At 36.5% G+C, this 72,089-nt stretch overlaps 2 protein-coding genes and 2 long non-coding RNA genes across 10 annotated transcripts; 3 read left to right on the forward strand and 1 right to left on the reverse strand.

The window, feature by feature from the left end:
• Positions 1-15,302: 15,302 nt before the first annotated feature.
• On the forward strand, positions 15,303-20,215 carry LOC114307552 (uncharacterized). Its single transcript, XR_003645154.2, has 3 exons — positions 15,303-15,617; positions 16,297-16,657; positions 19,763-20,215. It is a non-coding gene; the product is annotated as an uncharacterized LOC114307552 (long non-coding RNA).
• Positions 20,216-28,581: 8,366 nt separating this feature from the next.
• On the forward strand, positions 28,582-33,579 carry LOC145795412 (uncharacterized). The gene is made up of 4 exons (XR_014336341.1): positions 28,582-28,869; positions 29,023-29,115; positions 31,340-31,417; positions 32,998-33,579. It is a non-coding gene; the product is annotated as an uncharacterized LOC145795412 (long non-coding RNA).
• On the reverse strand, positions 29,993-30,730 carry LOC114276729 (thioredoxin H2). The gene is made up of 3 exons (XM_082879678.1): positions 30,617-30,730; positions 30,374-30,496; positions 29,993-30,288 (listed from the first exon to the last, which is right to left on the reverse strand). Exons 1-3 carry the CDS (start codon positions 30,713-30,715, stop codon positions 30,142-30,144), a joined length of 369 nt encoding a protein of 122 aa, XP_082735804.1. The 5' UTR covers positions 30,716-30,730; the 3' UTR covers positions 29,993-30,141.
• Positions 33,580-42,786: 9,207 nt separating the features above from the next.
• Positions 42,787-50,584, forward strand: LOC114307553 (ribosome biogenesis protein BRX1 homolog 1). 7 transcript variants are annotated; one of them, XM_082879682.1, is made up of 10 exons: positions 42,787-43,132; positions 43,671-43,800; positions 43,966-44,095; positions 44,552-44,868; positions 45,203-45,281; positions 45,469-45,593; positions 47,680-47,884; positions 48,364-48,417; positions 49,931-50,128; positions 50,206-50,584. In XM_082879682.1, exons 4-7 carry the CDS (start codon positions 44,692-44,694, stop codon positions 47,683-47,685), a joined length of 387 nt encoding a protein of 128 aa, XP_082735808.1. In that variant the 5' UTR covers positions 42,787-43,132; positions 43,671-43,800; positions 43,966-44,095; positions 44,552-44,691; the 3' UTR covers positions 47,686-47,884; positions 48,364-48,417; positions 49,931-50,128; positions 50,206-50,584. The 7 variants fall into 7 exon arrangements, with proteins under 7 accessions (XP_082735808.1, XP_082735805.1, XP_082735806.1 ...); XM_082879679.1 differs by having other exon boundaries at positions 43,966-44,091; positions 44,727-44,868; XM_082879680.1 differs by having other exon boundaries at positions 43,966-44,091; positions 44,727-44,868; positions 47,837-47,884.
• Positions 50,585-72,089: the final 21,505 nt, after the last annotated feature.

Consider the following 72,089-nt stretch of genomic DNA (forward strand, 5'->3'; position numbering starts at 1 on the left):
AAATAAAACTTGTGAATAGATCAATAATTTTAATAAGTCTTGTAGACACCCCATTTTTGACCGTCCTCAAGACTTGGACGTCACCGTTGGAACACTCGGTGATTATCCATGTTCGTGTTCGTCTTGAGTTCCCGGAGGTCTCGGCTTGCGCGTCTTGCCTCAAGATCTCTCGACTCGACTGTTTAGTGTCTGGTTTCGCACCAAACACTTGTGTTTTGCCTTGGAGGGGCAGGGAATGCCTTGTGAGACATCCCACACACCACCGGCCATAGCCAGAGGCCACCGGTTGGTATTTTGTTGCCATCAGCAATGTGTACTGCCGGTTGGCACTGTTTGTTGCCGGTCGGCACTGTTTGTTGCCGGTTGGCACCAATTTTGTCAAAATGGCATTTTTGAGCAGCCGACTATTGTTTATCTACTTTATGTAGATATTTTGTGCCAGCTGTGATAGCTGGCACCGACTCTGCTTCCCTCCATACACGTGTATGGAGGGATTTCCCTCTAAGAAGCTTGTTTGGAAAGCTTTGCAAAGGGGGACTTCTATAAGAGGAGAGCTCTTCTCCTTGGCTTAGGGTTAGACATTTTAGACACAAAAGAGACAGAGGAGAGCTCTGGTTCTAGGGTTAGGGATAGATACACATTCTCTCTCCCTTTTTCCCTCTTGTGTGTGTCTAGGTGCATTTGTGTCTTACTATTGCACACAAACACATAGTGGTTCACCTTCCCTTAGCTACTGAGGTTCTAAGAGGTTGTTCTTGAGATTCTTGGGTGGTTTTAAGCTTGGAGGAGCAGCTGGTCCACCATTGTTGAAGAGGGTCTTCAAGGGTAAGAAACTTACCTTTATTTTCCCCATTTTTGCATTGTATTTTTACCTGTCTTAAAATCGTTTTTGAACTTGGTGTATAATACAAAAAAGTTCTGTTTTTTAGCTCTCTTGATTGTTTATTAAGAGTGTTTTGTGGTTTGGAGGTGTTTGACCCCTCTTAGACCTTGAAAGGCCCCATTTTGAGCCATTTTGAGTGAGTTTCGAGACTTTGGTGCTTGGGCCTCTTCAGTGGTGGGGATGGTGCCTTAAAGTCTCCAAAAGGAGAGGGCCACCCCCTCTCCTTGTTGTCCTTGAAAGGGACCCTTTTTGGCCTCTTGAGGGAGCATCATGTTAAAGTGTGTGTTGATCATGTCTTGGCTGTTTTCCATGCTTATTATGCCATGATATAACCTTGTTGTGTGTTGGTATTGGTACACCATGTATGCTTAGCATACCTACCATGTAATGCCATGTTATTGCCCTAATATGTCTTAGGTGGTTAGCCTTTGTTCTAGCATGTTTTAGGCTTAGCCTTGTGAAGGCTTTGTGCTCATTTTGCCATGTTTAAGGTCTGTCCTAGGTTGTTTGGGTCGGATTTGGCATGCTTAGTATAACTCCTTTGCATTTTGGCTTGTTGGCCTCAAGTATGTGAGTTTGTAGCATGCACTACTTGCTTTATTCTAATGATTTGGCATCATTTATAGCATAATTTCAGACCTTATAACATGCTTGTATGCTTGCTTTGGACACCCCTTTGAAGATTCGGAAGTTTGGCTTGCATGCTCCATGTTTTGGTCATTGTGCACGCTTTTGATTTTGAGCCATTTAGCTGCCATCTAGGTACCCCTTGGGTGTCGTTTAGGTCTGCACTAAACCTATTTTAAGTCCTCTTAGCCTTGTAAGGTTTGGTTGATTTAGTCTTGGTTTAAGCCTCTTGACTTGCCTTGGGTTTTTGGTTTCGTTTGCATGCCTTATTTGTCTTGTTTAATTGGCTTAGCACCTTTTGTAACATGATTTTCAATGCTTACCTTGCATGCCGTTGGTCCATGTTATGCCTCTTGACTTGCCTTGGGTTTTTGGTTTCGTTTGCATGCCTTATTTGTCTTGTTTAATTGGCTTAGCACCTTTTGTAACATGATTTTCAATGCTTACCTTGCATGCCGTTGGTCCATGTTATGCCTCTTTCAAGTGAGCCTTAGAGTTGCTTATTCGATGCCTAAGTGTTGGTCCAACTTACTTGCATGTGTGTATGTATGCTTGATCCCAATTCCTTGGTTTTTGGCCGCTGTTTTAGGCCTATTTAGAGTTGCCTAAATCATGTCTAAGGCCACCCTTTCATTAATTTGCATTGCCTCATGTTTGCTTGTATGCTTGCATAAGCGTCTTGCCATGCCATGTTGCATCCTCAGCTTGCATGCCTAGGTTGCATTGCATCTTGCATGCATGCCTTATTCCTTGACTTGGTGATAGGAATTGGGCCTTGGTTTGTTTATTTGGTTTGCATTTCATTTGACATGAAAGTTGCACACTTGATTCTTTGGGCCATCATGCATGGAAATGCGTGATTGGTGGTCCGAGGATCGAGACACATGTCCCTTTGAGTCACAAACATGATAGGGGACATGATTGGTGCATACATTGCTTGAATTGTATTGCCATGCAAGTTCTATCCTCTGCTGCTGTGAGTTGCAGGTTCTGCAGGCATTCTTTGCCGACCGGCAGTGCTAAGTGCCGACCGGCAATCCTCCCTCTGCCGATAGCTTCATAAATGGCCGGTGGCCACATACCACTGCCGATGGCAATCCTACTCAGCCGGTGATGTCCCCCATTGTCCAGAGAAGCATCCTTGAGACTTTGGCAGTCTTCAGAGGATCAGAGCAGGGAAAACAGAGGCAGACTATGCATGGTCGTGCACTTCCGAGCGGGACCCGAGCATGCGCTGCATCTGGCTCTCCTCCCGTGGCGGTTTATTGCTTTTCCTAGTTTAAATTAGTTTGTTAACTGATTAGGAAATTTGTAATAATTAATTAGCTAGGGTAGTTAATTCATTATTCAATTTGTAATATTTATTCGGACCCTCCGAGCGAGGGCGAATCTGTAATAAGTGTGCGTGAGTGTGTGTATGTCTTCCAACCTCACGTCTTTCTTCCCTTTTATTTACCTGCTTACGATGGTAGATTAGGGCATATTTAAAATTAGCATACCTTATGCTATGCATGCGTGCATTCATGCATTTGTATTGCATGCAACGGGCTCGGCGCATCATACTAACTGCATAAGTATTTCAAAATCCTACTTGAATACATGTTACTTGTGCATTTTTCACATGCCACTTCTAGATTAGCCGAGCCTATTCTAGTGACATTTTGTATGCGTTGCATTAGGCACTCAACATGGACTTGGATCACACATTGATTTGCTAACGAGTTCTTTGTTTTGGCACGAAGTACGATGTAAGTTTTTCATGCTTTAGCATACCACATGCGTGTGAATGCTACCATGACAGCATGCTTACCATGTGGCTAGATGCTTATGTGATAAACTGTTTGAATGCCTGTGGATGAAGGTTGGATTGTCTGAGTTGGAAAAACTCGTTGAAATCCTTATTTTAGCCTACTTGCGAGTAGCGAATTCCAAAATGTTTTCCAAGACAAACGGATATGCAATGCTTATTTCCAAATTAGGCGATCTAGTCTATACTTGTTTGCTGTGCGCATAACATAGTAATTCTAGGCTAATAATTGGAATAAGAACACACAACATTTTCAAAATCGGATATCATGGTTAGTAGAGGCTGATCTTCGGATCGGGCGAGAGGGGGTGCTCATAGCTAACCTTCCCCGATCGTACCCAAGTTCCCGAGCCAAGGCAACTTTGGTGATGACGGACACGTGGCCTTTGGCACCGAGTCAGGGTTTCCTAAATTCCCCATAAATAAAATATTTAGGTGGCGACTCTGTATCTGGCAAAGCAGTCCATGTTTGGCACTTCTTTCCTAAAATCTGTTTTCTCAAAACGATTTGCCAGATTTGGACTCTTTGGTTCAGATTAAGAACCGTGACAATGAGAGTCCGAGCTGTAGTGACCCCCAGATGAACAGAACGGGACTCACCCTCCCAGGGCGTTCGGGGGACGTCTACAAGTCTCCATCTTCTGATTGACTTTAGTCGAGATAAAATGCACCAAACTAAGTCTTGAAATTAGTATATAGCAAACCTTAGCCTTCAACCGAGCTGAGTCTTCAGGGCTAAGCCAGCTTTCTTAGTTTCTAAACCAAACTCAGAAAGCTATCCCTAGAAGCTCAACCGAAGTAACAAAATCCATAGTTTAAACCGAGATAACCAACCTCACAAAAAAACCGATCTCGCGGGCCCTATGCTCAATCCGAGCTACCAAGCATTTTGTTGAACCGAGATATAGCATCCCCCATAGGCCGAAGTAGGACTTTTTATCTTTGCTTTGATTTTTTAGCACGGTCTGCGATCTGTGTTTAACACCTTTGTTCTCCACTTTGCAGACTTAGGTTGCCCAGGCACTCTTCTGCGCGCTCAACCGAGCTACTGAGCACATTCTTCTGACCGAATTAACTTATTATTAACTTATAAAATAGATGGGGAAGTATAGGTATTTGGTAGAAACCCCTGGAGGCCTAGCCGAATTTCGTAAGGACTACAACATTCCTGACGATGTCCACCTCACTTTAGCCAAACAAAATACCCTACCCTGGGGCAAAGCAGGCTTTGTACCCTTCACCCTTTTGTCCATAATAGAAACCGGACTGCGATTTCCAGTCCAACCCTTAATTTGTGAATTTCTTAGGCAAACCAGACTATGCCCAACCCAACTATCGACGAACTCATACCGTATAATAATGGGGATAGCCGAACTAAACCGCCAAGCCGGTCTGAACCTCGGTCTAGCCGAAATCTTCCATCAATATTCCTTACGATCAAAAGAAGACGGATGGGTCTACTATTTAAGAATTCGCCGTCGCCGAGAAAATATAATAAAAGATACACCGGATAAAGGCCTAAATGATGATGATTTCCTCTGGGTGTCTGGGAACTTTGAAGATCAGTAAGCCCAGATCCCAGGCCGAAGTATAAATTGGAACAAAGGGGAACCCGGTATAGTTACTTCGGTTTTAAGCATGCTTTGATTTTACTTCGGTTTCTGGTTTCACAACCGATCTAACAGTTGTATTCTTTTTGCAGACTCAGCTCACCTTGCATCTTTGTATAGTTACCCCAACTTGGACACACTTCGTGCCGCACTGCGGTGTCGAGAACGGAGTTGGGCTAAGCTTCTAAACTTCGAGCCGACCTACAGATATAGCGGTCGCCGAAAAGCCAGAGTGACCGATTTTCTGTTGGAGGAGGCTCCAGAACCGGATCCAACCTTGCCAGAGATCCGACTAATCCCATTAACCGAAGAAGAAGAGATGGCAAAGAGAAGCAAACTTCGGGCCCTTCTGACCGCAACCAACAGGACCGAAGCACCACCATCAGGTCAAACCCAAGAAACGGTGGTGGCCCTTCCCACTCAACAGCCGTCCTCATCCCGACGAACCAAGCGCGCCTGGACTACTGAAACCGAACAATGCTTGGTTGATGAAGACGAGGCTGCTCTTCCACCGAGCCCACCACCGAGCCCCCAACCGGAGCCTAGTCACCGAACTAACACTTGGGCACCAAAACTTATCTTCAACGACCGAGATATCCACGACTCTGACTCGGTTGTTGCTGATAAGGACCACCAATTGGCCTTCAACCTGGCCAAGAGTGTGTGCCTCCCCAAAGACATGGAGCACCACCAAAAGCAACTCAACACCGAACTGAAGGCCATCCGGTCTTCAACTAAATCCATGATTCTGGTAAGTAGCTCGGTCCGTTTTTCTGTGTAATTTTTCCAACTTTCACTTCGGCTCAAGGAAAGTCTTTGTTTTGTCAGGCCATTCAGAAAAACAACATCACTCACAGGAAGGTGTTGGAGCTGAGGAAAACAACAAGGCAGGCTGTGGCCAAGGCCGAAGCGAAGATGGCCGAGCTAGAGGAGGCCAGAAAACAAATGGCCGAGCTACGAGCTGAGAACGGCCGACTGACCGGACTGGTTAGTTCGGCCGAAGCAGAAAAGCAGAAGGCTGCCATTCAGCTAAAGGATAAGTATCTGCGCGAGCTAGCGAAGCTCGAAAAGAAGAAAGACACCGAGATAACAAAGCTGAAGGAGAGCGCAAAAGAAGCCGAAAAGCAGGGCTACAAGAAGGCAGAAGATGCTTATACCCAGCAATGCAAAGCCGCCAAGGAGCTCTTCTGTAAGTGCGGCTGGAGGGCGGCTGTTGAGAAGCTCGGTCACGATCCACAGATCGAGGTCTTCAACCCTCCAGCCTACTTCATACCGAACTCCCTGGTGGAGTATGCTGATGCCATTCAGCAGCAATTTCTTGAAGGCTCAGACTCTGATGAAGACTCTGCCACTGAGGACACTCCGGTTGTCGATGTGGACCAGGTAGTTCGGCTGGAGCCCCCGGTGGAAGACCTGACTATTGAACAACCAGGTGAAACCATGGTTCCGACCGAAACCCCCCTCGCGACCGAGAGCGTGCTTCCACCTGAAACCGATCTTCATGTTGATGCCGATGCTGCATTTGACGCCGAAATTGATGAACTTTTCAACTGATTGTATTTTTGCTTTTCTTTTTTGTTACTTTTTTGCTTTTGTAACCGGGCTACGCCCCTCCTTTGTAATTGCCTTTTGATGAAATGAAAATTTGCCTGAACTCTTACTTCGGTTGATCTGAACGTTTGTACTTATGATTTTTCCATGAACTTTCTTAGTTTCAACTGTTACCTCGGCTTTAGCTGGTTAAACTATGCTTACCAGCCAACCACTCCTTAGCCGACATAATTACTTCGGCTGAGAAGTACTAAGAGTTGGTTTAATCTAGCCAACCTTTCTTCAGCCATACCCTTACTTCGGCTGAAGAGTACAAAGGATTGGTTTAATCCAGCCAACCACTCTTCAGCCACACACTTACTTCGGCTGAAGAGTAACAACAGTTGGTTTAATCCAGCCAACCACTCTTCAGCCACACACTTACTTCGGCTGAAGAGTAACAACAGTTGGTTTAATCCAGCCAACCACTCTTCAGCCACACACTTACTTCGGCTGAAGAGTAACAATAGTTGATTTAATCCAGCCAACCACTTTTCAGCCACACTTACTTCGGCTGAAGAGTAACATCAGTTGGTTTAATCCTGCCAACCTACTCTTCAGCAATACACTTACTTCGGCTGAAGAGTATAAAGAGTTGGTTTAATCCAGCCAACCATCCTGCAGCCTGGATCCTTATCCTGGGCTTAGGAGGGGTGTTGGTTTATTCCAGCCAACCTCTAAGTTAGTTTTTCCAGCCAACTTAGAATAAAAGTTTGGTTATTCCGACCAAACATCCTGCAGCCTAGATCCTTATCCTGGGCTTAGGAGGGGTGTTGGTTTATTCCAGCCAACCTCTAAGTTAGTTTTTCCAGCCAACTTAGAATGAAACGTTTACAAGGCTCCTGACTTACTAAGACTATAGTCTATTGAAAACAACCATACTGAAAAAGAATCGGCTTGTTTTATTAAATAATGGAAAATTACATATATATAAAAAAGAGGAACTAAAAATAAAAGAACTTGAGATTGGCCGTGTTCCATGGCCAGGGGATTGCTTTGCCGTCCTTATCTTCTAAATGGTATGCCCCTTTGCCTGCTAATCCAACCACTTTGTAAGGTCCTTCCCAATTAGGCCCCAGCTTGCCATCTCCAGGTATTAATGTATTTCCCATCACTTTGCGCAGTACCCAATCTCCAACCTTGAATTGTCTTGGATGAACTGTTTTATTGTATTTCCTGGATAACTCTTGTTGGTATGAGGCAATGTGAACCAGTGCTCTTTCTCTTCTTTCTTCCGCAAGGTCAAGCTCCAAAGTTATGGCTTCACCATTTAAGTCTGGATCAAAATTTTCGCTTCGAATTGTGGAGAGGCCAACTTCTAGTGGGATTACTGCTTCCATTCCATAGGCTAAGGAGAATGGTGTCTCTCCTGTTGATCGCCGAGGTGTGGTGCAGTAAGCCCATAAAACATGAGGAAGTTCGTCCGCCCACTTGCCTTTTGCCTTCTCTAACCTTTTCTTTAGTCCATCCAAGACGACTTTATTTGATGCTTCTGCTTGGCCATTTGCTTGAGGATATGCCGGTGTAGAATTATAGAACTCTATCTTGTATTCTTCACAAAAGCCTCTGAAGATTCTTCTGTCGAACTGAGTGCCGTTGTCTGAGATCAGGGCTCTTGGTATGCCAAATCGAGTGATGATATTCTGCCAGACAAATTTCTTTACGTCTTTTTCCTTGATTGAGGCCAATGCTTCTGCTTCCACCCACTTTGTGAAGTAGTCAGTTGCTGCAAGAAAGAATTTCCTGTTGCCTGGTGCTGTTGGAAGTGGCCCTATTATATCTAAGCCCCACATTGCGAAAAGCCAATGGCTAGTGAGGGGTAGAAGCTCTCTGGCAGGTTAGTGTATTTGGTGCGCAAATTTTTGACACTTTTCGCATTTTTTGACGTACTTCTCTGAATTCGCCTGCATGTAAGGCCACCAATATCCTTGCGAGATTGCCCTGTATGCCAGTGATCTTCCTCCTTGATGGCTGCCGCATACACCCTCATGTATTTCGAACAGGAATGCCTCCACTTTGCTAGGGTGTACACATTTTAGGTAAGGTCCTGAGAATGACTTTTTGTATAATGCCAAGGATGGAGAGAGCCAAAATCGCTGCGACTTTGCTCTTATTCTGTTGGCTTCTTTCTTCTCTTCCGGTAGGGTGCCGTCTTTTAGGAACAATATGATGGGATCCATCCAAAAAGGTCCTAACTCTGCACAACATACCTCTTCTGCTTCGGGATCTTCAATGCTTGGTCTAGGTAGGTAGTCGATCAGTAGTGGATGAGGCATGGAGGTATCTGCCATTGAGGCGAAGCCTGCTAGTTCGTCTGCTCTGCTGTTTTCCTCCCTGCCGATTTGTTCTATCCTAACAACTTCAAATTTCTTGATCTCCGTTCTGACCAACTCTTGGTACTTGGCCATCCTGTCATCTTTTGCTTCGTAGTCGCCAAAAATTTGGTTTACCACCAGCTGTGAATCGCTGTAGACCATTAGTTCGGTGGCCTTCATGTAAAATGCTGATTTGAGGCCAGCAAGAAGCGCCTCATACTCTGCTTCATTGTTTGATGCTGGGAAGCCAAGGTTGATTGCCTGCTCCACTACTAGGCCATCTGCAGAGATGAGGACTATGCCAAGCCCTGCTCCATGCCGGTTGGATGCTCCATCCACGAAGAGCTTCCACATTTCCCCAACGAACAACTTCCAGCAAGTGGAGGGATCAGCAGATGCCTTAGGATCTTCCATGTTGCTGGCGTTTTCATCAAGGTTCATGCTTGCTAGCGGTTCCTTGCTATCTGATTGTTCCAAGTCTTTATTCGTCGGTGAGTCTTGACTTGGTGTAGCATGGTTGGCCTCTTCTTTCCTTTCTTTGCTTTGATCTGCCTTGGTGTTTGGCTGAGTATTTTGCACTAGGGGTTACGCTATTCCGGCGTCAACTTCTATCCCTAGTTCGGCTGTTTCAGTCAGGTCGACTGGGCAGATGTGATGACTTCCTGGTGTGAATTCTGCGACAAAATCTGCCAGTGCTTGGGCTTTTATTGCGGTCCTTGGTTGGAATTTGATGTCGTATTGTCCTAACTCAACCGCCCACTTCAAGATGCGCCCAGAAAAGTTCGCCCTTTCAAATAAAGCTTTTAATGGAAAGGCTGTGAGGACAACTATAGTATGGGCGTGAAAGTAGTGAGACAACTTCCTTGAGGCCATCATCAAGGCCAGAGCCAGTTTTTCCAGTGGCAGGTACCTTGTTTCGGCTCCCAGCAATGTCTTGCTGACATAATAGATGGGCAAGTGTTGGATTCCTTCTACGCGGACCAACACTGCGCTAATTGCGTGTTGGGAGACTGCCAGATACAGGAAGAGTTCTTCTCCAGGTGCTGGGGTGACAAGTAGTGGTGGGGAAGACATGTATTCCTTCAGGCTTTCCAGAGCACGGTCGCATTCTTCGTCCCACTCAAACTTGGCTTTTAGTGCATGGAAGAATGGTCGTAGTCTGTCTGACGACCGGCTTATGAACCAATTGAGCGCAGCTGCCATGCCAGTGAGATGTTGCACTTCTTTTACTGAGTTTGGTCTCTCCAAATCCTGGATTGCCTTGATCTGAGAGGGGTCTGTTTCTATACCTCGGTTGGTCACTAGGAAGCCCAAGAATTTGCCAGATCCCACTCCGAAGGCACACTTGGACGCATTGAGGTGCAACTTGTGCTTCTTCAGGATCTCAAACATCTCGCCCAGGTCTTTGAGATGGTCATTCTCATCTTTGCTTTTGACCACCATATCGTCGATGTAAGCTTCCATTGTTCTGCTTAACAATGGTTCAAACATCTTGGTGACCATCCGTTGGAATGTCGCCCCTGCGTTCTTTACGCCAAAGGGCATGACCTTGTAACAGTATAGTCCTCTTGGAGTTGTAAAGGATGTGACCTCCTGGTCTGGTTCATGCATGGCGATTTGGTGGTAGCCTCTGTGTGCATCCAGAAAGCTAAGTCGATTGTGCCCCGCCGTTAGGTCGACCAGCTAATCTATCCGTGGTAGAGGAAAGCTGTCTTTTGGGCACGCCTTGTTGACTGTTTTGTAGTCGACGCAGACACGCCATTTGCCATTCTTCTTTGGCACTACAACTGTGTTGGAGATCCATCTTGGGTAGTACACTTCTCTGATTGCTCCTGCCTCCAGCAGATTTCCCACTTCCTCCGCCACTATTTTTGCGTGATGGAGTGCCGATCTGCGTGTGCGTTGAATGACTAGTCTGGCTGATGGGTGAACATTGAGTTGGTGACAGATGAAATTGGGATCAATGCCTGGCATGTCGTATGGCGTCCAGGCAAACACTTCGATGTTAGAGGTCAAAAATTTCAAGACCTCTAATCTCTCAGTGCTGGATAACAACGAACCGAGCAAAAAGAACTTATCCGGGTTCTTTTCATCTATATGAACCTTTACCAAGTCTTTCACCGCTTTTTGATCAGCTTCTTTTCCGACATCTGCAAATAGCTCATTACTCTCTGGTTCTTCCACTGAATGAACATATCCTTTGGCAGCGCGGCTGCCGTTTGCTGTAACGAAGCACTGTTTCGACATGATCTGATCTCCATAGACTTCTTCAATTACGCCGGTGTCGTTGGGGAACCTCATTACCTGGTGGTAAGATGATGCCACCGATCGTATGGCATGCAGCCATGTTCTGCCCAAGATGATGTTATAAGTGGAGGGAACCTTTAATACCCAGAACTCCACTTGTTTCGTTACGCTTCCTGCTCTGACTGGAAGAATTATTTTGTCGACGGGCCATTCTGGCATGGAGTTGAAGCCAATTAGGGGAGATACGGCAGGCACCAAGTCTTTGTCTTGTAGCTTCAACTGTTTAAATGTTTCGTAGTACATGATTTCACATGAACTACCCTGGTCAATCAGAATCCGCTTGACGTCAAAATCCTTGACTCAAAGAGTGACGACCAGGGCATCATTGTGAGGGCAATATATCCGTTCCAAGTCTTTATCTGAAAAGGACATGACGTTTGCGGCTTCTGTCTTCCCCTTCTTGATGGCAGGTTGGGCACTTAGGACCTCTCTAAAGTGCTCAGCCTTTTTGATTGATCCCCTGAGTTCGCATACACGCTCTGGTTCAAAGATTCCATGTATCACATTGATGATGCCTTGAGGTGGGGCGTCGATTGGCATCCCGTTGGGGTTATCATGGTCCTGGGGGGCTGGTTGCTTCCTCCTTCAATGTATTTATCCAAGTGTCCTGCTGCTACCAACTCCTCCAGGTGCTGTCTCAATGGTGTGCAATTCTCAGTGCGGTGCCCCTTTTTTTTGTGGAAGGTGCACCATGATCTTTCGTCGTAGTCTTTCTGTGCTTCTCCCAGCTTAGCTGGCCATTTAACGAAAGGGTCATCTCTTATTTCGCTTAGAATCCGGTATATCAGTTTCTTAAAGACTATGGTTATGGCAGTGCGGATTCTCAACCATCTTTTGTCCGGGTCTTCTCCGTTATCTCGTCTGCCACGTCCGTTTCTGTTCGACCGATCTACTGCGTTGACCTTCGCTGAGGCCTTCTTTTCTGGCACTGTAGTTGCACCAAATTTTGCTTTGGCACATGCACCATCCTCTTCTACCCTGATGTGCTGGTGTACTCTTTCCATCAAGGCTTCCATGGTGAGGGGTGGTGTCATGGTGATTGAGTCCCTTAGTCTGTTTCCTACTAGAAGGCCTCTCTTGTATTGTGCAATGGCGAGATTGGTGGGACAGTCCCCAATCTAGTTGAAGGTCTCCCAATAGCGGCTGTTGTAGGATCTTAGGGTCTTTTTTTCACCCATGTCGATGGAGAGTAGCTGGTCGATCTCCATCGGGGTTTTAGTGTTTGTTCGGAACCTTGTTACGAATGCCTCTGCCAACTGCGCCCAGGAGGCTATGCTGCCTTCTGGAAGTTTTTCGAACCAAGTCAGGCCTAGGTTGCCCAGCCTAGATGGGAAGAGGATACACATTAAGGCCTCGTTCCGTCGGTATATCGCCATGACCTAGCGAAAGTGGCTCAAGTGCGAGTAAGGGTCCGTCTTTCCTTCATACGTAGTAAATTTGGGCTGAACGAAGCCTGATGGTAGCGGCGCGTTTTCAATTGCCAGAACAAAAGGCGAGGTCTGCAGCCTCGCTAGTGCCTTGTCCGTTGGTTCGTAGGCAATGCGCGGTATTGGCATTCCAACCTCGATGCTCCCATGCGTCCGAGGAGCCAACCGTTGTAAGGCAGAAACTCTGTGTGGATCACGTGCCCTGGTATCCTCCTTGCATCGTGCTTTTTCCTCGAGCACGGTTCGTAAGTCGGATGATCTGGGCAACTCCATCTATCTGGATCTAGTTTGGTGCGTATGTGAGGGCCAATACGTGCTTCCCTCCGTGTACGATCTCTCAGATCTCGTCCTCTCAGACCTGGAGTGACGAGTTCTGGAAGACCTAGATTGAGTGTCGCCTGTCCTGAGGCTTCTGCTTTCTCCTTGTGAGGGTGTGGTATTCCTACTACGATTTTCCGAGCGGCGAGGGGGCGTCTTGCCTTTGTGCCCCTCTCCTGTCGCCACTTCTTGTCCTTTCATCTGGCGTTTCAAGGCTTCCATGTCCGCCGCCATCTTCCTTATCAACTCATCTTGTTCTTTGACGCGATCCTCCAAAGTCTGGGGATCAACCCTTCACCTCTATCTTTCTGGGCTTTGTGAATGAGAGTGGTGGGGGCTGTTAGTCCGCCTTCTTCCCCTTGTATCCCTCCTGGGATTCTGTCTGTGTGGCTCCAAGTCTGCCATGGGAGGGATAGAGGGTAGTCCTTCACACCTTGCACCTCCATCTGGAGTTTGTCCGTTAATGGCGGACTGTGGCAAATCTTCATTATGCGCCATTGATGTCGAAGAGGAAAAGCTTGATCAAGAGGTTTTGTTCTCGTTTGAACTTCCCACAGACGGCGCCAATTGTACGAGAAAGAAATTTACCTTCTCGTATAATCCTGTTGACCAAGTCTGCGCTCCTCTATACGATGTCGTTCTACCACCTGAAAATACACACGTGAGCTAACCGGCGGGTGTGTGCCGGAAACCTCTCCGATGCCTAAGTCAGCACAACAGACAAGTAGACAAAAGCTCTGTGTATTCAGGAAGCAAAATTGTGTTACCTCTCCATAGGTGATGTTTGTGAGCTTTATAGGTTTCATGTGGCATAATCCTAATAGGATTCTTACTCCTTCATGCAGAGTCCTTCTAGGATTCATACTCCTGAAAGATAATGCTTATCCTTCAACACCTCCCTCACTGCTTAAACCAAGTGAGATGGTTTTACCATGGCCGAACTCCCACACGACCGAAGTAAACACGACTTTGCTTAGCCACAGAATGGGCCGAACTACCTTCAATTCGGCTCTTCCATATACTATTTTCTTACTTCGGCTCCTCGTGCACTACTCATGGTATAGTTAGACCGAACTAACATGCAAAAACCGGTGTAACTCTGGGACCGATCTAACTCCGTAGTACCGTTAGACCGATCTTAGTTCGGTCTTCTGTCGGACCGGGCTATCTTTACGGCCTTAGGACCGGACTATCTTGAAAATATCCATATGACCGGAGTAACTTACATGGCCATTTTAGTTGGCCCTTTTGCACTGCGGCCCATAACGGCCCATTATCCAGCTCGGCCCAATTTTCACATAAATTACCCTCTCAATTGCCCCTTAATTCCATCTGCGCAGCATGATAGGGATTACCATCTTCAACACTATCATCAAAAAGTTAAGAGTTTTGAATTTTGAGTTATCTGTTGTGTGTTTGGGTATGAGTTTTGAAATTAATTTTTGAATTCAGTTTTGAGTAATTTTAAATTATGTATTTGGTTAAGAATTTTGAAAAACGATTTGAAAAATTTTGTCTTTGGAATCATGATTCCAAAGGCAAACCAAACAGAACGTTGATATTTTAACAAATTTTTTTTTTTTAAATGTACTTAACCTAAATATGCTTATAAAGTATGATATTTATAGAAAAATCTCTATAAAGTTCATCAAAAACAAAAAAATACAAAGAATCATTATATTTTCATATTTTGTGTATTTATTAAATTTTTAAAATATTTTTTTACCAATATTTTTACTTTTTAAATGTATTTAAATTTTGTACATCTAAAAAATAAAAAAATTACTTAAAATATTAAAAACATTATTAAAAATAAAAAATATAAAAAATAAAAAATTTAATTTTAAAAAAATTAATCAAAACAAAATAAAGTGAATTTGGGTTGAATACTAGTTTTACCTTGTCATTTTTCATTATGAGTCGTTTGGGAAGAACTTTTTTAACTTGACTTTTTGATGTTTTAGTTAATTTAATTTGGCTAAATTAGTTTTATTTGGAAAGAATTTTTTTATTATTATTTTTTTTATTTTTTTAATTTTTTTGTAAAAGAAAAAGTGAAATGATTATAGTTTGAATGTGATATTTTATCTTATTGACTTATTTAGCCAATTTTTTCTTTTTGTGCTTTTTTAGTCAAAAACTAAATCCAACTCGCTTGCCAAATGAGGACTTCATAGGGATAACAATTTGAACCTAACCCGACGGGGATCTGATCCCTGACCCTGAATTGAGCAGTTATTCTTCGAAAAATATTCCTGACGGGCCGATGATGGTATTCAAAATTTAATCCTTGATGATATTCGGACCGGAGACAAGAATAAATGTCCAAGCAACAGGCCCCGGCCTCGCACCATTTAGCCCCGAGGTGAAATTACCATTATGTCCCTGGGTATATATATGCGTGTGTTTGTTAGGGTTTGACACACTCGACTGTCTCTCACACTCACCCACGCACACGGCGCTACTCCTCTCCCTCTCTCATATCCGTCACCGCTGTGTTGTTTAGGGTTTGGTCTCCCCCTCTCTCTTCCTCTCACCGCCGCTCCTCCCTCACCGGCGATCCTCCCTCACCACCGATCCTCTCTCACCGCCGCTGCTGTTTAGGGTTTCACCTCCCTCTCTCTCACTCACACACGACGGGGCTGCTGCTCTCTCTGCTCCCTCAACGCCGCTCCTCCCTCACCCCCGATCCTCCCTCACCGCCGCTCCTCCCTCGCTGCTCTCTCTGTTTCGGTATCTCTCTCTCTCTCGGGATTTCGATCTAGGGTTTACATATATATATATATATATATATATCTGAGTGTATACATTTGCGATCTAGGGATTTCATTACTGTTTCTTCAACCTCTTTTTTTTTTTTTTTTTTTCTAAATTTATTTATTGTATATATATATATATGTGTGTGTGTGTGTCAAAAAGTGCGAATTTTATTATGAATTTGAAAACAGAAGAAGAAATGAAGCATATCTGTTTACATTCTCAAATCTGTTTATTATTCAAACTGTGTTTATTTTTTGATCTGCATGTCTGTTTATTATTATTGATCTGCATATCTGTTTATAAAAATAATCTTTCATTTTATATGAACTGTGTTTATTTTTTATTAATTATTGATCTGTTTATTTTAAAGAATGTCACTCTGATTGTTGTATTATATGATGGTCTGATTGTTGTTCTGATTGGGAATTGGTGTTCTGATTGTTGTTTTAAAAATAATCTGATATGTGTTTGGGTATTGGTGTTCTAATTGTTGTTTTAAAAATAATCTGATCTGTTTTTAAAAATAATCTGATTTATTTAAAGAATGTCACTCTGATTGTTGTATTATATGGTCTGATTGTTGATTTGATTGGGAATTGGTGTTCTGATTGTGTGCTGATTGTTGTTCTGATTTGGATTGTTGTTTTAACAGATTGTTGTTTTTTTTCACAAGGGCACACCGCATGTTACCCTAGATCCCTCCGGTTCACATCTCATCTCCATTACTGAAAGCTCTTGACGCTTTGTCTAACGCCACAATTCACTAACATGAGGAACAAAGAAAGTCATGAGGTTGCCATGGAGGCGATTGGTTTGATCGTGCTCTTTACAGCGATCTTGCGCCTTGTCGCCCCACGTTTCGCGCCCTATATTGATTATGCTGGTTCACTATTAATAGCAATTTGGTTCTTGGAGATCACAACTATGTTTCTCCCTGTCTCCTGGATAATCTTTCCGGCTGCTGCTGCTGTTCTCCTTGTGTACGCTTTTGTTCTGGCGTTCCTCAAACTATGGTAATCAATGATTTGCAACAGTCCATCAAGTCTGAATTTTTTTTTTTTTTAATTTTAATTTTTAATTTATTAATACTTCCCAGCTTCTTCAACTATATTGGTAAAGTAGAATGATCGCGTAGAATGATTCACAAGGGTTTTTTTTTAATTTTAATTTTTAATTTTTTATTATTATCCCCAATACTGTTGCTCAAAACCCTAATTGGTTTGCCTGCCGTTTTTATGAAAAGTGCTTGGAATATAGTAAATGAATATTTGCTAAGTTCATCGCTGAATTTTACTCCAATAGGCTTCAATTCTGCCTTCATTGCTGCATTATTAAATTCCAAAAGTAGAAGCCCTTTCATTGCATCATATTTTGTTTATTATATAATTTGTCGTAACTGCATTGCTTTAATTATTCCATTATGAATTTTGTTTTTTTATTGTAGTGTCAATAAATATTGTAAAAGAAAATAGGATGATTATAATATTATTGTTCAAAGTTTAAGGAATTGCCTATAAGAATGGTAGATTGTGTTTACAAGATTTTGTTGGTGAAAGACAAATATTTGAGAGAATTCTTACAACTAATGAGGTAGTAGATCAAACAAATGGATGATTTTAAAAGTTGAATTTGAAAAAGTTTATGGCTGTGTTAATTGGGATTTCTTGTTAATCAGATTTGGTATAAGATGTAATTTTGATAGTAAATGGTATGGCTTAAAGAGATTTTGTATTATTGAATTCATTGACTTGATACAGTAGAGTTCCTAATATATATATACAACAGAGTCTTTTATCCTAACCATGGTTGATACAAACTCAACAACTAACAGCTTTTTAACTGGCGTTTCGGGGGCGAAAATTCAAAACAGTCCCCGAACCTCCGTGTGGCTGAAACGAACAGTTTCTTCATACCAAATATGACTTGTGACAACTGACGGAATGTTATTCAAACCTGTAGGTTGGGATTTAGAGATGAATACGTCCAAAACTTAGTCGAAAAAGGGCGTTTCGGGAGCAAAAATTCAAAACAGGCCCCGAACCTCCGTGTGGCCAACATGGGCAGCTTCCCCATGCCAAATAGGACGTGTGACAACTGACGGAATATTATTCGGACCTATAGGTTGGGATTTAGAGTCGAATACGCCCAAAAGTTAGTCGGAAAACGGCGTTTCAGGGGCGAAACTTCAAAACAGCCCCCGAACCTCCGTCTTACTCTCACGGGCTGCTTTCCCATGCCAAATATGACTTGTGACAACTGACGGAATGTAATTCGAACCCGTAGGTTGGGATGTAGAGACAAATACGCCAAAATTTAGTCAAAAAAGGGCGTTTCGGGGGTGAAAATTCAAAACAGCCCCCGAACCTCTGTGTGGCCAAAACGAATAGTTTCCCCCTGCCAAATATGACTTGTGGCAACTGACGGAATGTTATTCGGACACGTAGGTTGGAATTTAGAGACAAATACGCCAAAAATTTAGTTGAAAAAGGGCGTTTCGGGGGCAAAAATTCAAAACAACCCCCGAACCTCCGTGTGGCCTACACGAACAGCTTCCCCATGCCAAATATGACTTGTGACAACTGATGGAATGTTATTCGGACCCGTAGGTTTGGATTTAGAGACGAATGCGCCAAAACTAAATGTCGAGAAAGGGCATTTTGGGGGCGAAAATTCAAAACAGCCCCCGAACCTCCGTGTGGCCAAAACGTACAGTTTCCCCAAGCCAAATATGACTTGTGACAACTAACAGAATGATATTCGGACCCGTAGGTTGGGATTTAGAGATGAATACGCCCAAAATTTAGTCGAAAAAGGTCATTTCGGGGGCAAAAATTCAAAACCGCCCCCGAACCTCTGTGTGGCCGACACGAGCAGCTTCCCCATGCCAAATAGGACTTGTGACAACTGACGGAATGTTATTCGGACCTATAGGTTGGGATTTAGAGCTGAATACGCCCAAAACTTAATCGAAAAAAGGCGTTTCGTTGGCAAAAATTCAAAACAGCTCCGGAACCGCTGTGTGGCCGACACGAACAACTTCCCCACGCCAAATATTATTTGTGACAACTGACGGAATGTTATTCAGACCCGTAGGTTGGAATTTAGAGACGAATATGCCAAAATTTAGTCAAAAAAGGGCGTTTCGGGGGCGAAAATTCAAAACAGCCCCCGAACCTCCGTGTGGCTGAAACGAACAGTTTCCCCATGCCAAATATGACTTGTGACAACTGACAGAATGTTATTCGGATCCATAGGTTGGGATTTAGAGACGAATACGCCCAAAACTTAGTCGAAAAAGGGCGTTTCGGGGGCGAAACTTCAAAACAGCCATTGAACCGCTGTGTGGCCGAAACGAACAGTTTCCCCATGCCAAATATGACTTGTGACAATTGATGGAATGTTATTCGGACTCGTAAGTAGGGATTTAGAGTCGAATACGCTGAAAACTTAGTCGACAAAGGGTGTTTTGGGGGCGAAACTTCAAAACAGCCCCTGAACCTCAGACTGACTCTCACGGATAGCTTCCCCATTACAAATAGGACTTGTGACAATTGACAAAATGTATTGGAGATGTATAGTAATGGAAAATTATGGGAAAAATATTCAGAAACCAATATGAACTCAGTTTACGCCTTGTTTTAAACTTTCTAATTTTTTGAACGTACACACACGTGTTATTATTTTTATCACATGTTCTAATATCTTTTCTGAAATGGCACTGACATACATTAATAAGTATCGATGGTTTTATATCCAATTTAATGATTCAAGTGCTTTTTGCAAACAAATAATGAGGAAGTTGGTAAAAAGAATACTTTCTATTCACATTGGGCTTTGATATTGGTTTAGCCACAGAATTTGGATACATGTTGCGTACAAATAGAAGACGGTTACATTAGCTTTATGTTACTAATGAAAGACTTAGTAATGATTGTTCGGCATTTAACAATGTTCCTTATAACAAAAGACTTTAGAAAGACTGTACAATGATTGATAATTGATTCATTATGGAAAGTTTCTTCACACTTATTTTTATTTGTCACTTGTTTCCAAATTCATTCATGAAGTTGGGCATTTTTGGGTCTAATTCTAATGTTTTTTTTTTTTGTTTTTTGTAGATGACTTCGTTGCGCAGACTTGCAGAGTTATTTTGGTGTATGGAGAAGAAATTGTACTTTTGTATAGAAGTAATCTAATACTTTTGTGGTCTCCGATTTTTGTGCAATTAACTATTCCTGATACATAAAACTTTTGACAGCGAACAGATAATTATTGGCATGGTAGATAGATCACCTTTTGACGCCGTACAGATATATGATTTTTTATCGTGGTACATAGATGTATTTTTGACTTGGTACATACATCAGCTTTTGTCGTGGTACAGATTACGATGGTAATTTGTACCATGTCAAATGGTCATTTCACATGGTATAGTAAATGTAATTTTTGTATATGGAGGGCTTTACTTTTTGTATGATTCTATATGTTGTATAGAATTATTATTTTAGTTTGGACAATAGTTTTTGTTTGTACTTGGACAGTTAAAGTAATTTATTTTTTGTATGCGGATGTCATATTGTGGTATAATTGATAGTTTATGTATCATTTTATTTATATACGTATTACAGGTTGCAGGGAATACAGACAGGTTATGGACACATTATAATATTTGCAATAAAACATAATATCATGTTTTTGCCGACAAAACATTTTGTAGCCAATAAAAAGGGAAAAAAAAAAAAAAAAAAAAAAAAAAAACGAACATTTGGCTACTAAAAGTTTTGTAACTAAAAGAAAATCAAACATTTGGCTACTAAATTTTTTATAGGCAAAAGAAAAACAACCATTTGGCTATTAAATGTTTTGTAGCCAAAAGAAAATCAAACTTTTGGTTATTAAATGTTTTGTAGTCAAAAGAAAATCAAACCTTTGGCTATTAAAAGTTTTGTAACTAAAAGAAAATCAAACATTTGGCGATTAAAATATTTTGTAGCTAAAAGTTGAAGAATAAAATTACTTTTGGCGACTAAAAATTTAGTAGCCAAAAATGTCGGAGTTTAGGCGACTAAATTTTTAGTAGCAAAAAATGTGAAAAGTTTAGGTGATTAAATTTTTAGTAGCCAAAACAAATAGTATTTGGCGACTAAAATTTTAGTAGCTAAAAAAGACCGACTTTAGGCGATTAAAATTTTGGTAGCTAAAACACTATTATTTGCTTTAGGCGGCTAAAAAATTTAGTAGCTAAAAATTTTTCGGCGACTAAATAATTGGCTTTTGACGACAAAAATGTTGGTCGACAAAAATGTATTATTTAATTAATTTTCCAACCTATTGGCGACTAAATATTTAGTCGGCAAATGAATACATTTGGCGACTAAATTAGCTTTTGTTGGCAATTAGATTTCCCGACTACTCTTTGGTTACTAATTTTTTGACCAAAAAATTTAGTCGCTAAAGACTATAGGCGACTAAAAGATGACTTTTGGCGACTAAAAATTTAGTCGCCAAAAGTGAAAATTCTTGTAGTGTTACAATTTATATATATATATATATATATAATTTATATATCATATATACATACATGTGTGTTTTGTTTATATGGTGAAAAAAAATTATTTTCTTTTGACCCCTCCGGTAATGAAATCCTGGTTCCATCCCTACCTACAGACCCAACAACACTCTTCAATCCGATGAAGGATTAGAGGGAAGCCATTGTTTACTTAGGGGTCGTTTGGGATAAACTAAATAAGTGCACTTTTTGACTTTTTAGATAAAAAAGTAGAGGAAAAAAATATGGTTGTTTGGGATAATTTTTTGACTTTTTACGAAAAAATGTGTACTAAAATATTGTATAAAATAACAAAATTATCATATTACCCCTAAATATATAAATGCGTATTGACAGTGATTGTACCATGAAGACAGTACGATGGGTAGCAAGATGTATAGGAACAGCTTGTCTCCAGTCCGATTGTTCGGCTTGTGGGGGCTCACCACAGGTCTTGTTTTGATAATTGAAACCGTTCAATATGTAGAACTCGTCGAGTATTATATGCTTGTAAAAAATCATGTTGATCGGATAGCGATAGCTATCTGATCGGAATTGTTTACAGTCTATTTTTCTTATACAAAACTAATTTAATCATATAGTTATCGATATCCGATCAACGTGATTTTTTACAGGTATATAGCACTCGACAAGTTCTATACATTACGGTTTAGATTATCAAAACGGGACCTGTGATGGGCCCCCACGGCTATCTTGTGTAAATTTTTGGTGCACCGCATATGTAATTTGTGCCATCACTTCAGACTTTTTTTTTTTTTTTAGCTGACATCCCAGACTGTACCATTGTCATATCATAGAAAGTTGGCTTGTATATTAAAATGTTGTGTAAATTTGTTTTTTTATATTTTTTTTTTGTGAATAGTGATAATTTTTTAATTTTTTATTTTTATAGAACATGTCAAACCAGACGTTAGTCTTGAAGTACTATGACAGATCGAAATCACTCCAAATCAGTGTCCCTTGTCAGTATCGTGCGAAGATTTTGAAACAAAATTATTTACTTATTAGTCTTAAAATAGTATTTTATATTGTAGAGTATTTTAAAATATCAACAAAAAAATATTAAGCTTCATTGTTTTAATTAATAAAATACATGTTGGGACATTACATGATATGTCCAAGATTATCAAATAATTTTTCATAATTTTTAGTATTTTTTTTTTTACTTTTTACGAAAATGTATGTAAAAAAAAAAAGGGAGAATAGTTATGTTCCATTTGATTTAATTTTAAGAAGTAAATTTGGAAGATAATTTTTTGAAAAGACTTTGCCAAATTTAAAGGGCAAATTACTTATATCCCTTTAAGTTTAGCTAAATTACAGATCCCTTAAGGTTTCAGAAATTACATCTCGCCCTACAAGAATTAACGCCGTTAATGGAGTTAATAAATTGACTAAAATGCCCTTAGATAAATTACACTAACACCCCCTGAGGTTTCTGTTTAATACAGATCCCCCTCACATTTGAAAAATTACATTCTCCTCCCTCAAGTTTGTAATCTCATTACAAATTATCCCATAAATTGTTGATGTCATACCCTAATTTTTTTTAAATGACCATCTTGCTATTTTTTTTTCCTATCATAATAATTACATTCTATAACTTTCTATCATTAAATTCTATCTGAATATATTGTTATTAAGTGATGATATACAAATTTTATATAGAATTTTCAAACACAATGATATAATTTAATGGTGACCTTTCACTGACCTTTCACCTTAAAACAAAATATTCATAAACATGATTTATATATTTACAGCAATATCACTATCACAATATTTTTATGATATTTTTTGTATAAATTTTTATATATGAATATAATTTTTCATTTTTATTTCTACCATTATATCTAGATTAGATTAATTTAATTTAGATATATTTAAAAAGTATAAAATTTGTGCAAAAAATCAATTGAATATAAAAAAAATAAGATAATGTATTGAAATTTTCTAAGTTAATATTTAAATTCAAGCTACTTGAGTGCTCTCTCTTCATTCATTCCATGTTGAAAAGGATTCTATGGTACTTATTTATTACCCAAAAAATAACAATTCACCCAAAAAAAATTCAAAGAATAACAAATTAACTGAATTAGTTGTGAATACAAAATTAATTAATTGAATAAGTTATGAAATGCAAAATTAAAATGAAAAAACACTTATTAGATGGTGAAAATATCATAAAATTAACAAATAATTAAATAAGTTACAGACACAAGAAATGGCTTATCAAAAGATTTATATGCCATGTTTGGTTTGATTTTTAGAAATTTATTTTAGAATTTTTTTTTAAAAATTAAAAATTAATTTGGTTAAGAAATAAGAAATAAAAAATAATTATCAATTTTATATAATTTTATCTTTTGATTAGTTAGAAATAATTTTTACAAATTAAATATATTTGTACATATTTATTTTTCTTAAATTAGTTTTCATTTTTTCAAAAAAAAAAAAATCTGAATTTTTTTTTCTAAACAACAAACCAATCATGGTTCCAAAAACTTAATTTTTTTTTTCCCCACCGAACATAATTCTTTGGTAAATTTTGTTGACTTATCAAAGAGATTTCAGGTTCAATCAAGTTGCTTGATGCTTTAGAAAGATACGAGAGGCAATATTATCCATCAATATATATTTTGGTGATGCCAGCATGCTTAACCATTCTTAACATTTAGTTTATGGTAGGGGTTAAATTGTTTTGCGAATATAATCCTCGGGGGCAGGATGTAATTTCTGAAATCTCACGGGAGAATTAGTAATTTAGCTAAACCTCAAAGGGGTGTAGGTAATTTGCCCAATTTAAAAACTTGTTTAGTTGTATATTTTGAAAATAATTTGGGGATGATTTGTAATTTTTTTTTTATAGTTAAATAGATGAGTGTAAGGAAAAAATTAATTAATTAATGTGTAAGATATGAGAGAAGAAGGGAGGAGAGAAAAAAAATTAATTGATTGGTGTGTAGAATGTGAGAGAATGAAAGAAGAGAAAGAAAACAATTTCCAAAAATTATAAACCAAACAAGTTTTTTGAATTTTTCATTTCAAAAATTGATTTGAAAATATAACCAAACACAATCTTTAGTTTTTTTGTGGTGACATTTTTAGCTGAAACAATGAGTTGTCAAAATAAACCCAAGTCAAATTTTACGCGAAAAAAATAGATTATTTTTCTCTTTCTTTCTTTTTTTTCTTTAAAATTTTTAGATTCTTTTTTTTTTTTTTTAAATTTTAACACCCTCTTGTCCAGACCAATTTAACAAATAAAGTCGTTAATTTTAAAAGAAATAAATTATATTAATTTCTCTTAAAAAATTTCATAATTACAAAAACCTCATTTAAAATTTCAAAAATGGCACTTACTTTCCTGATTTACTGACACATGACATAGACTTTTTTTTGTCAACTGGGTTAAAAGTCAATTTTTTTAGTTTTTGGGGTTTTAAGACATGTTTGGTTTGTGTTTGTAGAGTAGTTTTTGAGATAAAAAGTACGAAACTTGTTTGGTTTGCTTTTTTTAGAAATGATTTTGGAAAATTATTTTGGGGAGATAGTTTTAAAAAAGTGATTGATTTGATGTGTATGAGAGAGAGTGATTTGATGTGTATGAGAGAGAGTGATTTTGGAAAGTAGGTAACCAAACAAAATTTTCAGATTTTTTTTAAAAAAATTTGTTTGGTTTGATTACTATTGAAAATTTGTTTGTAGAGAATTTTTTCTAAAATTTTTTTTGAGAAACAAACCAAACAAGGCCATCATTTCTTTACTTTATTATACGTTTTTTTTTTCAAAAAAAGGATAAAAAGGCCAAAAAAAAAAAATAATTTTTAACAAACTTTTCAAAATAGGTCATATTCTCTCAAGAAAAATGAGTGGTAGCTCGAAATTTGTGGCTCGATTTTGGCTCAAATGGCAAAACGACGTCGTTTTGCCATTCTTTTTTTTTTTTTTTTTTCCTTCTTTTTCTTCGTTTTCCTTCTCTTCCTTTTCTTTCTGTCTTTTCTTCTTCTTCTTCGTTGAACATAGGCGAGAGCGAGCAAAGCAGAGGCGAGAGAGAAACAGAGCTCGTCGGACACAGCTCGTCGGTGTCGTTGAACACAGCTCGTCGGCGTCGCAGCTCGTCGGCAGCTCGTCGCTCCGCCCCGCCTCCGCCGCCTCCGCCTCCACCTCCGATTTTGATGGCCCCCTCCAGTCTAGTTCTTCTTATCTTTCTTCTCTTCTTCTTCTTCTTCCTTCTTCTTCTTCTCTTCTTCCTCTTCTCCGAATTCGGGCCGAATTCGAGCCTCCGAATTCGAGCTACGAATCGGAGCCCATTCTCTCAATTTGTATCATCCCTTGTACTAGCCTTGACAAAAGTGCTGAGCTCATCAATTAAATTTCAAAAATACCATTTTTACCCTTAAGAAATTATATAAATATTTTAAAATAAATTACACTGACATCCCTTAAAGTTTATGACAATTGCAAAGACCTATCCAAAATTTCTAAAATGACAATAATTTCCCTCTAGTTTTAAAAATTAAAAATTCTCCTTTTAATAGTTTGTCTCCTAATGAGAAGCTTTATTTATTTTACTTTCAATTGTAATATTGTTTTATTACAATTTTACAACTAAAATTTCAATACACTAATTTCTCAACCCACCAATCCCTTTCTACACCACTTGCCGCCAATCCACTACCATTACTACCTTCACACTCTTCTTTCCACCACTAGTCACTATCCTCCCTTTATTTTCACTTCTTTTCCTAGATCTTTCTTGCCCTGCCAAAGTCATGCATCCCCTCTCTAATTCCCAATGCTCAATCATTCTTTCGACTTGTGCAAGACTTGCAACCCTTTATCTTCCAAAAAATACAACACTACAAGAAAAGTGGGTATATGAGACGGGACTATTTGCGACGGCACACTTGCCGTCTCAAAAAATCACTTTTTGCGACGGCAAAAAATGCCGTCTCAAAAAAGCAGAGTATTTGCGACGGCACTATTTGCCGTCTCAAAAAAGCATAGCATTTGCGACGGCACAATTTGCCGTCTCAAAAAATGAGAGCATTTGCGACGGTATTTTCTGCCGTCGCAAATGCTCTGTTTTTTTGAGACGGCAAATTGTGCCGTCACAAATGCTCTGCTTTTTTGAGACGGCAAATGGTGCCGTCGCAAATACTTTGCTTTTTTGAGATGGCATTTTCTCCCGTCGCAAAAAGTGACTTTCGTGTTTTTTTTTATATTTTTAGTGAATATTTTTAAAATTTTAAATATTTTTTTTAGATGCACCTTACTTAGATGTATCTAAAAAAAAATTATGAAAAAATATTTTTAAAAATTAATAAATACATAAAAATACAAAAAAAAAATGTATTGTATTTTTTGTATTTAGTGAATTTTTTTTAAAAAAAATTTACAATTTTTTTTAATTTTTAGGTGTATTTATATTAGGTGTGTCTAAAAATTAAAAAAAAATACTTAAAATATTAAAAAAATTCAGTAAAAACAATATAACACGGAAAACAAGAAAGTATAATTTTCTCAAAAGAGTTTTTGGAAAACTCTAACCTAGCATAGTGATTGTGGTTTTGAGACAGCTTCATATATATACAGTCACAAAATGGTTTGAATAAATTCTAGTACTTTTTTCTTTCACAAAAAAAAAATTTAAAAAAACAATGTCTTCTTACTATTTTGATGTAACATTTCTCTTTTCATTCATTTTTTCATCTTCATGTCTCTCTGCCTCTATCTCTCTCTCTCTCTTCTCTTTATCTCTTTCACTCATCACTCTTCTCTCTCTGTCTGTCTGTTTCTCTCTCTCATTTTCTCTCCGTGTCTCTCGCCTATCTCTCTTCTCTCTATCTCTCTCATCTGTTTTCTCTCTCTGTCTCTCTCGCTCATCTCTCTTCTCTCTATCTCTCTCATTTCTTTTCTCTCTCTCTCTTATCTTTCTATCTCTCTCGCCCATTTCTCTTATCTCTCTATCTCTCTCTTTTTCTGTGTCTCTCTCTTGCTCATCTCTTTTCGCTCTATTTCTTTCTCTTTTTGTCTATTTTTCGCTCATCTCTTGTTTTTCTCTCTTTTTCTATCTTTCCCTCTATCTCTATCTCTCTCTCTCTCTTTCTCTCTCTATCTCTTTTTCTGTCTATCTCTCTCTCCCTGTCTCTCTCTCACTCATCACTCTTTCTCTCTCTTACTCATTACTCTTCTCTGTCTGTCTGTCTGTCTGTCTGTCTTTCTCTCTGTGTATCTCCCATTCATCTATCTCTTCTCTCATCTCTTTTCTCATTTATTTTCTCTCTATCTCTTTTGCTCATCTCTCTTCTCTTTATCTCTCTCGCTCATCTCTCTTTTCTCTATCTCTCTCTGTCTCTTTCGCCCATCTCTCTTTTCTCTATGTCTATTTTTTGTCTCTCACTCTCTATCTCTCTCTCTCTCTCCTACTGTGTTTGCGTTGCTCACTTTCTCATTCTCGTCTTCTCTATTTACTGAGCTCCCTCTCGATTTATCGATCCACTACAAGAAAATGCACTTTTAGCGACCATTTTGTCTCTCTCTCGCTCATCACTTTGTCTCTCTCCTCTCTCTCTTCTATCTGTCTCTCACTCATTTCTCTCTCTCACCACCCATCTCTTCTACCACCTTTACCACTATTGCAAACACCATTCCACTACCACCACTACTTCCACTGTCGCCACTTCACCATTACTACTACCATCGCCACCACTCCACTACTACCACTACTACTACCATTCCCTCTTCTTCACCCCTGCCACTCCATTTACACTACCACTACCATAACTTCACCACTAATCTCTTTCACTATCACCATCACCACCACCACCACCACTATTGCCGCTCAATTTCCTCTACCATAAAAAATTAGATCGTGATTTTTAGTAACCCAAAAAAATAGGCCACAGAAAAATATTTTTCATTAACTACAGAAAATTAATTTTTATTTTAGTGAAAAATATTTTTCATTAAAATATTACCCCTACTTCTACCAAATAAAAAATAATAATATTTTTTTCATTAAAATAAAATGAAACAAATAAATTTTCAATCTTAGTAACTAAAAAAAAATAAAAAAAATTCATTAACTACAAAAATATATATATTTTAACAAAAAATAAAATTTTTTGACGACGATAACCTCGTCACAAAAAAAAAAAAATTAACGATATTATTTTATTATTTAAATTTCATTTGTGACTAAAAAAAAATATTTTCTTATTTTTTATTACCGCCCATTTTTTTCCTCAAACCCCAAACCAAAAATCCCTACACCGCCCCCCTAAATCCCTAATCTCACCGCCCCTTTTTCCCCCCCCCCCCCCCAAATCTCCAATCTCAAACCCCAAACCCAAAAATCCCTACCCCCGCCCCCCCAAATCCCTAATCTCAAACCCAAAAATCACTACCCCCCCTCCCCCCCCCAAAATCCCCAATGTCAAACCCACAAACCCACAAATCCCCAATCTCAATCTCTACCCCACGGCGAGCGGCGGAGGAGTAGCGTCGGAGCAGCGGAGGAGGAGCAGTGTCGTCGGAGGAGCAGCATCGAAGCAGCAGCAGCGTCGGCCTCCTCTTCCTCAAGCCTCATTGTCTGAATTCAGCAGCGCCCGATAGTTTCTTCCTTTGATTTATCTGTTCGACCTGATTACAGTATGCTTTAGATAATATTTTGGTTGATTGATTTCATGTTTTAGAGAGGATCTATTCAATGAAGTTTGATTCTAATTTTTTTTCTTTATTGAATATTTATTGGAGTGATCAGCAGAGCAAATAATGTTTGCGTCTGTCTTCTTTTCGGCACAGGTGGTGAAAGGCCTTGGAGAAACTCTGGTCGGAGCTTATCCAGGTCGTGCTTTGAGTTTTATGTGCAAGAAGAATGATCTGAACTCTTCTCAGGTATGTAACCCTGCTTCTTTTGAGCTCTCCTTAGTGAAGATTATGTTTGTATGAACATGAATGGTGATGGATGTCAGACTGGGTAATTATATTTATAGTTTCAGACTCAATATATCAAAGAATTCTAATATTTTGGTTGATTGATTTCATGTTTTAGTAATTTATATGTTGGTTGATTCTAATTCTAATATTTTTTTTCTTGCCTGATCCTTAATTTTTTTTCCAAATTTTATTAAACTGCATTACTTTTGAAAATGGAAGAAAAAAAATTTAAACTATGGTTGAGCAGTCTCTCAAGTCTAAATAGTTTGGTCCGAAAAAAAATCAATTCTAGATCAGGGTTTTTATTCATAAATTAATAATTGACTAATAAAATAGTTTGATTTTGAAGTACAAATTAGAAAGTAAGCCAAAATAGTAACTCTATGGCCTATCCTGATTAAATTATTTTATATAAAGATATATATATATATATATATATTTTAAATTATAGAAACATTTGAACAAAATTATTTACAATTAAAAAATTAAAATAGTGGCCTATAATTTGAACCATAAGAGGGCCAATTACATTTTTCTAATCATCTTTCTTGGTAAAATCGTTAAAAGTTGTCATAAGCATTGCATTTTGATATTTAAGTTGTTTAGTAGAATATTTTCATTTTAAGTTACGTCTTGCAAAATGAAGCTTTTTAAGATTAATATTTAGCCTTAATATGTCAATTTAATTTTTAAGGATTTTCTTTTTAATCATTACTCTCGCTTTTCTAATTTATACATATGTGTTTATGTGTATGTATGATTTATTCAGAAAATTAAAATCCTACTATTATCCAGTGACTTGGATGTTCCTCTTGTTCTCTTCACTTGGCTTTTGTGTAGTAAGGGACATTGATTTAATGTAGAGGATTGCAATGTCATTTATAGTGCATTCTATTACATGTAATTTAAACACCGTGTAGCTGGCGAGTATCATCATGATTCTTGTAGAATGTAGATGAAGGTGAAGATGATTGATACAATTTTTTAAGAACAATAATGGTAAGCCCTGTTTTTCTCAATCTTATTCTGAAGCTCTTCCTTTCTGACTCCTGTAACCTTGTCAACTACTCTCCCTTTCTTTATTAATATGAATGTCGGCATTGCCTGCACCCCATATTCTTGAGACACATCCTGCAATTCATTCATTCATACCTATTAGCAGCACTTCATTTTTCAGAGAGAGAGAGAGAGAGAGAGGCAATTTAAAGAGAAATACCATTAACTCATCCACATCTATCTTGATGAACTCAACTTCTGTGTATTTAGCAGCAAACTCATCAATGGCTGGTTCCATGAAGCGACAAGGCACACACCATGAGGCAGTGAAGTAAATAACCATCTTCATTTCAAAACAAAACCCCCAAAAAATAAAGAGATTAGCAGACCCAAAAACAAGATTTGATTGTAAATTTCAGATGAAAAAAAAAAAAAAAGAGAAGTTGAATGGGTGGTTAATTACCAGTTTGGAAGTTGCTTTGGAGGCTTCAAAATGGGCTTTCCATTTTGATGGGGAATGGAATGCAAGAACTTGAGAAGTTCTCATTGATGAAGTCTGCATCGACACCAATGACGATATCGACGACAATCTTCTAACATGCTGCATTGTAGAAGGAAATTGAAACTTTGAACGAAGCTCTCTCTTGTTGTTGTCACTGAATTTGATCTTTTGACAGAAGGTTTTTGGCTTGGAGTTTGATAGTTGGTGGGAAAGCTCTTTATATAGAATTGATGATAGTGGAGAGTAGAGAAGTTTTAAATGTGAACTGTTTTTAAAATATGAAGTGGAGCACAGGATTCTTGTCATTGACATTGGTCCTTTTATTTTTTAACGGTTGAAGTTTAATTTGGAGTGTCTCTCCAAATTTATATTAAAACAAAATGATATAAACAAAAGTGACAAGGTGCTCTTCTATAAAGGTTTACACACCTAAATGTTAAGTTACGTGTGTTTTTGTATTAAAAAATTATAGAAGTGTTTTTAAGAGAGTTGTTATTGATTTTGCTATTGAAGTGCCTTCCAATTGACAACACGACTATACAGGTACTAATCTTCATTTTTATCATTTAGTATCATTTTTCAATCTCAGAAATCACAAGTTTTATCGAATATCTATTGTTCTCAAACCTTGTATGATCATTAAAGGTATTTATTTTTTAGACTGACCAAATATCAACCTTGCAGCTGGAACTCCCTACGAGAATGGTGTTTTCAGCATAAAATTGATATTGTCTCATGACTTCCCGCATTCCCCTCCCAAAGGTTTGTTGAGGCTTATGAGTTAAGAGAATTTATTTCACCAAAGGTTGTGACATTTGTCTTTCCTTTGGCCTGTAAGTAGTTTAAATTGATTGAGGTGTGAACTTAAAGAAAAATTATATATTATATGTTGCAGGACTGCCATTTTTGACATGATTTTTACTCATGTAGTGTGATCATATACCATTCATAACCTGTCTTTTGTTTCTTTCAATCTAATCTTTCTATATTTCGTTCTTTTTTCCCTTTCTCATTCTTATCTCTATTTTTTTGATGGTCAGTAACCTTTCTATATTTCATACTTCACTACTCACAACTTGATGATTCTTTGTTTGCCTGCGTCTTTAGATCCGGTGTATATATAGTTGTGTGATGATTAGTTTACCGTGCGGATCTATATATAGTTTTTGCATCCCCCAGCCCTTCTGTGACTGGTGGCAGAATGGTATCGTTATCACCGTCTTCCAGTGTATATGGCAGTGGAATTTCATATATTTTCTGAATATTGCTTGCTTGGCTTCAAGAATTTTGTTAATGTTTTGGCCATAGTTGGTGGAGTGAAGATTTGAAAAGGATTTAAAAGGGTAAATTACACTGACCTCTCATCATGAAGGTAGGTTATTTAAAAGGGTAAATTACACTGACCTCCCCTGAGGTTTATGACAATTATAGAAGCCTCCCTTGACGTTTCTAAAAAAACACTAACCTCCCTTCAGGTTCAATTTTGAATTTCACTTTTCCCATCTGTTAGTTGTCTGTTAATAGCACTAATAGATGTTGATCAGATCATCACAAATTTTCATGTCATTCCCAATTTTGCCCTTATTTATGTATGTAGACATAAATAACCTTAACTTTATAGTAAATGACAAAAATACAAAAAATGTGGATGAGAACTGCCTTTAAAGAAAGCAGCGGTCATTATGTGGTTGCTTTTCTTCGGTCCTTAATTTTGTTCTATATTCAACACTTGTTTTAGGACTAAATCCCCTTCGGTCCTAAAACAGGCACACAAGGTAGCGATGTTGTATCGGTAGCTTTTCCTAGAACACATTGAGCTGAACACTTGAATTATTTGACCGACCAAGGTGTCATCTGCCATGTTTGGTCCTTAATCAGCTATTGTGTTTCCTATATTGGCCTTACTTCCTATAGTTGTGAAGTTTTCCTCATCATTGGAAATGCGTAGTTAAGATGGAGTTTTGGTTAACTTGTCATGAAGAAGATATAAATGGAACAGTGCTAAACATTATTCTTGGTTAGCAGCCATGTCAGCAAGAGTTGAATTGTGAAATTTCCAATGTTTGGTTGGGGGCTAATACCCTCTGGTTCTCTGTCTGGCGAAGGTCATGTGTCACCGAATTGTTAAATTGTTTCTTGCAATAGATTGGTGTTTCCCTTGAAGAAAATGGTTACTTCTGATGAAGTTTGGATTTTGAAAGAAATATTATATTGTTTCAGCACATTAGAAGATTATGTCACGTTCACGATAGTAAATATGGTGTATACGATTGTATCATATGTGCCTTGTATGGATTTCTACTCATGAATTTACGGGTTGTGTTGTGTTTCTCGCTTTACAGACTGTACACTGGAATTCATGCTCTTAAGCAAAAACCAAAGTTTAAATCAGGAGCTATTTCAGAGTCGACCACCGCCTTGAATGTCGACCAGTCAAATACCTCAGTTCTCAGCGTTGATGAGAAGAAAGCAAGTACTGGAGCTGCATTACCATTGCCATCACCATTGGCTTCAACTACAACATTCACCAAAGGGGGAAATGGGCAGGATCAGCCAGCCTCGGCCTTGAATTCAACAACCGAGACTGGAGTTAGCAGTGACTCAGTGGCGGCACCACCACCAAGAGGATCAGCAATATCCTCTACATGTTTATATTTTTCCCTTTCGAAAGATTTATTGTTTGTTTTGAATGCTTGGATTTGGGCTGCCCTATAATCTCCAAAAGCGTAAGTTCTCATTGTAGGCCTTTTTAAATAAATGGAAAATAATGGTGAATTTTAGATTTTATTTTATTATTTTATTTTTTTTTAAGATTTGGGTGAATTTTATAATTTAAATATGCTTTTATGAACATGTACAGTTTAATTATTCTTTGTAAAATATTGAATTTGATGGTTTGATCAATTTTTATTTTTATTTTCTGTTATGATGTTTTTGTGAATGGAATGTAAATAATCAGCTCTTAGAGAGAGAGATGGTACCACCGTCGGAAAAAATAGAAAATTTTAATATTTTTATTAATTTTGTTATAGGTTTTACTTTTTGCGACGATATTATGCTGTCACAAAAAATAGAAATTTTATTATTTAAAATAAAAATTTTATTATTTTTTAATATTTTTTGTGACGGCATTACACTGTCGCAAAAAATAGAAAATTTCATATTTTTTATACTTTCTGCGACGGCACTACATCGTCGCAAAACATAGTGTTTTTTTAAAAAAAAAAAGATTATTAGCAACGGTATTTTTTGTCGTCTCAAATAACATTTTTAGCGACGGTAAAATAGGACCGTCGCAAAAAAGTCAAGAAATTTCAAATTATTAGCGACTGTACGTTGCCGTCGCAAAAAGGTAAAAAATGCCGTCGCAAAACATTAGCGACGGCACTTATCGTCGCAAAAACTCTTTTGCAACCCCTGCAGTTGCGACCCCCTCTTGCCGTCGCAAAAAGTCATTTTGCCGTCGCAAAAAGTAATAGCGACGGCATTAGGAGTATTAGCGACGGTATTTTACCGTCGCAAAAAGTCAATTTTTTTGTAGTGCAACTATCCTCTTCATATCCACAACCCCCTTCCACCACTTACAAAATCCTACTTGTCACCCTCTACCGCCTTTGAAACCATAGTAGATTTTGGAGAGATAAATATACGAGAAAATAAAGATAACGAAATACGGAAGAGTTGAGAAAAAGTAAGGGAAAAAGAGTGAAAGAAAATAAGATAGTGAGTGTAAAGAAAATGTGAAAGGTCAATGATGATGGTATATTTGAGATATTGGGGGTGTAAATAGGTAAAATAAAAATTTAAATTTATTTTAAATGAGTGCAATGATATAAAATAGTAATTTCAGTATTGCTTCTATTAAAATGAGATAAATTGAAAATATAAAATTACACCATTACAAATAGGAAGACAGATGATAGATGAGTGGGAATATTAATATCTTTTTGCATTAATATGGAAAGGTAATATAGTAATTTAAATTTCATGTGAAAAGACAGACACTAATATGGGTCAATGTAATTTTCCAAGAATTAAGTGAATTTATATTGAAAACAAACCTCAAGGAGCTATAAGTGTAATTTACTTAAATATAAATAACTAAGGGTAAAAGAGTGAAAAGACAGCATATGTTAACAGTGTTTAGCTAATAGGGGACGTATTTGTCATTTCAAAAATCTCAGGGAAGATTCTTTTAATTTCATTAAACTTCAGGAAAATTCCGTGTAATATATAGGAAAAATTACATTCAAGTTGGATATGGAGAAAATAATATCATTTTTATGGTGATGCAAGTCTTTTGTGGTATGGCACAAAATCCTTCTTATGTCTGCTCCAACCATTTTTCTGTGCTAGACTAGCACTGAAAATGAACCTATAATATAATTATTTTAAGACTAACCCACTTATTTATAATTTCGACTATACTAATATGTACCCATATATAAGGTATCGTTTGGTAACACTTACGTTTTTAATTTTCTGTTTATATTTATCAAAATTTAAAAAACTCAAATAAAAACTTGTTTAGTAAAATTTTTGATTTATAAATCAGTGATCTCAGTTTATAAATTTGGCCAAAAAATGAAAACACAAAAAATGTGTTTCCGTTTTGAGTTTTCTTTTTTTTTACCACCCAACACTAGCCACCACTCGCCACCATTTTCCACCACCGTCTTCCGCCACCACCACCCATCCCCCACCACCACCTGCACCACCACTCACCACTCACCACCCACCTGCCACCACTAGCCACCACCAGCCACCAGCCACCATCACCCATCAGCCACCACCACCCACCAGCCACCTGCCACCCACTCGCCACCACCACCCACCCCTTGCCACCACCACCACCACCATCACCCACCTGCCATCCACCCGCCATCACCCACCACCCGCCACTACCATCCACCGCCCGCCACCACCATCCGCTGCCTACTTGCCACCACCACTCACCACCCACCTGCCACCACCATCCACCACCTACCACCACCATCCACCACCTACCACCACCACCCACCTGCCTGCCACCACCACCACCACCCACCCGCCACCCACCTGCCACCACCACATACCACCCACCATCACCACCACCATCCACTCGCTACCACCTACCACCCACTATCACCACCACCATCCACTCGCTACAACTCACCATCGTCACCCACTCACCCACCACTTACTCGCCACCACCCACCACTACCCATCATCTGCCACCCATCTGCCACCACCACCACCACCACCCACTTGCTACCACCCACCACCCGCTACCGTCACTCACCCACCACCCGCCACTATCACCACCTGCCACCATCCACCACCACCCGCCATCCGCCACCCAACTGCCACCACCTGCCACCACCACCACCCACTCGCTACCACCCACCACCCACCACCCGCCATCGTCACCCACCCCTCCACCACTATCACCCGCCACCACCACCCACTTGCGCCACCCACCACCATCCACCATCCGCCACCCACCTAACACAACCACCCATACCCGCCAACACCACCACCACCACCCACTCGCTACCACCCACCACCCGTCACCGTCATCGTCACCCATCCACCTACCACCACCACCCACCACCACCAGCTACCCACCACCTACCGTCACCACTTTCCACCACCGTCTTCCGCCGCCACTTGCCACCACTTACCATTTCTCACTCATTTTTATATTTTTAAAATTTTTTAAAAATTTTATCAATTACCAAACGCGTTTGTAGTTTATATTTTTCTAAAAATAAACAAAAAATAAACAAAAACCAGTTTATAAAATTTTTGTAAATATAAACTGAAAACGTAAACGTTACCAAACGCACTCAGTGTTTGGGGTTTGCTTTTTTGATATCTTTTTCTGTTGGCTTATTTTTGTTTTCAGTGATTTTTTTATAAAAATTTTTAAAAAGTTTTAGACATTTAAATTTTACTTGACGAATGAAAAAATCAAGAAATTTCAACCAAAAAAAAAAAAAGTTTAGAAAAGACAAAAATAAGCAATATATATATATATATATATTTGTGTGTGTGTGTGTGTGTGTGTGTGTGTGTTTGTTTGCCTATTTTGGCTTTTAAAATTTTTTTGGAATTTTTTAATTTTTACCTTTTAGATTCATGTATACAAGAAAGATTGAAAAAATAAAAAATTTTAATATAATTATAAATAAAATCACGAAAGATAAATTTTTTTAAAAAAAAAAAAGACTTTTCCCAAACCACTATAAGAGTGTGTACTACTTGTGTTTTGGCTCTTATTTTCTCATTCTTGGTTCAGTTTGCCTTTAAATTCTGTCTTGCCAGCTCAGGCTTTGACCTTTCTTTTTGGGGTGATTTCCTTTACTAGTACTCTATTAGACTGCTAAATGTTTGAACCAATGAAAATATTAATTTACCCTTAGCAAGAATTGAACTACTTTTAATCACAGGTGGTGGCTTAGTGAGTGATAATTGGAGTTTGGAGGTTTGCTCCGTTTCAGGACTCAGGTTCGAACCTTCTAGTCATCAAATGTATATTTTGGGGCCACAGACCGCATAAGCAGGGGCGGAGCCAGGAAGCAAAATCAGGAGAGGCACTTATTAATAACAACTTAATTTTTTTTTTTCCATAACCAATAATAAGAAGACAATAATAATTTTTGAATTAATATTAAGTACAAAAAATTAAATAAATTGTTACAAAAGTGTTTCACATAAAATTTTACAATTAATTTCGAATAGAATCGAAAAGAAAGTATTCGTGTAACTAGTGTATTATGGACAATGTAAAAAAGTCATATATTTAAGTCGGAAAATAAATTATATAATGATAAGATAAATCAAATTTTTACAAAATTTGAGTAAAAAATTTATATAATAGTGATATTATGTCATTATTGACATGTGATATCATGAATCAATAGTAAAGCAACATAAAAAGGGTAAATTTCACATGTAAATATAACTAACACTTTAGCAATTTTTACATATATATAATGAGATTAATTATATTTGCATATCAATAATGATGGATATTACCTTTATATTAAGATTTTTTCACAAAATTTTCATTCATAAAAATATAATTTTTTGTAATCACTTCATTTTCAATAAAACAATCTCTATTGTTTCATAAATTTAAAAATACCCTTGACATTTTATTCTAAATATTATTTTTGTTTAAAATTTTATTTATATACATATGTCAAAAAAAAAGGAAGAAAAATCCAAGGGGCACGTGACCCCCCTAGTCCCTATGTGACTCCGCCACTGTGTACGTCCTGTTTCAGAAGGCTTGTTCAGGCATATAGGAATTTAGTCTGATGCGCGTAAGCTGATCTAGGGTACACTACATAACAAAAAAAAAAAAATGAAAAAAAAAAAACTGCATATGCAAAGTATGGGTTTTTTTGGCAAAATACTCCTGCTACTGAGGTGAGGTTTATTGGCTACAGTATGATTTTAACTTTCTTTCTCATTACAGCTTAATTCATGCTTTGCTTAATTGATTGTGCTTTGCTTTTCTTTTGCTTTTGAGCGAGGAATCCACGTTAAAAGAAGGATACATCACACTTTACCCCTTTTAAGTTCGACTAATTTTTTGCTTTGGTCCTTCAAATTTATTTTTTCTGATTTTGGTTCTTAATGTTAATAATCTTTCTCAATTTACTCTTAAATATGACTTTTGTCTAAATCTGGACTGAAAATTTATTTTTTCTCAATTTTCTCAATTTTTCTCAATTTACTCTTCATCTCATCAAAGATTATGATATATATATATATATATACCTAGGCCAAAAAGCATATCTCCAACCAATATGTAATTTCTCAGGTGGCAACCCAATTGAGTGACAATATCTGACATCTTTATTGGGCACCAATAATGTCAGGATGACTGTATTTTTTTTGTCACATTTTGTTTACAACATCATATATCAACACTGTCAATATTAAACACAAATTGGTAAAGAAAAGGTAATACCAAAATATTATCATCATCATAGCATTATTGAGCACTACAACTAAGTTTTCACTTGCTTAGGTGTCATTTAGTATTGTCTTACCCATGTTAAATTTGACATATAGAGGAATGAATGATGTTTATTTATTTATTTATTTATTTATTATTATTATTATTATTATTATTATGTAGAACCCAAATTAAGTAACCTTTATCCAGGAAAAAAAAATTGAAATAAAAATAAAATAAAATAACAAATTTGAGACATTGGTTGAAGTCTTTATTTTTAAAGATGTTAAATTGTCACCTAAATTTGTTAAACTTTGTAAAAAAAGAAAAGTAAATTACACTGACATCCATTAAAATTTGGAGAAAATACAACAAATCCTACAATTTTAATATAATTACATTGGTTATCCCCTTAATACACCTTGTTATATGCTTTGGATGAGTTATCTGAAATTAAAACCTTAGTTCGACCATAATTGAAAAATACTACATTCTATAGTGGAATCAAACAACTTTAACATCAAAAAAAAGTTTTGTCAATTTCTTTGTAGCATCATAATATAGTTTTTTTTTTTTTTTTTTTTCATGTCGCAATTTTTTATTTTCTATTTTGGAGCAGCGTATCTCTCAGTTTTTATTTTATTTTATTTTATATGTTTTTTCTATGATTTTGTATGTTCATTGACACTGATATTTAGATAGACAATAATGGTGATCTCACAATTTTTTTTTTCTTCTTTCAATCCCTCTTATTTGAAAAGTTGTTATTTTCAAAGAATTTTGCATTTGTCTTTAAGAGCAGATGACATGAATAATGGGAGTTGTATCATGTAGCACTATGAGGTTTTCCTCTTTGCTCAAGCAAAAGTTTGTTTGCTCGAGTAGTCTTTTGAATCGTCCAATACTTTGGTCCGTAGTTTAGGATTCTGTGGGCTTTTGATATTCACTTGAGCGGTAGTTTGTTCGCTCAAGCGGTATGTTCCTTGTACAATTTGAGATTTTGGGAGCATGAGTTCTCCGCTGGAGTGGAGGTTTTGCCGCTTGAGTGGTAATGTGTCTCCAACACTCGAGCGCTTGTTTCATCACTTGAGAGGTCTGTTTGAGGTTAGCCACTTTAAAAGCTATTTTTGACCATCATTTTTTTTTTCCTTTAGATTTTTCTCTCTTCTCTCTTCATCTTTCTGCCATTTTTTAGTTTCCAAGCTCTTTAACCCTTGATTTTACCTATTTCTAAACATCTTTGACCTCTAATTTCATATGTCAAAACGTAGAGCTCGACGAGAGTTTCCTTTCAATCTAAGCAAATCGTGTCTTCGTTGTTGTGGATTTGTCGGTTTCTCTCCTCTTCGCTTTGAGAGGTAGAGATTTTTTTTGCTCATTTTCAATACCTTGTTATAGATAGACATGTGGTAGTTTTTATCGCATTAAAAACATGTTTTGCTATGGGATTTTGGAAAGGCATGAAGGGGGTTTAGGGTTTTGAATTTTTAGAGTTAAATAATTATGTTTTGGATTGATTTGATAAATTGTGAGGTAGTTAATTACGTTTATGTTATAGTAGCGAAAAGTCTTAATTTATAATTAAGGGCTTAATAAAATAAATGAATTAAAGTTGGGTAATTGTTGTGCTATTTGTTTACATTAATGAATTAGAGTTTTGGTTACTAAAAAGAAGTTAATCAGGTCTTGTGATTATTTGGTTAATGTTATGTTGTGTTGGGTTGTAATTGTGTATCCACCAATTGGGATTTTGACAATTAAAAAGGGACTTTGGCTAACGGTTGTGAGTGTTGAAGATTTAGAAGAACGGGTTTAGTTTTGAAAACAAAATGATGTGTGTAACCCTTTTGTGAAATAAAATAGAAAATGGAAAGTGAAAAGTGAGTAGGGAAAATGATTGTTTTGAAATGATTTTATTGAAAACGCTAATGATTTGAATTATGGAATCGGTTGTGGATTTGAGTTAAGTGAGTTGTGTATTTAATTGATAGAGATTTTGTCGTTGGTCATCGGTGGAGAATGATATTGTTACTGTTGAATAAAATACATGTATGTGTTATGTTCGTAGATTTTCAATGTAATTTAGAGTGTTGCGTTATGAGATTGGGGGTTCGTTTTCCACTAGGTGAGATCGGTAAAGCGTGGTGCCTTGACAAAGCTTCATTTCCCTTTTGGTTTGCGCCTGGTAAAGTGTGAATTGGGGTCTGTTTCCTTTTGGATGGGGGATAAAGCGTGTCGTCTTGACAAAGATTCCTCTCCCTTCCGGTTTGCACCCAATAAAGTGTGATTTGCAGGTCGTTTCTGTCCGAGTGAGGCCAATAAAGCGTGTTGTGTTATGTGAGTTGTACCATTAGCCCTCCGTGCCTTGGGCTGGTATAAATAGAAGTATGTGTTGTTTTCCATTATTCACATTTGGAGATATATGTATATGTGTATTGTTGTGGGTGTTCTATTGCCATTGTGTTTAAGACCATAAATCAGGTTGAGTGTGTACATGTGGTGAGCTGGGACACAAGACGAAAGTGTAGTTGGTGTATGTGAGCATATTTTCAAAATTAAGTGTCATTATGCAATTGTTTTGAACAAAAATGAAAGCCTAGAAAAGAAAAGAAATAGTTTTATACCTTGTTGTGTTAAAGATGATGATTTGGGAGATATGTATTTATGTAAGTATATTTTGATTATAAAATTGTCACGTTACTTATATGATATGATGTGAAGCATTTATAATAATAACTATCGATATATTGTTATTGTTTAGAATTATTTGAGATCTCTACTAAACGTTATGTTGTTTATCCTACGTTTCTAAACATTTTTCAGGTACAAGTTGAGAAGTGATTTAAGGTCAGACACTATAACAAAACTGAGCTTTTACGGCTCCACATTAACGACATACAGTAAATGCAAGCCGTGGTTTTTCAATTTTATGACTTGCTTTTTTTTGCATGTCGTAAACAATTTCTCAATCACGACGTGTCTATTATGTAGGTCGCGAATGCTAATAATGATAATTTTTTTATGACTTGCAATATTAGTCGTAAATAATAAAACCTTCTACGACGTGCATTTAGCATACCGTTAACACATCAACTATATACGACACGTGTACACCAGTCGTTAAAAATATGGGCAAATTACAAACACCCCCTCGAGGTTTGTTGAAAATACAGATTCCTCCCTGAGGTTTGAGAAATTACAAATTTCCCCCTGATGGTCAAATTTACATAACAAATTAGGGGGGAATCTGTATGAAAATAAAACCTCAGGGAGCAATTTGTTATGAAAATATAAACCTCAAGGGGCAAGATGTAATTTCTCAAACCTCAGGGAGAAATTTGTATTTTCACCAAACCTCGAAGGGGGTGTTTGTAATTTGTCCTAAAAATATTGAATATTTCACGGCGCACAAAAAGCCAGTCGTTAAAAATTTCATTTTTCACGACGCACAAAAAGTCAGCCGTTTAAAATATTGGAATTTTCACGGCATGCAATTGCTGCCGTGACAAATATGACAAAAAAAAATAGTGGGAAAATGAAAAATTCAGGCGCCAAACACCCAAAAAAAAAAAATTAAAAAAAAAACAAATCAGTGTGTTTGGTTTGAGTTTTTTGAATTAAATTTTTTGAAAACTGAGTTTTTAGGTTTTCGTGTTTTTTTATTTTTAGTGAATATTTTTAAAATTTTAAACATTTTTTTACGTTTTTAGATGCACCTTACTTAGATGTATTTAAAAAGTAAAAAATTTGTGAAAAAATATTTTTAAAAATTAATAAATGCATAAAAATATAAAAAATGTACTGAATTCTCGTATTTTTTTGTATTTTTGATATTTAATAAATTTTTAAAAGGTTTTTTTTTAAATTTTTTTTTTACTTTTTAAATATATTTATATTAGGTATGTTTAAAAATTAAAAAAATTGTTTAAAATATTAAAAAAATTTAATAAAAATAAAAAAATACAAAAAAATAAGAAAATAAAATTTTCAAAAATATTTTTGAAAAACAACAATGATTCGTCCCACTAAAAATATCACCACTAATAGCACTAATGCATTAAAAAAGTAAAAAAAATAAAAAAAAAATACAATTCCAAGATCAAAACATTACATCATTAATAATGGGACCCACTACCACCTAATTAGTGAGAGCATTAGTGCTCCCAAGCATTTTTCTTTTGAAAAATGATAACCAGCCTTCTATGTTTTTGTCTCCCTGGCACTCCATCTGTTTCTCTTTTTCTCTACCATTCACACAAGCACAAACCCTACGCCACTATTCAAAACCACCACCACCAAAAATGTCTCACGGCGTGGTGGGGCCGCCCTGTTTCCCCACCGTGAGGTCGGTGGCGAACTGACCAAGGCAGAGAGCAAACACGATGAATGTGGCTAACACGAAACGTAACAGGAGCAGCGTTGGAGCAGTAGTGGGGTTCGGTGGAGAGATGAAGGAAGTTCGGTAGCAGTGCGTGGAGCCGCCTGCACTCCACCATTGCTGATCCTCTCGATTCCTCTTGCATCAGGTAAACTCACTCTCTCTCTCTCTCTCTCTCTCTCTCGCTCGCTCGTTCCCCCAATTTCAAACCCTAACTATAATTGCAACTTATCAGATCTTTGCCCCTTCGTTGTTCAACCTATCAAGAGTTTCTTCACATTGAATTTGCTAAACCTGTAGTTTTTACCACTTGTAATTAATTTGATTGACGTGGATTGAAGAAAACCCTATTTGCTTATACAATTGAAATATGAAAACTCAAACTTAATTTTTCGATTTGTGTGAATTTGCTTACAATTGAGATTGGATTTGTACGCAGCCGAGAATTGAAACTAAACTTTGTCTGTTTACTTCATACTATGTAAGTTTGTCAAGTCAATCTAAACTGTTATTTTTTCTTTCTTTGTTTCTTTTCTCATTCGTATTTTTTCATTTTTTTTTTAGTCTCCCTCTTAATCTCCCTCTTTGTTTCGTTATTTTTTAGCTGCTATATTTTATTTTATTCCATATATTTTAGCTGCTATATTTTATTTTAATCTAGCTCTTTGTTTCTTTGCTCTTTGCAGGTGCTTAACTTTGACAGATTGTCCTGGACCACAGGTTCATCAAAGCCTAAATACGTATTATGGATTGTTTAAATGGTTGAGCTTCTGTGCCTAGAAATTCTTTGCAGGAAGTTGGTGAACCAATGCACATGTATAACATCTTCACATAATTTTAAAATATATACAATACTTTTAAATTATTCTACATGCTTGGTTGTTTGGTTGTGGTCCCTTCACCTAAGAATGCTTGCTGACATGATCTTCTTCTTTATTGCTATTATTATATACTCGAAAATTAACAAATGAATAAAATTAGGAAACAGAGGTGGAAAATGGAGGCCATTGAGAAATGTGATGTGTTGGTGTACACGAAGATCTTCTTAAAGTTTCCATATAAGTTCTGGCCTTGTGGACACGAGCAGAGAGGTTACTACACGTTCTGGCAGGTTCGTATAATTTATTCAGAATTACTTTACTTGCATCCTAAAAGTCATCGTGTTTATTTTATTTTATTTTATTTCGTACTGGGTGTGTTTTGTTATTTCATGGATCGTGAATCATTCTACTGAATTATCTGTGTGTGGACGGCATTTCCCTTCACCCATCTATCAACTTTATTCTAATCCTTCTATCACTTGTTCTACATGACAAATAGCATTTTTAAGACTTGTTGTTTGGGATGATCTAAATAAGTGTACTTTTTGACTTTTTATGAAATATGGGTTGGGTTTGAAGTGATGTGTTAGAGAGGTGATGTGACTTAAATAAGATGATGTGACTTAAATAGGATAATGACCTTTTGACTTTTTGTCTTTTTTCAATCATGCCAAACTTGGCCTTATTGTCTTCTATTGCAGTTTATTTTGAGTATCTAACGGCTTTTGCTTTGTTTATTTGGGTAGGCCTTCAGATTCACTCTTCAATGATCATAGGCAGCCTGTACCTCAGATGCCACGACCACCTCTTTTTTTTTTTTTTTCCAGAAAACCATCATTCTGTTGACAATTTTGGTCCTTTTGTCGAAACTCAGAGGTATTAGTCCATGACAATGACATTTATAAATTCTATGGTATTTAGGTATCGACATTTGATGTTGAATGTGGTGTCACTTTTGCCCCACTGTAAGAAGGATAACAAGTTTGAATCTAAAGCAAGTAAAGGTGCAACACTGAATGAGCTTGTTGAACTCAAAGGCTGTTCCTCTTGCCTGTTTTTTGAGGTAATTGTTTTAATTGTTTCTCTTTTGGTAGTAATAAGTAGTGTAGTGCTTAGCTCTGTTTATTTATTTTTATCACTGATGGATTATCAAATGAATCAGCAGAATATGTTTCGAGTCAGTGTCATTCATGGAACTTGAGTTTGTTTCACTTTCTTTTGTAATGTTTTGGTGTGTTAATTAGGTGTGGGTTCTGATATTGTATAGAGTAACTAGTGCTACAGGATTTTTGAAGGATGCTTGGGGATTGAAACATGTTGGAGCTATAGAGCAGAGTAATATATTTTGTACTGTGTCTTTTTCATGGGGTTGATTACATTTTCTTCTACAATTTCAGCACAGAAAACATAAAGACCTTTATCTATGGATGGCAAAGTGTCCCAATGTTCCATCAGTGAAGTTCTTAGTAAATGCTGGTAATTCTTTGCTCCAATCTCAAATGATATTGTTATACGAGATTTATAATGCATTTAGGCGTGTGCTCTTGCCTGTTTTGCTGGTTTTCTAAAATGTATATGTTTATGGACAACTTTTTCTCCTTTCATTCTCTTAAATACACTGAGAACCGTTACCTGGTTATTGATATTTGATTTGTTTATCAAGTGCACACCATGGAAAAATTGAAGCTTACTGGAAATCATTTGAAAGGCTCACGCCCTCTTTTGAATTTCTCGACTAATTTTGATAGAGACCCCCACTGGAAACTTTTGAAAGAGATAATCATGCAGGTATGCTGATCTTCCTTCCACCCTATAAAGTGATCTTCCCTTTTTTACTCTTATTTTCGTTCTCTCTCTTTCTCTTGGGTTTGTTTTCAGAAGGTGTATATTCTCCTTTTTTTGCAAAGTAGTGGAATATTTTTTTCTTTTCTCAGGGCTAAATTTCATTATGTGTTATTCTCTTTATAGTGGTCAAATTTGTAAAAGTAGTACTAACTAACTACATTTTGTTTTTCACAAATCATCCATCGCCTACAGTTCTTATACTCGCACTTAGGACAGTGGGAAACATTATTACTAGTGATGATGCCCAAACTCAAGTATTAATGATCTCTACATCTATACTGTTAGTTCTTACCATAATATCAGTTTGATGCAATAAAAACCCTTTTCTGTTGTAGTGGTAGTTTATCAAAAACAGGAATCTCTATCCAACAACAATGAAAGCATATTAGCTCACTTCAATTGTTAGAAATATTTTATACACAAAATTACAAATAATTGGTCTGCTTTAAAGCAGCAAAACTAACACCCAATCAGCGCCCATTAACAGTGGTTTGGAAGTTAATAGATGTTTGGGTAAGGTTAGATAGGGTACATACCTAACACTTGGCATAAATATACAAATTGGTTGTCCTCAGTCTTGAACCGATAAACTCAAGTTTAGTAGGCCAAGGTTCACTAACAAAAAATTTTGAAGTTTAAGCCAGTATAGCACCATTAACCCATATAAATAACATATACCTATGTACACATATACACACAGAGACAAAAAAAAAAATAAATTAAATTCATAAACATACTGGCAAAATCAGACTAAAAACAGAATCTCTTTAAGGTACATAGCAAGGAAAAGGAAAAGGCTTCATCATAAAGTATCATCCAACTCCAATAAAACAAAAAAAAAGTGTCTTTAATTATGGGTCATCATTAATTACCAAAGAATTTGATGTACAGTCTATGACGTTTAAAAATATATGCAACAAATATAGACTTAAGAACATAAACCAGAAATGTAAAAGAAAATGAACCATTTAAAAATAACAAACACATGTTATATCTACTTCAAGGAGATTTTAATAGCAAACAAAAAAAATTTACCAAATTTCTTTACAAAAACTGGTACGGCACACAATAAATAAATAAAAAGCCTTGGTATTGAAATGGGACCCTTGAAATTAAATTATAGGAATAACTCATCTGCCACGTCAATTAGTAAACTAAGTTTGTAAAAAAGGTTTTGTTTTTATAGCATTACTATAAATAAATAAAAAACTATAAACCCTGATAGTAGGATTGCTTTTGTACGTTAGCCCATTTGTATGTGTTGTTTGAAAATACAAAAGCAAACACTAAAAGCTGTCATTTTCTTTGATCGACAAATATAAAATCATTACTTTTCTTTGATACTAATCTAGTAGAAAAAGCAAGAATTTTTTTTTGCAAACCCAAAGCTTCCTGTCTGATACCCAAAATATTCAATCTGATAGCTGTGAAGCAAAGTCCCACATCACCGAAGTAAGGAAATGTGAAATATATAAGCATGAGGGCACCCTCACCTCAATAGCTAGCTTTTGGGGTTGATTGGCTTGCTGCCTTAATACATATAATGCTTAAATCTTTTACCATTTTTGTGAAAAAGGACTTCGTTGTTTTTTAAAGAAAATTAGAACAAAACAATAGGCTGAGAGTTGTAACACCAAATTTTACAGCAACCTATTTGGTAAAAAATCTATGTTTTCTAGATAAATAAATGTAAAGGATCAATGGTGAAACCAGTCAAGCAGATTACCCTCCATGTGGACTTGAATAGAGCATGTGGTGCGCAAAATGAATGCGATTTGTGTATCTAGTGGGGTCCGTCATTTTAAGTTGATGTTTGAAGAGACAACCATGGTGGTGGTATTTGGTGATTGGTATGTGGCATTGCCACGTGGTGTACATGGGCAAATTTTTTCACTGGAACACCACCCTTAATTAAAGGAAAGAGGCTTACACATCCCCTTTGAGAAGATTAGTGTTGCTACTTTTTTGTTACCATGCTTACATAATTTTTTTTTTTTTTAAAAGTAACATAGATGTTTATTTACTCCAGTGGTGAGAGAAAAAGCTGAAACCCTTTAAAAAGAAAATCTGATAGCAAAAGCAAGGAAAAAAGGATGGAAGTGTACCTCTTGGTATTGCCTTCCTCCTTTCTACAGTCGTTCTGCATAGTTTTCTGCAATAGTGACTACTCAATTTCATGCTAACAGTAACAAATTAAGGAGCACCATCTCAAAGTCCAAATTGAAGACAACGAGGTAAATAATTCTTGAACCTAAAAATATACTTCTTCTCTTTTCAGTAAAACAGAACAACAAAACTCAACTCAATTACACTAAACAATGTTACTACTTGCTCTTCTTCAGCTACAAGAAATATCAACTCCCATTGTTTTACTACATACATTAAAAATTAAATACAAGAATAATTTGTTCCAACAACATTAACAAACTATATGCACTACAATCAATTTCATCCAACAAACTATTCTAAGCACATTAATTATTTGAGTGAAAAAATGTTATAAAGTTCTCACCTTTGTAACATTTTCATCAATCAATGGAACTAGCCTATCCATTAATTTGTTCAAAAGCATCAACAAACTGTTCTATTTTGATAGAATTAATAAATAATAAATTAATGGATAGGCTAGTTATGATTATGTTTATTTTCTGTAACATTCATAATGCTTGCCGATCAAAAACATTCATATTGCTTCTATCACTGCTTCAATCAGGCTGAATTCACCCCAGAGGAACTTGATTCTCGGAAACGGTCACTAAATCTACAAGTATGTGTTGTTATTTCCTCATCCGTTTCTCTTATTATTTATGTTCTCTCCATATCTCAAATCCTGTTGTACCTGTCATAAGAGATTAAAGATTTTAACCACCCTCAGCAGAAATATACACTACCTATATATTACCAATACCAAAACACACAATCCTCAGCAGGTTTTGAGGATGGATTGGGGCAATCTCCAAGAGTTAAAAAAACTGCATATTCTACATTGATTATAGAAGAGAATGTGATTCACTCAACCGACATTATTTATAGGATATAGTTTCAACAGTTTTTTGCATCACCCATCAATAGGGAATTTCGGGTCCTCAATTCAATATTGCTCATATTAATTTGCATTTTTTTCCTCTAATTAAATTCTTAGATTTTGATCATCTCTTTTTGGTTGCTTGGAATACTAGTTAGGTAATTAGATTTGCTGCAGAACCATGTTTTGCACATTTTTTTTTTTTTTTGCAACAATGCGAAACCCATTTAGGCTATTATTCATGGTATAAAACGGATGACTTGCAAATAAGCATGCATTGTGGTTGTAACCAAAAGTTAATGGTGGCAAGGAGAGAATCTGCTGAGTGGATTTTAAGGGTTAGGAGTTAAAAGGATGTAACCAAAAGTAAAAGCTAAGGGGGTCTAGGAGTTAAAAGGATGTAAGCAAAAGTAAAAGCCAAGTGTGGTACAGTTAACTCTTTGTACAACAGAAATGATGATCATGAGGGCTGGACCTTAAATTTTAGAACTCTGTTTCAATGGGAGGTGGAGGAAATAATGAGATTAAATGATGCTCTACTCACTGCATCTGCTATTAGAGACAATAGGTTTGACAATTTAAGGTGGTCTACTAGTTGCTCAAATAGATTCTGTCTCCTTAGTCTATCATTGGTTTGAATTGTCCTTGGGCCCTATTTGTATAATTACTGCCTCTATTTGAAAAAATGTTACCCCTTCCAAAGGTCAATTCTTTGGGCGGTTGGCATGGAGAATGAGGATCAAATCATCCAGCTATCTTCAAAGGATTGGAGTTCTCAATAATAATGCTAATCAGCATGCTTGGTTATCATTTTTCAAAAACACTTTTTAGAAAATTTTACTTTCTTATTTTCCGTATTTTTTTTATTTTTACTGAAATTTTTTAAATATTTTAAGTAATTTTTTTTCTTTTTAGAGACATCCAACATAAATACACCTAAAAAGTAAAAAAATTGTAAAAAAAAATCTTTTAAAAATTCACTAAATACCAAAAATACAAAAAAAATACAAGAATTCAATACATTTTTTGTATTTCTATGTATTTATTAATTTTTTAAAATATTTTTTCACAAATTTTTTATTTTTTAGATACATCTAACTAAGGTGTATCTAAAAAAGTAAAAAAAAATGTTTAAAGTTTAAAAAAATATTCACTAAAAACAAAAAAATACAAAAACCAAAAAACTCAATTTTTAAAAAATTTAATCCAAAAAATTCAAACCAAACACACTGATTGTTCTTTCTGTTTTCTGCAGGACTGAGGTGGAATTTGATGATCATGCATTAGTGCACTGCCTGTTTGTTTGGTTACTTTGGTCACATGTTATTAGATGGTGGGGTTTAGTTTGGGCATTACCAGGCTTTGTTAATGACTTACTCCAATGGTGGGCCGGTGTAAATCTGTCGAAACTAGAGAGGAAAATCTGGAATTCCATTCTATTTGCTGTTTTATGGTCAGTTTGGAAGCTTAATTAGGAATTGATTTATTTCTTTGTGTTGTCATTGATTTATTTCTTTGTGTTGTGATTAGGCGGAGGAATCAAAGTTTGTGTTTGAAGCTAGGATAATCTAGAGAATGGAGCTTCTGGTGCTATCTACTCTTCAATGGAAGATGAATTCTCTGACCCCACTTTCATTTGTTGATCACATTGTGAGGAGATTTGGATTTAAGCCAGATTTGCATTTGGAGTTTTTGTGGAGGTGTATGGTTGCACAATCACTAGATTTATTCGATAAATCTTGAAAGTTGTTGATATGTTTAGAAAGTTAGATATTCATAGTTTTGGATGGTTTAAACTTTTTGTACAATTTAGTACTTAAGGATATAATTTTCGAATGTGCAGAATGTATAGATAATTCTTGAATGTTTATAATTTATGGATATAGTTTCTTTTTAATGTTTCAAACAATATTTTGGTGGTTGATTAATGTTTTGTGATGTTTGTTTGTAATATTTGTTAGATTGTACAAAATTGGTCAAATAGAACTTGTTGAATTTAAGAAAAAAAAAAAAAATTGTATGTTCTACGACAGACATGATAAGTCATATTACATATTTTACGGCGCGCAATCAGTGTCTTTATTTGTCTTACCAAACGGCGTGCAAAAGTAGCCGTAGAAAAAGTAACGACGTACAAAATTTGTCGTTAAATAGTTTTTAACGGCGTACTATAGTATGCCGTAGAAAAAGTAACAATGGCGTACAAAATTTGTCGTTAAATAGTTTTTAACAGCGTACGGAGCATGTCGTTGAAAGTGAATGACTTTCCTTTACTGGTCATAATATGACGTGCATCTGCACGTCGTAGAAGGGTTTTTACGGCGTGCATTGCGCTTCAAGAGACCTTTATATTTTTGGTGGTGGTATATGTCATTGTTGTAAAAGGGTTAAACTCTTTTTTTTATGTAATAATGTAAGCTTATGGACATTTCATTTAAATGTACTTTTTTTTGCATCCAACGTATATACGAATGAAAGAACTTATATTATTTATTGATGTTATTGTATAGAGCTTCCACATGTTATCAATAAAATTTGATTATAACAATGAATATGATAATATTATTCGAGTCATAAAAAGTAGGGCGCGATATATCAACCTTGAATCTCCATAGTAGTTCCAATATATAAACCGTATGGTTGTCCCACACGAACCTTAATAAGAATACCAGAGATATTATAATAGAGTAAGGTTTACTGTAAATAAATTTAAGCAGAGGTATTACAATACCAGAATTGTACACACTGATAAAAAATATTTTGATTAAATTGAAGTAGAAATACATTAAAAAAAACTTAAGTATTAAGAAAGAAACTTACAAAACCAAGAAAACTTAGGAAAGCAAAATCACACGTATGATTGCAGAAAAACAAAATTCAAAATGGCACAAAGCAACAAAGACAGAGCAGATGTGATGGCACCAATTGAAATGAATTGACAGAACTTGGTGAGAAATGAGTTGTTGTGATCATGGATTAACAAAGCACTCAACGAGGCGGCGAAGGCAAAGGCAAGCGACACTACGAATGCTTGGAAGGTGAAAGGGAGTCCCTTGAATATGAGCGTGGGAACTGGGCTTCCGTTTATGTATTCGCAAGGAAGGATTAACAAAACTGTTACAATTGTGAAGGAAGCTATCATGATAGATTCCAACACTCTGGTTTCGATTTGTTGCTTTGAGTTCTTCCTCTTTGCACCATCTCCTCCTGCAATTACTTTTAACATGATTACTTTCCAAATTTCTTTGCTTGTGCTGTGAGTTGGTGGTGTCTTGCTCTAGCAGGAAAGTATATTTATAGACAGCTTGCGCTAAAAAGTTTCCTTTGAATATACTTTTTAATTTTTTTTTAATTTTTGTGAAAAAAAAAAAAAATAAAATAAAATAATTATAATTTAGATTTAATATTTTATTTTATTGATTTTTTAACCTATTTAATTTTTTTATAACTATTTTAACCTTCCAATCTCATTTTAGCCTATGCCAAATGAATGTATAATGTGAGATTTATATATGAGACTCATTTTGTGTGAGATATATATGTCTCATTTTATATTTAGCCTTTGTTTGGGATATTAGTAAGTTTTTTGATTTTTTAACTTTTTGACTATTTTAGTATGGGACTAAAAAATCTTGTTTAGAATAGATTTTTTTCTCTTTTGTGAGAAAAAAAAAAAAATTATAATTTAAATATGATATTTTATTATATTTAATTAAAATAGGCAACTTTATCCTATATAATTATTTTAACTCAAATAAACATGCTAGGGTCGATCAATCGTTATCAATATAGCCGTTGAGCCCCGTTGATTTGCTTACTTACCGTTGAGGCAAGTAGTGACGTAGACTTCAGTTTTGTTTACTTCGAGCGGAGTCCTGGTACTTTTTATTTATTTATATATTTATTTTAAGATAGGAGAGTGCTGGTACTTTTAGTTTGCTCATTTTTAGGGTAATTACACCCGAGTAGAAAAAAAAAAGAAAAAAAAAAACAAATTAATGAAAATCTATATAATTTTAATTATTAATATTTAGAAATTTTTTTATTGATTTATAATTAATTTTTTCAAAATTTACTGATGTAATATTTTCAATTTATTTTTTTGCGAGAAGTTATTCAGTGATCCTATGTATTGCCACATGGTGCCCCAAGTAAGTTGTGATTGATAAAAAAAAAGTAATTTGGTAAATTTTAACATAATTGATTACAAGTGAATTAATTTATGATTAATTTTGCTTCTACTTCCAAAAAAAAAAAAAAATGATTTTATTTTGTCGAATAAAGGAAAAATCAAATTACAAACAATACTCAGGTCACATGCCCATTTCTTAATCTTTTGAGTCATTAGACCCAATCTCTAATATCATAGGGCTAAAAGGATACAATTAAGGAAAATGCTATTGACTTCAAATAAATTACTACATTTTTTAGCAAATCTCTCACATAAGAGCATCCACAATGGACGAGTCAGCAGTGGTGTTAGTGTCAGTGGCCAAATTTTAGCTAGCTACAGTAATGTTTGGATGCCACAATGGAAGTGTTAAGTAGTGTGTTAGTGGGTTTTGTTAGCGTCAGTTGCTAAGTTCTTTGTTAACTGCGGCTAGCGTTTTAGCTAGCCTAGGGAAGCGTTTTTTTGTGTTACGGGTTGACCGGCCGAACGTCCAGCCGATTGACCGGCCAACGGAATTTTTTTTTTACATGTTGGGATTTTTTTTTTTTTTTTTTGGATTTGAAATTTAATTTTGGGCTTGAAATTTTTGATTAAATTAAATTATTTATTTATTTTATTTATTATACACACACACACACACACACACACATATATAAATATATATATATATTTAACACACACCTTAAAACACTCCCTAACACATCCATTACACCACCACTCACTCTCTAAAATTAACAAACTCTTAACACATCTTAACAAATATTTTTGGACCTCACTTTTATCACTTTTTGTTATATAACACACTTTAACAAATAATTTTAACTATCCCATTGTGGATGCTCTAAGTATAGGATTCACACAAATTACATGTAGGTGGGTCCCACACCAATGTGAAAGATTTGGTAAAAAATTTGGTAATTTATTTGGGATCTCTAACATAACTCTACAATTAACCTATCTGGCTATCTCTTTAAATCATCTAATTTGGCTATTTGTTGAAATTGACCAAGCCTATTTTCTTATATGTTAAAATTCACCAAACTACTTATCGTTGAAATATGATACATGTCACTCATTCAACACTATATCTGTTGAATATCACATATCTTTCTACCTTATCACTATTACCACCACCACCACTTGTTGTTGCCAGCCGCCAATCACTGCCACCGGCAATTTTTTTGATACCGGCAAAATTTTCCAACATTTCTTTATGACCAAATAAAATTTTACCTTTGATCTAATGTCATATATCATCTTTAAATTAGATTTTTCACTAATTTCCTCAATTAAAAACAAAAAAACAAACAACATTTATCTCTTAATCATGACTACATGATGGATGTTCCTCGTCAAACAAAATTAGCGCCACTTCGAAGGAAACTTTACCTTACATTACACCCTTTGCCTCTCAACGTTCAAAAGTATTCCTTCTAGTTTCTCTTTTTTCTTAAAACCAAAAATAAAAATAAGCCTCCGTTTGGAAAGTGGGTTGGCTTTTTAGCTTTTTGACTTTTTTGGCTATTTTAGCCTGGGCTAAAAAGTTTGGTTTGGGAAGGGCTTTTTGGTTTTTTAGCTTTTTTGACTTTTTTTTGTGAGAGAAGAGTATAATGATTATGAGTTGGATGTGATGTTTTGTTTGTTGTGGCTAAAATAGCCTATTTTGTCTTTTGTGACTATTTTAACCCCAACCTTCCTTGCCAAACGGAGAAATCGAGAAGCAGAGTAATTCCCACTATTTCAATTCAAACAATTTCACAGTATTTATCGATGGAAGATAATCAATGGCATGACCCACTTCTCAGAGTAATTGAATTTTAAATTCATATTTTGAGTTTCTTATTTTATTTTTTGTTGTGTTTTTTAAAAAAATTAAATAATTTATTTAATCATTTTTTTTAAAATTTTTAAATATACATAATTTAGACATATCTAAAAAATTAAATATTTATAAAAAAATCTACAAAAAATTCAATAAATACAAAAAAAACATAAAAAATGTACTGAATTTTGTTTTAGGTGCATCTAAAAAGTAAATAATTTAATTAAAATATTTTTTAAAAACTAACAAAAATAAAAAAAATACGAAAAATAAAAAACTTGCAAACTTAAAAACTATAATGGGAAACTCATTGTATACTAACATTGTTTGAGTGGCTTTAAATGTATTCTAAAAGTTTGGTTGGGTACTCCATTTCTTTGGACACTTTCAGCGCTATTTTTGAATTTTGACTTTTTTTTTTTTGGTAATAAATTACAAATATATTCTCTGAAATTTGATTAAAATACGAATCACTCCTCTGTGATTTTGAAAATTACATTCCACCCCCTAAGGTTTCTAATTTCATAACAAATCGTCCTTTTTATTAATAAATTATCAAGTCAATTAACAGTTTTTAATGATGTTAAAGATATGTTTCAATTAATAATTTAGGTAAATTTATTATTGTATAGGAGAGTAATTATAAATTTTATTTTTTTAGTTAATTATGTTAAATAAAAAATTCTAATAAGGGGGTATTTCTAATTTTTTAAATCACAAAGGACAATCTGTATTTTAAACAAATTTCATGAGGTATATTTGTAATTTACTTTTTTTTTTGTTCAATAGCCCAAAACATCCCAATTAATCTCAGATTCACTCCCTTTCACCCACCTACTGTTGGGATCACATCCATTGCTGGAGCTATCTTTAGCACCCTTTTGATGTAATCCCCTCACTATCGCTTCTCACCGCCACCACCTCTACATCCTCGTTGCCTTTGTCCCTTTGTTACCCTCTACAATTGGTAGCCACATCCTCCACTGTTGCAGCCTCTGATTTAGGCTTTTTAGAGGAGTAAAAAGAAGAAGAAAAAGAAAAAAAAGAAAAGAGACTGGGAAGGGGGGTTCGCAATGGGAGGAGGTCGCAGATGAGGGATCGCAGGGCCAAAAAAAAAAAAAAAAAAAAAAGGAAGAAAAACAAGAAAGAGGAGCTGGTGTTGAAGACGGAGAGGGTGCGAAATAGAATGTAACGCCTCGAACTAAACACAATATATCAATTTCATAACAACTAATAAATAGAAACTTAAATGAATTGATATGCTTTCATTAATTAGAATTTGATATACAAAATGTGATACATGCGATATACATTCATAAGCAGTACATCTTGAATCTATAGTATGTATTACAAGATTGTGAAAAGAAATGAAAACTGAACAGATAATCATATGCCCTAAATGCTTACATCTTTCCAAGTCAATGCTTGGATACAACAAAAGTGAATCTTAAGCTCAATACAGATAAAACCCTAGGCTTATACAAAGTTAAATACAAAATAACAACATTGAGCCTTTAACTCTACAGTCCTCCCAAGCTAAGCCCTTGTTAAAAACATATCATCAGCACCTGAAAAATGCTTTTCCTACATTGGGTGAGCTAAAGTCCATTAGAAATAATATAACATAATGTATAAATATTAACAAAGGTATAAGGTTTTATGCATATGCAATGCCAGTACCAAAACATTTATGACCTTTTTCAAAAGTCGTGCTCTACCAGGTTTATATCACAATTCTCAAAACCATACCCTTTACAATAGAAAGCAGGGAGGGGAATTTCAAACCAGTACAACCTTTCATGGATATTTCGTCCACGGAAAACCGTCAAACGACACTCATGAAAACGTAGTCTATACAAGCGTTACTATTGCCATTTTATGGATATTTCGTCAGCGAGAATTAGCACCCATGAATACGCGTGTTTTTCGGGACTTTCACCCTGGATACACAAGCCAACTTGATTTGGTGATACACACCTCTTTCCCACGTTCATCCTTTTTCTCAAAATCATATATATTTTCAATGTATTAAATAAGCAACAATGTTCAATGCACATGGATGAGAAATTAGTTTTAATTCACCTAATTCCCATGCAATTTCTACAACACTCATAGCTATTCTCCATCGATAGCCCAAAATAGATATCTTTAAACAGATAAATAAATTTTATTAAAGATACACTTTTCCAAAATCTCAAGATGGAAGTGATAATACATATCCAACTCCACCATCATCATCAACATTACTTCAATTTCATAATTCTCAACATCAATTCCATTTTCTCTTTTGCAATCTCAAACATTCACATTTTAGGGCAAAATCCCTTTCTCTTTGAAAATCAATTTCAATGTAGGAAATACTTCATTTCAACATATATCAACCCCAATTTCATGCCCACAAGCTTTTCCAAGAAACCATTTGAAAACCCATCTTTTACATTTTGATTTCAAACCCTAAGTTTTTAACAAAAGACCCCAAACCACTATAATCTTTTGAAATAGCAAACAACTAAGGTAAAACTCATACAAAAGTGTGAAGAATCCCTACCTCAAGCTTAGAAGACCAGAGAGACAGAGAGTGAAGAAACTTCAACAATGCCAAAACCCCACTTTGTTCGGATGAAAATAAAGCTCTAAGTGAGCTTTATCTTTTCCGCAAAGGGAATAGGGTAGAGAAATCAATGGATCTAGGTGTTTTAGAAAAAAAGAAGGTGAGTTTTAGAGAGAGAGTGAGTAGATCTAGGGCTTTTAGAAAGTTGAGAGAGAGAGAGAGAGAGAGAGAGAGAGAGAGAAATGAAAAAGTGACTCAGAAAAGTGATTTTACAATCTGATATACAAGTAGACCGTTCGAGCGCAAGAAGTGACGCTCGAGCGTAAGACATAAAAGATGTGACCGCTCGAGCGCAAGAAGTTGTCGCTCAAGCTTGAAATACAAACCCTAGTAGTTTTATAGACAGAAGGCCAATGCTCGAGCTCAATAAGGGTCGATCGAGCCAAGACCGTTTGAGCACAAAAAGCTTTGTTCGAGCGAAGAATACCAATTCCTAGTAGTTTTGCAGACCTGCCAAAGTACTGACCGCTCAAGCGTAGAGGCAAAATTTTGGGCAACAAGGTTTTTGAAAATCAAGGCAAGAATCTATTCTAAACGCAACCAACATAACCCAAAAGCCAAACCAAAAGGGGTATAAGGGAAATAAGACATAAATGACTATACAAGGCAATAAAACCTGGATCCAAAACATCAAATGGTTTGGATCCAAACTAGAATTGCTATAATCTCCCCCCTTAAAGAATTTCATCCCTGAAATTAAAACCAAACATTTAACACGAAGTTTAAACCAATTACAACAATGATAATCAACTAATTTCATTACCATGACCCATCCACCGGTCATTCATTCATATCAACATGATAAACAAGTTCTCATTACTGAATATACAATTCACATTTCCAAAACATATATAATGTTTATATTACATTAACACAACAAAACTCTCAAAACATGCACAAGTACCAACAAATAGGTTCGGATACTTCTTACGGACTTCCAGCTCATGTTCCTAAGTTGTTTCCTCAACCTCGTGATGTTTTCATACCACTTTTACCAAAGGAATTGTCTTGCTTCATAAGACTTGGTCTCGAGTATCCAAGACTCTCACCGGTCTCTTCTCATACGAGGCATCCTTATCTACCTCTAACTCGGTCCAATCTAACACGTGTGATGGATTCGGCTCATATTTCCGGAGCATACATATATGAAACACGTCATGAATCCTGAAAAGCTGTGGTGACAAGGCTAAGCAATAAGCTACCTCTCTAATCCGCTCTAGGATTTCAAAGGCCCGATAAATCTAGGAGATAACTTCTCACCCTTCCCAAACCTCATCAAACCCTGTCTGGGTGATATCTTCAAGAAGACGTGATCTCCCACCTCAAAGGATAACGGTCTCCTCCTACAATCGGCATAGCTCTTTTGACGACTCTGAGTCGTGACCAACCTCTTGCGGATAAGGACAACTTTCTTCGTCATTTCCTAGACTAACTCTGGACCCAACATAGGTGCATCGACCACCCCGGCCCAACACACAGGAGATCTACACGGTCCACCATACAAGGCATCAAACGGTGCCATGCCAATACTCGACTAGAAGCTATTGTTATAGGCAAACTCCACTAAGGGCAAGTGCCTTTCCCACGACCTTTTAAAGTCAAGAACATAACCTTGAAGCATATCCTTTAGAATCTGAATGGTGCGCTTCGACTGCCTATCAGTCTGAGGGTGATATACGGTGTTAAAAGTCAATCTCGTGCCTAAGGCATTCTGTAGGCTCTGCCACAAACGAGCTGTAAAACGCGGATCTCTATCTGAAACAATCGTTACAGGGACCCCGTGCAACCTCACTATGTCCCTAACGTAAAGGTCGGCTAAATAACCTATCGAGTCACTAGTGCACATAAGTACAAAGTGCACTGACTTGGTCAATCGGACAACTACCACCCAAATGGCATCATTACCCCGTTAAGTCCTCCAAAGACCTACAACAAAATTCATTGTGACATGCCCCCACTTCCACTCGGCTGTAGGCAAAGGTTGTAACAAACCCACTGGTCTCTGATGCTCAGCCTTCACTTGTTGACAAGTAAGGCACCTCGAAACAAATAAGGCCACATCTCTCTTCATATCTCTCCATCAAAAATGGCGACAAAGGTCACGATACATCTTTGTGCGTCTCGGGTGCACCACAAGGCCTAAGTGGTGAAACTCTCAAAATACTTCCTCTCGACAAGACTCCGGCATGAAAAGATGATCAAGGTATCTAACACTCAAGTTTGAATATACGCTCAAGCCTTTCTCTACCTTCCCACTAGAGATCTTTTCCTAGAGGGTTGCTACCTTGGAATCACCCCTCTGTGCTTCTACAACTCGACTCATAAGTGTAGGTTGCACAACCATGGTAAACAAAGCTGCCGACTCAACAGACTCGCCCAAATACAAGTCAAACTCGCCAATAGCGTCCAACATCTCCCATTCCCGAATGGCAATACTAGCCACATTACTGTTGGATTTCTTACTCAAGGCATCAGCCATAACATTGGCCTTCCTTGGATGATAATACAACTCAAAGTCATAATCTTCTATAAACTCCATCCACATTTTCTGCCTCAAATTCAAGTCTTTCTGTGTAAACAGATATTTCAAGCTCTTGTGATCAGAAAAGACTTGAAACTTCTCACCATATAAATAATGCCTCCAAATCTTCAAGACAAAGATTACTGCTGCTAACTCTAGGTCATGAGTAGGGCAATTCCTCTCATACATTTTCAATTGCCATGAGCCATAAGCTACAAATTTCCCCTCTTGCATCAATACACAACCCAAACTTTCCCGTAAAGTATCACAATACACTGAGTAGTCCAAACCCATCTCCAAAATAATCAATACTAGAGCAGTGGTAAGTCTAACCTTAAGCTCTTGAAATGACTTCTCACATGTCTCACTCCACACAAACTTAATTCCTTTCCTCGTCAGTCTAGTCAATGGTGAAGCTAATCTAGAGAAATCTTTCACAAACCGACGGTAATACCAGACCAACCCCAAGAAACTACGGATTTCAAAGGCATTCTCAGGTTGTTCCCAATCTTGTACAGCTTCTTTCTTGGATGAATCTATAGTCACTAATTTCTCAGATACCACGTAGCCTAAGAACTTGACTTCTTTCAATCAAAATTCATATTTCCTGAACTTAGCAGACGATTTGTGGGCTCTAAGCAACTCGAGTACAACTCACAGGTGTTCCTCATAGATTAAGATGTCATCCACAAAGACAATCACAAAGCGGTCCAAGAACTTACGGAAGATTCAGTTCATTAAATCCATAAACACGGCTGGTGTATTAGTTAGCCCAAAAGGCATCACTAAGAACTCAAAATGGTCATACCGCATACGGAATGCCGTCTTCTGGATATCCTCCTTTCTTACCCCCAACTGGTGGTAACCTAACCTCAAGTTTATCTTGGAGCAACAGGACTCCTTCAACTGGTCAAACAAATCATTTATGCGCCGCATTGAGTACTTGTTCTTAACGGTTACCCAGTTCAACTTCTGGTAATCAATACAAAGCCACAAGGCACTATCATTCTTCTTGGCAAAGAGTGCTGGTGCTCTCCAAGGAAAAACCTTAGGGTGGATAAACCCTTATCTAACAATTCCTGGAATTGAATATTTAACTCACTCAATTTGGTGGGTGCAAATCTATATAATGCCATAGAAATTGGTGTTGTGTCAAGCACTAACTCAATAGAGAACTCGATTTCACAATGAGGTGGTAAGCTAGAAAGATCCCAAGAAAGACATCTAGGTATTCACAAACTACCTTTGGCAAATCAACTCGGACTTCATCACGCTCACTACCCAAGAAGTTTGCAAAAAGACAACTAAGCTCACTCTGACCATGCGGATCATACACCAGTAATACAACTCTATCGGCTCTGTCCCTCATGAAATAAAAACAATCACCGCTCAAGGTACATACAGTAACCCTCCGACGGTAACAATCTATGACAGCTCGATATGATGAAAGCCAATTCATACCCAATATAGTATCAAAATTCGACTTGTCAATCAACACAAATGTAAAAGGAAGTCGGCGATCGGCAACCTCTATGTCACGACCCTGACACCCCTGTTCCAAATAATCTCACCACCAATAGGTCACTAAGTGGAGATGCTAACAGAGCCAATTCTAACCCCAATGCCGATGCAAATGCAGACGAAATAAAAAAAGTGTGATACACTTGTATCAATCAATACATTGGCAATAGAATTGCATAACAAGAAAGTACCTCTCATAACTGAACGTGCTGGCACTAAGTCTAGCATGGTAACAACATACACACGCCTTGAAGGTCTCTGTTCCATCTACTCATCCCTTGGAACATAAGTCTCATGCATTGACCGAGCCGAAGGGGCTCCCTAGTTGGCCCTCGAGGCCTGTGCTGACTGTGTAAGCTGGTGGCTTTGTGTTTGCCTCGAACCAGACGCATTAGGTGTGCCACCCAATTCAGGACAAAACCTTTTCAAGTGCCCTACTTGTCCACATTGATAACAAATGAGCGACTGTTCTTTTCCCTGACTCTGGCTTTAAGAACGAGCCACAGATGAAACAGATCGTTGCCCTCCTCCCCCTTTGCGGGCAAGTTGGAGACTTGTGGCCCAACTGGCCACACTTAAAGTAAGTGGAACCTCCCTGACCACTTTTCCCTGAACCCGAACTCGGTACTAGAAAAGTGGACCTTGGCTGTGCTCCATAGAACTGCTGTGGAGTAGAACCCTTCTGCCTCTTACGATCCCCCTGAACATCCTGACTCCTCTTGGAGTCCCTCATCCTCTCCACCTCTATCTGCATCACGATCTCAAGATGAGCCGCCGACTCTACAAGTTGCCTGTAATCCTTAATCATTGAACTGGCTACCTTGAAAAGAAGTTTGGTCCTCAACCTTTTCTCGAACTTCACACAACAGCGCTTCTCTGTCGCCATTAACTCTTGTGCAATCTAGTGAGACTAGTAAAGGCTACCTCAAACTCGGCTACAGACATGTTTAGTTACTTAAGCTTTGAGAACTACTCTCTCAACTTCTCCCTAACTGTGGGAGGTAAGAACTAGTCCTAGAAGGCGTCGACAAAAGCCTCCCAAGTCACTCCAATGCGCCTATGCGCATACTTCCACCATTGACTCGCATCTCCCTTTAGTTGGAAAGATTTCAAGGTCACTCTCAGTTCGTCGTCTTTGATGCGAAGCATCTCAAACATCTTCACTATCTGCTCTAATCACTCATCTGCCTTCAGTGGCTCCTTAGGATCACCCAAAAACTCGTCTGGATTAGATCGAAAGAATTTTCTCTTTAAAAACGACGGCCCTGCCTCAGCTACTTGGGCCTGGACTTGATTCTCAGCCTTGAGAATGTCCATGAATTCCTGCAAAGCTCCAGCCATCTCACGGGCCAAAGCACCTGTGGCCTGTTGACCAACTGGTTCGGCCATATTGGTCTTACCAACCCTTTCTTCTCGCGCCGAAATCTCATCCGATAAAGGCACCTCATGCCTTCTAGGCCTACTACGTCTACTACCATCATGTCTACACCCTAACACCCTAATGAATGTAACAGAAGAGATTAGCACATTTACAAATGTGTCGAAGCTAACTCACTCGCGTCCTAATGCGGTGGACAACAACAATTCAATCCACATAAGCACATAGTCACATAAACACATATGAATTTCCTTCCTGGATAATGACTGTTCCGCAGCGTTGCCAGAGTTCCAATTAGAAACAGCAGTGATCAGGTGCTCTTCAAATAGGACTTCTATAAACTCATAAACCCAATCAATATCTTAGAAATTAAATCTCATACCCATATAATCACATAAGCATGTTATCATATAGCATACCATACATACAAATGTCTCTATCAAGCGAAACAAACCCATTGTGGTAATAACCACTTATGTACCCAAAGTATTCAAACCTATTACGCTTTGATACAAAGTTGTAATGCCCCAAAATAAAAACAATATACCCATTTGATAACAACTAATAAATAACAACAAAAATGAATTGATAAGCTTTCATTAATCACAGTTTGATATACAAAAGGTGACACAAGCGATATACATTCATAAATAGTACATTTTGAATCTATAGCATATGTTACAAGATTATGAAAAGAAATGAAAACTAAACAGATAATCATATGCCCTAAATGCTTACATTTTCCTAAGTCAATGCTTGGGTACATCAAAAGTGAGTCTTAAGGTCAATACAAATAAAACCCTAGGCTTGTACAAAATTTAATACAAAATAACAACACTGAGCCTTTAGCTCTACAGTCCTCCTAAGCTAAGCCCTCGGTGTAAGCATATCATCAGCACCTGAAAGCCCAGTAGAAATACTATAACACAATGTATAAATCTTAACAAAGCCATAAGGTCTTATGCATATGCAATGCCAATACCAAACATTTATGACCTTTTTCAAACGTCATGCTATGCCAGGTTTATATCACAATTCTTAAAACCATGCCCTTTATAATAGAAAGTGGGGAGTAATCTCAAACTAGTACAACCTTTCATGGATATTTTGTCGAAAAACTGTCAAACTATAGCCATATAAACGTAGCCTATATAAGCGCTACTATTGCCATTTTACGAATATTTCGTCTGCGGGAATCGACACCAACGTATACACGTGTTTTTTGGGACTTTCGCCCTAAACACACAAGCCAATTTGATTTGGTAATACACACCTCTTTCCCACGTTTACCCATTTTTCTCAAAATCATATAAGTTTTCAATGTATTAAATAAGTAACAATGTTCAATGCACATGGATGAGAAATTATTTTTAATTCACCTAATTCGCATGCAATTTCTACAACACTCATAGCTATCCTTCACCGATAGCCCAAAACAGATACCTCTAAATAGATAAATAAATTTTATTAAATATACACTTTTTCAAAATCTCAAGATGGGAGTGACAATACATATCCAACTCCACCATCATCATCAACATTACTTTAATTTCATAATTCTCAACATCAATTCCATTTTCTCTTCGTAATCTCAAACATTCACATTTTAGGGCAAAATCACTTTCTCTTTGAAAATTAATTTCAACGTAGGAAATACCTCATTTCAACATATATCAGCCCTAATTTCATACCCACAAGCTTTTCCAAGAAACCATTTGAAAACCCATCTTTTACATTTTGATTTTAAATCCTAGGTTTTGAACAAAAACCCCAAACCACTATAAACTTTTGAATTAGCAAATAACTAAGGTAAAACTCATACAAGAGTGTGAAGAATCCCTAACTCGAGCTTAGAAGATGAGAGAGAGAGAAAGAGTGAAGAAATTTCAACAACGCCGAAACCTCATTTTGTTCGGATGAAAATAAAACTCTAAGTGAGCTCTACCTTTTTTCGTAAAGGGAATAGGGTAGAAAAATCAATGGATCTAGGTGTTTTAGAAGAGAGAAGGTGAGTTTTAGAGAGTGTGTGTAGATCTAGGGTTTTTAGAAAGTTTAGAGAGAGAGAGGGAAATGAAAAAGTGACTTTGAAAAATGATTTTACAATCTGATATATGCGCAGACTGCTTGAGCGCAAGAAGTGACGCTTGAGTGTAAGACACAAAAGACGTGACCGTTCAAGCACAAGAAGTTGTCGCTCAAGCGTGAAATACAAACCCTCAGTAGCTTTACAGAAAAAAGGCCAATGCTCGAGCTCAATAATGGCTGCTTAAGCGCAAGAAGCTTTGCTCGAGCAAAGAATACCAATTCCTAGTAGTTTTGCAGATCTGCAAAAGTACTAAGCATTCACAAAGACCGCTCGAGCGTATGAAGTGACGCTCGAGCGTAGAGGCAAAATTCTGGATAACAAGGTTTTTGAAAAACAAGGTACCAACATGTTCCAAACGCAACCAACACAACCCAAAATCCAAACCAAAAGGGGTATAAGGGAAATAAAACATAAATGATTGTACAAGGCAATAGAACCTGGATCCAAAAAATCAAATGATTTGGGTCCAACCAGAATTGCTATATAGAAAAAGAGAAAAAAAAGAGAAAGAGGTGGTGACAATGGGGAAGGGTGGCTGATCATAGGTGGCAGAAGAGGAGGTGACAGTGGGAAGGTTTTTGGGAATGACTAACTGAAGTTGGGATGGTCGGTTAGAGGGATGCCAGAATTGAGAGGAGACGGTCAGAGTTAGGTTTAGAGCTTGGTCATTTTAGTAATTTGATTAAAGGGTATAATGATATTTAAAAAAAAAAATGTTTTATTCAAACAAACTTTTGGATGGCTTTTGCCACCACTTATCTCATTGGATTACAGTTAACCAGGCCTCATTTAACCCAAGCCAATTATTAGACTGGCGACCCACACATTTGTATTGTGTCTGATGGTTATGGATGAAGCCTGGGCCAATTGAAAGGTGGCATGTCCCATAAAAATTTTCAAGCTTTTATTCATATATATATATATATATATTTATTTATTTCTTATGGTACAATCTTCAACTCTTTCACATATATGGTACATAATTCATTGTTATTTCACTTATAAGAATCATAATGGCAATTTTTTTATTTATATAAATTATATTAGCAAATAAAATGTCTTAAAATGATAATCGGTTAAATTGTGAATTAAGATCCAAATTATATAACTAAAATTTTGTACGAAATATATAGATAAGTATTAAGAAATTACTTACATAAATCTATTGATTTTTTTTTCTACTATTTGTTTTTATATATATATATATATTTTCAAATGCCTTGTTTTTTTTTTTTTTTTTTTGCTACACTGATCCCTTTTAAATAAATTTTTTGACTTCCTCCCTAGTAATATAGGCATTGAAAAATTCATGAAGAAAAAAATGGTTATCATGAAAAATACACACATAACTATCAAATCAATTTCGCAATACACTGTATGCTTAATGGCTTAAATATCACATCATATCTTTATACCCATATTGAAAAAAAAAACCAAGTCAATGAGTGATAGTCAAATAATCAAATTCCGAAACTCACAAAATCGATTCCCACATAGGTTATATGAACCATTAATTGAAGGTTCAAAACTACAAGTGCAAGAATGATTCCACTAATGAGTAACTAGTTGGTCAAAATCAATGAGTTTGACTAACAAATTTAGGTTTAGAACTCTAATCACAATCCTATTTTAACTCCGCTATCTAAGTGTTCACCACATTGGTACAAATCATCCATTGAATAAAGGGAAGATAGAAAAGGATAAATAAGTCAGCAGGGGTTGGTTCAGTGGTAAGTGTCTTCTTGTCTTATCATTTGACTTAGTTTCGACACCCCATAATTCCTTGAATACCGCATTTATACTTCTTTGAAAAAGAGGTCTTGCCCGAGGCAAGGGCTGGTTAGTGTAGCCTAGCTACCCCCTTTTTCGATCACCAAAAAAGTAAAAGGAAAAGGATAAATATAAGGGTAAAACATAATTTAAAGATTCAACTAGTAGCAATTTGATCACTACCTTAAAGATAAAGTAGGCTCAAAAATTGAAAAATTACTAAAAGAAATCAACAAATTTTGCAGGATGCTCTTATCCAAAAATAAAAATGAGCAACAATGAATCTATAGCGATTCTGGTTTAGAACCAACCCATCCTGCATTTTGGGCTTGGGTTTCATGATTATGTATTGTTGTTCTAGCTTTTTTCCCTTATTTCTCATTAAAATTGAGTATTGGAGCGCCTTGGTTATGTTTGGAACAGGTTGGTTACTGGTTGGTTCAAACTGTTGTTGTCCAGATTTTGGCTTCTTGCACTCGAGCGAACTTTGTGAACTCCCAGTACTTTTGTAGGCTTGTAAAGATACTGAAAGGGTAGTGTTCTTCGCTCAAGCGAGACTTTCTACGCTCGAGCAATGGTCTTCTGTCTGTAAAATTGATGGGAACGTGTATTCTATGCTCGAGCGAGGTTACTTATTTGTGTCTGGTCGCTCGAGTGACAACTTTTGCACTCGAGCAAGTTGCGCGTATATCAGTTCGCAGAAACACCTGTTTACATCACTTTTTGATATCTTTTCTATCAAAAGCCCTAGATCGACTCTCTCTCTCTCTCTCTAGAACACAACTTCTCTTTACAAATACATCTAGGTCAAGGATCACTTTACCCTACTCTCTTTGATAAAAAGATAGAGCATTCCTAGAGCTTCGTTTTGGTTCGAATAAAGCTTGGTTTCGGCGCTTTTGAAGTTTCTCCCTTGCTCCCTTGGTCTTCTATGTTTGAGGTAGGGACGTTCTACACTCTTCTATGAGTTTAACTTAATTATTCGTTGATGTGTAAGAAATATTGGAACATATGGTGATTTTGAACAAACTTAGGGTTTTGGTTTAAATCAAAAGAGGGGTTTTCGAATGAATATAATGGAAATGGTTATGGGAGTATATATGAACTTGCATTGTGTTAAAATAGTTGATGTTGGTGTTGGGGATGAACTTGGGAAAAATGAGGGTTTTGCCCTAAAATGACTCAAATGATTATTTTGTATAAATAATGGAATTGTTATTGAAAATGTGAAATGGGAGGTTTCTCACATGAATGGTGTAGTTGGATTTGTTTAATCTCTTACCTATGGAAGTTTGGATAATTTATCTGTTGTGAAGATTGTATATCTGTTTAGAAATATCTGCCTTGGGCTATCGGTGGAGGATAGCTATAATTGTTGTAGAAATTGCATGAAGATTATGTGAATTGAAGCTAATCACTTAGCTGTTGTCATTGAATATGATTATGAATTGTATACATTGTATATGTATGATATTTGGGAGGAGAAAGAGAATGTACTCCATGTTTGGGAGAAGAAAGGGAATGGACTCCATTAAATCAAGTTGGCCTGTGTGTTTAGGGTGAAAGTCCCGAAAATCGCGTGAATGCATGGGTGCCGATTCCCACGGATGAAATTTCCGTAAAATGGCAAGTAAATGTAATTGCATGTTAATTATGTTGGTTGGAGGCCTATGGGGTGTATCCTCTGTTTGGTTGATTAAATGAAGTGGGTATAATTTATGGTGCTAGATTGTCTCCATTGGGCCTTGGCTCACCCTACTTGGGAAAGTCATTTTCAGGTGCTAGTGACATGCCTCCTCCAAGGACTTAGCTTGGGAGGACTTGGGAGCTGAAGGCACTGTTTTGTTATTTTATATTTGATATTTGTACGAGCCTAGGGCTTTATATGTGTTGGAAATTGGGTCAAGTATTGGACCCGGATTTGGGCACCCATGTGGCATGACCCATGGCCTATTCAAATTACCCATGTAATTTGAATTCCTGATTATCCTATTTGATAGGATAGCCCACTATCTATCTATATCTATCCTATCCTTAGGAGATATGGATGGATGGTTAGATATTTGGTCTATATATCAGATACGATATATGGGATGTGGGATGAATCCAATAACGAATAACGTATTCTTTTTTCCATACTCTCTCTCTCTCTAACTCTCTCCCATCTAAAATTGTTCCAGCCCTTGCACTGTGAATAGAGTGGGTGATACTTATACTGTGGTATCATCCATAGCTGCGTGTTCTTAGTTCGTGGTTGTGAAGCACGTGATTTACCTACAAGGTTCTTTGTTTCGAATTCTAACACATAAGGTATGCCTGAATTCGTTGATTCGCTACGTTATATATATATCTTACATTGGTATCAGAGCCATAAATGCGTAAAAATAACCTTGAAAATACCCATTTATGGCTCTAATACCAATGTAAGATCTAGATAACGCAGCGGGTAAAAGGATTCAAACCACAAGGTTCTTCATTTTGGATTCTATCAAAGAAGGTACGGTCTGAATCCTTTTACCCGCTGTGTTATCTGGATCTTACATTGGTATTAGAGTCATAAATGGGTATTTTCGTGCTCATTTTTATGCATTAAAATATGTATATAATTATATATATTTATATATATATATACATGATATATGTATGAAAATTAATATTTTTTCAACTTTTCTCCGATCAACCTAAAATTTACATATGTTGTAGTACATGTCATGTAGAATATATTTACAAAGTTTCATGAAAATCCAACGGTTAGATTGCAAGAAAAATGGAGACCCATTTTATATTCTCGAAACTTTGTTTGCATGATGGTTTTACACGCTTTAATTTCAGTCTACAAATCTTAGATATTTAGAATCATTGTTTTGAGACCTTTGAAACAATATATTATTTGTTAGATTTGGACTTATGGTTGATGAGAAAAATCAAACCCTAATTTGGGTTCGTTTTGATTTTTTGATGGCTTAAGGAAGAAGATGGCTGCACTTCTACTCTCAGTTAGAGAGAGAGTATGGGAAAAATCATTCGCTATTGGATTCATCCCACATCCCATATACTGTATCAGATATATAGGCTGACTGACTAACCATTTATCCATATCTCTTGATAAGATATGATAGATATAGATATTGATAGTGAGTTATTCACATATGATAGGCATTAAACTCAAATTCAAATTAAGATGGGTAATCTGAATGGGTAATGGGTCATGCCACATGGGCGCCTAAATCCGAGTCCAATACCCGGCCTAATTTCCAACATCTCTTACTCACACATGAGTTGGCATGACATTGCTAGATCTCTATCTTAATCTCCCCAAATATTGAACAATCTCATACTAGCCAATGAACCGTGCGACCATTGAGAACACCTGCATGTGGGAGCTTTATACTAGAAACTCAACATAAGCCAGTATAGAGACATCAACCCAAAAAGAATAGAAATAGTGTCTCATGTACCCAGATCCATCTAGCTACATTGGTCCAAAACATCTCTAATCCCTCAAAAAGCATGTTTGACCCTCGAAGGTCCCGCATTATATTCACACTCAATCAGCATCCCATATAGAGCGTTGTGAGTTGTCGATAGTGAATATAAAGCAAATATGTAGAACTAGATAATCTTCCCTTCATCCTCATATCATTTAACTCAGGATTGCCCTGAGCAGAAGAACGTACTCCCTTACTTAATTTCTTGTATTTAATGCTTTGTTTCTAGTCAAGCATTAACTACTGTAAGGAATGTTTCCTCGCCCTTCCTTAATTTGTTTATCCACTGCGTTATATATACCTTACATTTGTATCAGAGCCATAAATAGGTATTTTCATGCTTGTTTTTGTGTATTAAAATATGTATATAATTATATATATACAAAATATATGGATAAAAAATTAATATTTTTTTGAACTTTCTCCGATCAACCTGAAAATTACATATGTTGTAGTGCATTTCATGTAGAATATATCTACAAAGTTTTATGAAAATCCAACAGTTAGATTTCAAGAAAAATGGAGACCCATTTTATATTCCCAAAACTTTACATGCATGATGGTTTTATGTGCATTAATTTCAGTCTACAAATCTTACAAATTTAGAATCCCTGTTTCGAAACCATATATTATTTATTAGATTTAGACTTACGATTGATGAGAAAAATCAAACCCTAATTTGGGTTCATTTTGGTTTTTTGGTGGCTTAAATAACAAGATGAAGTGCAGAGTTTCTGCACTTCCACTCTCATTAGAGAGAGAGTGTGATACACTCCATTATTTGTGTTCGTTAAATGTCATTTTTGAGGCTAATATTATTTTTATTTTTATTTTGGAAAATAGAGTTTAAAAGTACCAAAATTGGACCAGAAAACACCCCGAAAGGTGGCGCGTGATCTGTACACACCAAATGATGCCGTCAACGGAGGCCACATGCGTGGCACGCGTCATCGCGCGCCATGCGCGCTTTCTACGCAGGAGCCACGCCCCAGGCGTGCTTCTTACGCGCGCGTTGTCCGCGCTTCACATGTGCGCGCCTTGCACCTGGCACACGTGCATCGAGCTGCCCCATGCCGGCTTGACTGGCTTGGCTGCTGGATGTATGGCTCTGTTAGTTTATTTTAAAAATCTAGAATTGCTTTAAATGGTCATAAGTAATTCATTATAGCTTTGTTTTAAGCATGGTTGGTACTGTTAGATTCAGAATTAAATTTTTTATCTACTGTAAAATTTTCAAAATTTTATGAAAATAAAAAATATTTTTTCTAAAATAATAATTAATTATTTCTCCTTTAAAATGCTTCTGGTGTTGCATAACTAAGTTTCTGGGGCTGAATTTTTTACTGTAGACTACTGCAATGATTTACGATTTACTGGTATGAGTGTTGTATTTTCCCAGATTCTGAAATATTTATTTATGATTTTATGTGTGTTTATTAATTATTTAAAATTCTAGAAAATACCAGAAAATTACAGAAAAATTTCAGAAATGTTGTACTTTCTGTTATGGCATAATTTGAACATTAAACACAGTATATTGTTATTTTTTGCCTAGAGTTGGTAATATGTTGTGATTAGAGAAGTATGATTAGTTTTTTTATTTTTATTTTTATTTCATTATTAAATGAAATATAGCACGAGTTGATTGTAAATTTACATTATGATACTATTGTATGGAATTAATTTTTATTTTGCTTTAGATATGCCATAGTAGTGGGAGGTTGTTCGGTTGAGAGAAATTTTTGTAGATTTACTATGAAAAACTAATATTTTGCGCATGAATTAAATTAAATTTTGGATAATTATCACTTGTGGCACAAGAAATGATTACGAGTATAGCGGATTTTCGATTTTGCGACTTGTGTAATATTGTCACTATTTAATTTAGATTTTGCGGAAAAATTATGTTCTGCTACTCAAATTAATCTCAATGCTCATTTTTTCTTCTAAATTGACTTAGCTTATGGAAGTTGATTTGGTTGACCTAGACTTAGTAGAGATGTTCAAATGTGAACAATGTAATCATATTCTTTAGATGCGTAGAAA

Source organism: Camellia sinensis, chromosome 7 (assembly GCF_055761805.1).
Source record: "Camellia sinensis isolate YWXY chromosome 7, ASM5576180v1, whole genome shotgun sequence".
Lineage (NCBI taxonomy): Eukaryota > Viridiplantae > Streptophyta > Magnoliopsida > Ericales > Theaceae > Camellia > Camellia sinensis.

What these genes read in the sequence shown, in the direction of transcription:
- LOC114276729 (XM_082879678.1), bottom strand. Translation starts at nt 30,715, where the DNA reads ATGCAGACTTCATCAATGAGAACTTCTCAAGTTCTTGCATTCCATTCC. An exon ending in CCAAAGCAACTTCCAAACTG is followed by an intron (nt 30,497 to 30,616) that starts GTAATTAACCAC and finishes TTTGAAATGAAG; the next exon opens with ATGGTTATTTACTTCACTGC. An exon ending in TAGATGTGGATGAGTTAATG is followed by an intron (nt 30,289 to 30,373) that starts GTATTTCTCTTT and finishes AATGAATTGCAG; the next exon opens with GATGTGTCTCAAGAATATGG.
- LOC114307553 (XM_028252947.2), top strand. An exon ending in AGAGGTTACTACACGTTCTG is followed by an intron (nt 44,092 to 44,726) that starts GCAGGTTCGTAT and finishes TATGGTATTTAG; the next exon opens with GTATCGACATTTGATGTTGA. An exon ending in CCTCTTGCCTGTTTTTTGAG is followed by an intron (nt 44,869 to 45,202) that starts GTAATTGTTTTA and finishes CTACAATTTCAG; the next exon opens with CACAGAAAACATAAAGACCT.